General features: G+C 42.0%; 2 protein-coding genes and 2 long non-coding RNA genes across 4 annotated transcripts; all 4 read right to left on the bottom strand.

Moving 5' to 3' along the window:
* Positions 1-15588: 15588 nt before the first annotated feature.
* LOC121719945 lies at positions 15589-20251 on the bottom strand. Its single transcript, XM_042105723.1, has 2 exons — positions 16117-20251; positions 15589-15955 (listed from the first exon to the last, which is right to left on the bottom strand). The coding sequence occupies exons 1-2, from the start codon at positions 20249-20251 to the stop codon at positions 15936-15938; spliced, it is 4155 nt and encodes a 1384-aa protein (XP_041961657.1). The 3' UTR covers positions 15589-15935.
* A 2525-nt stretch (positions 20252-22776) lies between these two features.
* LOC121718762 lies at positions 22777-26443 on the bottom strand. Its single transcript, XR_006034004.1, has 4 exons — positions 26393-26443; positions 25377-25410; positions 23915-23980; positions 22777-23360 (listed from the first exon to the last, which is right to left on the bottom strand). It is a non-coding gene; the product is annotated as an uncharacterized LOC121718762 (long non-coding RNA).
* An 11332-nt stretch (positions 26444-37775) lies between these two features.
* LOC121719940 lies at positions 37776-42438 on the bottom strand. The gene is made up of 2 exons (XM_042105717.1): positions 38304-42438; positions 37776-38142 (listed from the first exon to the last, which is right to left on the bottom strand). The coding sequence occupies exons 1-2, from the start codon at positions 42436-42438 to the stop codon at positions 38123-38125; spliced, it is 4155 nt and encodes a 1384-aa protein (XP_041961651.1). The 3' UTR covers positions 37776-38122.
* Positions 42439-44963: 2525 nt separating this feature from the next.
* Positions 44964-56638, bottom strand: LOC121718758. The gene is made up of 5 exons (XR_006034002.1): positions 56617-56638; positions 48568-48585; positions 47552-47585; positions 46090-46155; positions 44964-45535 (listed from the first exon to the last, which is right to left on the bottom strand). It is a non-coding gene; the product is annotated as an uncharacterized LOC121718758 (long non-coding RNA).
* Between the last annotated feature and the right edge of the window lie 15451 nt (positions 56639-72089).

Below are 72089 nucleotides of genomic sequence, written 5' to 3'. Positions count from 1 at the left end.
GACAGTCCCATGATTAATGTCACCAAGTTTCATGCCGGCACCTCAAGCGCTCTAGCGCCACCAACAGGCCAAAGTTGGACTTGTGTTCACGGACGTAACTTTTGACCTGTTGACCCGAATGGCAAAATGAGGTATCATTGGAATCCTTGGGCCAAGCCGAGTTCACACCCCCACTCACCCTATGACGTCAATTTTTGACCTCTGTGTTTAAATCACAGCAAGTGTGATCATATCTCAGTCAATCTTTTATTTTTGATGTGAAACTGATGACAGCGAGTTCCATCTAGTTCATTCTAATGTGTGCGTGCAAGGGTGGGACGGGGTGGGATGGGCAGGGGCGGTTGCGGCGGTGGGCTGGCTGGGGGAGGGGGCGGCGACACTCAGCGCTGGTTCAGCCCCACAAAATCAGTTATGTTTTGATGTGAAACTTGACCTTGTAACACAGCCAATCTTGGGTTGTATGGCATGGAACTTGCTGTGACTGCTTAAGGCTATATGTCTGATGCAACGGCATTGATTTACATGGTTAATCTGGCCTGCTGATCTCACTGCTTGGCCCCCTCATTGCTGCTTGCAGCTATATTTGGGGGCCAAGCAGCGAAGCTGCAGGGCAACCCATAGTGATTCTATGTTTTCTTCCCTATTATTATTATTACGCTTCCGCCATGGGAGTCTATGGCAGCCCATAGAACCGTCTGGTAAAAAGTTGTGAAATTTGGCACACCGATTGGGGACAGGCCCATGATTAATTTCACCAAGTTTCATGTCGGCTCCTCGAGGGCTCTAGCGCCACCAACAGGCCAAAGTTGGACGTGCGTTCACGCAAGTAACTTTTGACCCGTTTGCCCGATTGTCAAAAATGAGGTATCGTTGGAATCCTTGGACCAAGTCGAGTTCAACGCACCCTATGACGCCAATTTCCGCCATGATGGATTTTCCGCCATATTGGATTTTATCGAAAGCGAAACTAAAGTTTCACGCCTCACATAGTTTGTCCGATTTTAACGAAACTTAATACATATGATCTTCAGACCAATCCGCACAAAAGTTATCAAATTTTGTCTTCGGAACTAAAACCGTTCGCCCGTAACAACCAATCGAAATATGCGGCGAAGCCGCCAAACAGGAAGTGAGCTCATATCTCAGCAACCCATTCATCTGTCATAACCAAACTTAGTACATGTACTCAGGACCCAATCAGGGGGACGCTCAAGAAAGCTGGTGACCTTTGACCTCTAGGGGGCGCTGTAATTAAGAAACATGGCTTTTGGCCTGTAGCTGCAGTTGTGTTTAGAATTAAAATGCACTAGTGGTGTCTGTTAATACTGTTGGAGGTCCTTAGGCCGACCCAAGCCAACTTGTGATGTCATCGTAATTGATTCGGCCGCCATATTGGATTTAATCAAAAACACGTACAAGTTTTCGCAGGTCACCAATTTCATCTGTTCTTCACCAAAATTGGTAGAGACCATCTTCAGACCATGCCTGATGAGTGCATTGCTTTCTGGAACAATTGACAGAAGCATTGACCTGTACCAGCCAATCGAAATTTGCGGCGAAGCCGCCAAACAGGAAGTGATTTCATATCTCAGCAACGCTTTCATGTATCAAAACCAAATTTAGTACATGTACCTCAGACCCCATCGGGAGGACGCTCAAGAAATTTGGTGACATTTGACCTCTAGGGGGCACCGTAATTGACAAAAATGCATTTTGGCCAGTAGTTGCTGATGCACATTATTTTGCAATGGAAGTCAATGGCAGCCCATAGAACCGTCTGGTAAAAAGTTATAAAATTTTGCACACTAATTGGGGACAGTCCAATAATTCATTTCACCAAGTTTCATGCCGGCACCTCAAGCGCTCTAGCGCCACCAACAGGCCAAAGTTGGACTTGTGTTTACGGACGTAACTTTTGACCTGTTGACCCGAATGGCAAAATGAGGTATCATTGGAATCCTTGGGCCAAGCCGAGTTCAACACACCCTATGACGTCAATTGTTGACCTCTATGTTTAAATCACAGCAAGTGTGATCATATCTCAGTCAATCTTTTATTTTTGATGTGAAACTGATGACAGCGAGTTCCATCCAGTTAATTCTAATGCGTGCGTGCAAGGGTGGGGCGGGGTGGGATGGGCAGGGGCGGTTGCGGCGGTGGGCTGGCTGGGGGAGGGGGCGGCGACACTCAGCCCTGGTTCAGCCCCACAAAATCAGTTATGTTTTGATGTGAAACTTGACCTTGTAACTCAGCCAATCTTGGGTTGTATGGCATGGAACTTGCTGTGACTGCTTAAGGCTATATGTCTGATGCAACAGCATTGACTTACATGGCAAATCTGGCCTGCTGATCTCACTGCTTGGCCCCCTCATTGCTGCTTGCAGCTATTTGGGGGCCAAGCAGCGAAGCTGCGAAGCCCCATTGTGTTTCTATGATTTCTTACTATTATTATTGGGGGCCAAGCAGCGAAGCTGCGAAGGCACCCATTGTGTTTCTTAGTTTTCTTATTATTGGGGGCCAAGCAGCGAAGCTGCGAAGGCACCCATTGTGTTTCTTTGTTTTCTTATTATTATAAATCCTCTGCCATTGAAGTCTATGGCAGCCCATAGAACCGTCTGGTGAAAAGTTGTGAAATTTGGCACACTAATTAGGCAGTACCCCTTGATTAATTTCACCAAGTTTCAAGTCTGCACCCCGAGCGCTCTAGCGCCACCAACAGGCCAAAGTTGGACATGCTTTCACGCACGTAACTTCTGACCCGTTGGCTCGATTTTGAAAAATGAGCTATCCTTGGAATCCTTGGACCAAGCAGAGTTCAACGCACCCTATGACGTCATTTTCCGCCATGATGGATTTTCCGCCATATTGGATTTTAGTGAAAGTGAAACTAATCTTTCACAGGTCACAAATTTTGTCCGATCGTCACCAAACTTGACACACATGATCTTCAGGCCATGCCTCATTAATGCATTGCTTTTTGTCTTCGGAACTAAAACCGTTCGCGCGTAACAGCCAATCGAAATTTGCGGCAAAGCCGCCAAACAGGAAGTGAGCTCATATCTCAGCAACCCATAAATCTATCATAACCAATCTTAGTACATGGACTCAGGACCCAATCAGGGGGACGCTCAAGAAATCTGGTGACCTTTGACCTCTAGGGGGCGCTGTAATTAAGAAACATGCCTTTTGGCCTGTAGCTGCAGTTGTGCTTAGAATTAAAACACACTAGTGGTATCTGGTAATGCTGTTGGAGGTCCTTAGGCCGACCCAAGCCGACTTGTGATGTCATCGTAATTGATTCGGCCGCCATATTTGATTTAATCAAAAACACGTACAAGTTTTCGCAGGTCACAAATTTCAGCGAATCCTCACCAAAAATGGCAGAGACCATCTTCAGACCATGCCTTATCAGTGCATTGCTTTCTGGAACAATTGACAGAAGCATTCGGCTGTAACAGCCAATCGAAATTAGTGGCGAAGCCGCCAAACAGGAAGTGAGCTCATATCTCAGCAACCCTGCCATGTATCATCACCAAACTTACTACATATATTCATGACCCCATTAGGAAGACGCTCAAAAAATTTGGTGACCTTTGACCTGTAGGGGGTGCTGCAATTAGCATTTTGAACTGTATTTGCTGATGTGTTTTATCAATCTTTTGTTTTTTGATGTGAAACTGATGACAACATGTTCCATCCAGTTAATTCTAATGCGTGCGTGCAAGGGCAGGGCAGGGCAGGACGGGGTGGGACGGGCTGGGGTGATTAGGTGGGGGGGCTGGCTGGCGGAGGCGGTGGCAATACTCAGCTCTGTTTCACCCCTACAAAATCAGTTATATTTGATGTTACACTTGTTGAAAGTGTTGATCGCGAGTGTCTGCTGAGTTCTATCTTGTCGCCGTGGCTACTCCGGCCTATTCTGCTTGGCCCCCTCATTGCTGCTTGCAGCTATATTTGGGGGCCAAGCAGCGAAGCTGCGAAGCCCCATTGTGTTTCTATGTTTTCTTATTATTATTATTATTATTATTACGCTTCCGTCATTGAAGTCAATGGCAGCCCATAGAACCGTCTGGTGAAAAATTCTGAAATTTGGCACACTGATTGGGGACATTCTCATGATTAATTTCACCAAGTTTCATACCGGCACCTTGAGCGCTCTAGCGCCACCAACAGGCCAAAGTTGGATGTGCGTTCACGCACGTAACTTTTGACCTGTTGATCCGATTGTCAAAAATTAGGTATTGTTAGAATCCTTGGACCAAGCCGAGTTCAACGCACCCTATGACGTCAATTTCCGCCATGATGGATTTTCCGCCATTTTGGATTTCATCAAAATGTCTTAAAACGTATCAGAGGTCACAAATTTTGTCCGATCGACACCAAACTTCACAGATATCATCTACAGACCATGCCTCATTAATGCACTGCTTTTTGTCTCCGGAACTAAAACCGTTCGTGCGTAACAGCCAATCGAAATTTGCGGCGAAGCCGCCAAACAGGAAGTGAGCTCATATCTCAGCAACCCATTGATCTATCATAACCAAACTTAGTCCATGGACTCAGGACCCAATCAGGGGGACGCTCAAGAAATTTGGTGACCTTTGACCTCTAGGGGGCGCTGTAATTAAGAAACATGCCTTTTGGCCTGTAGCAGCAGTTGTGCTTAGAATTGAAACCCACTAGTGGTGTCTGCTACTACTGTTGAAGGTCCTTAGGCCGACCCAAGCCAACTTGTGATGTCATCGTAATTGATTCGGCCGCCATATTGGATTAAATCAAAAACACAAAAAAGTTTTGGCAGGTCACACATTTCATCTGTCGCTCACCAAAATTGGCAGAGACCATCTTCAGACCATGCCTGATGAGTGCATTGCTTTCTGGAACAATTGACAGAAGCTTTGGCCTGTACCAGCCAATCAAAATTTGCGGCGAAGCCGCCAAACAGGAAGTGATTTCATATCTCAGCAACGCTTTCATGTATCAAAACCAAACTTAGTACATGTACCTCAGACCACATCGGGAGGACGCTCAAGAAATTTGGTGACATTTGACCTCTAGGGGGCTCCGTAATTGACAAAAATGCATTTTGGCCAGTAGTTGCTGATGCGCATTATTTTGCAATGGAAGTCAATGGCAGCCCATAGAACCGTCTGGTAAAAAGATATACAATTTTGCACACTAATTGGGGACAGTCCAATAATTCATTTCACCAAGTTTCATGCCGGCACCTCAAGCGCTCTAACGCCACCAACAGGCCAAAGTTGGACTTGTGTTCACGGACGTAACTTTTGACCTGTTGACCCGAATGGCAAAATGAGGTATCATTGGAATCCTTGGGCCAAGCCGAGTTTAACACACCCTATGACGTCAATTTTTGACCTCTGTGTTTAAATCACAGCAAGTGTGATCATATCTCAGTCAATTTTTTATTTTTGATGTGAAACTGATGTCAGCGAGTTCCATCTAGTTCATTCTAATGTGTGCGTGCAGGGGTGGGATGGGCAGGGGCGGTTGCGGCGGTGGGCTGGCTGGGGGAGGGGGCGGCGACACTCAGCCCTGGATCAGCCCCACAAAATCAGTTATGTTTTGATGTGAAACTTGACCTTGTAACTCAGCCAATCTTGGGTTGTATGGCATGGAACTTGCTGTGACTGCTTAAGGCTATATGTCTGATGCAACAACATTGACTTACATGACAAATCTGGCCTGCTGATTTCACTGCTTGGCCCCCTCATTGCTGCTTGCAGCTATATTTATTATTTAACATCTTTCTTCCGCCATGGGAGTCTATGGCAGCCCATAGAACCGTCTGGTAAAAAGTTGTGAAATTTGGCACACCGATTGGGGACAGTCCCATGATTAATTTCACCAAGTTTCATGTCGGCTCCTCGAGGGCTCTAGCGCCACCAACAGGCCAAAGTTGGACGTGCGTTCACGCACGTAACTTTTGACCTGTTGATCCGATTTTGAAAAATGAGGTACCGTTGGAATCCTTGGACCAAGCCGAGTTCAACGCACCCTATGACGTCATTTTCCGCCATGATGGATTTTCCGCCATTTTGGATTTCATCAAAATCTCTTAAAACGTATCAGAGGTCACAAATTTTGTCCGATCGACACCAAACTTGACAGATATCATCTACAGACCATGCCTCATTAATGCATTGCTTTTTGTCTCCGGAACTAAAACCGTTCGCGCGTAACAGCCAATCGAAATTTGCGGCGAAGCCGCCAAACAGGAAGTGAGCTCATATCTCAGCAACCCATTGATCTATCATAACCAAACTTAATCCATTGACTCAGGACCCAATCAGGGGGACGCTCAAGAAATCTGGTGACCTTTGACCTCTAGGGGGCGCTGTAATTAAGAAACATGCTTTTTGGCCTATAGCTGCAGTTGTGCTTAGAATTAAAATGCACTAGTGGTGTCTGGTAATACTATTGGAGGACCTTAGGCAGACCCAAGCCAACTTGTGATGTCATCGTAATTGATTCGGCCGCCATATTGGATTTAATCAAAAACACGTACAAGTTTTCGCAGGTCACAAATTTTATCTGTTCTTCACCAAAATTGGCAGAGACCATCTTCAGACCATGCCTGATGAGTGCATTGCTTTCTGGAACAATTGACAGAAGCATTGACCTGTACCAGCCAATCGAAATTTGCGGCGAAGCCGCCAAACAGGAAGTGATTTCATATCTCAGCAACGCTTTCATGTATCAAAACCAAATTTAGTACATGTACCTCAGACCCCATCGGGAGGACGCTCAAGAAATTTGGTGACATTTGACCTCTAGGGGGCACCGTAATTGACAAAAATGCATTTTGGCCAGTAGTTGCTGATGCGCATTATTTTGCAATGGAAGTCAATGGCAGCCCATAGAACCGTCTGGTAAAAAGTTATAAAATTTTGCACACTAATTGGGGAGAGTCCAATAATTCATTTCACCAAGTTTCATGCCGGCACCTCAAGCGTTCTAGCGCCACCAACAGGCCAAAGTTGGACTTGTGTTCACGGACGTAACTTTTGACCTGTTGACCCGAATGGCAAAATGAGGTATCATTGGAATCCTTGGGCCAAGCCGAGTTCAACACACCCTATGACGTCAATTTTTGACCTCTGTGTTTAAATCACAGCAAGTGTGATCATATCTCAGTCAATCTTTTATTTTTGATGTGAAACTGATGACAGCAAGTTCCATCTAGTTCATTCTAATGTGTGCGTGCAAGGGTGGGACGGGGTGGGATGGGCAGGGGCGGTTGCGGCGGTGGGCTGGCTGGGGGAGGGGGCGGCGACACTCAGCCCTGGTTCAGCCCCACAAAATCAGTTATGTTTTGATGTGAAACTTGACCTTGTAACTCAGCCAATCTTGGGTTGTATGGCATGGAACTTGCTGTGACTGCTTAAGGCTATATGTCTGATGCAACGGCATTGACTTACATGGTTAATCTGGCCTGCTGAACTAACTGCTTGGCCCCCTCATTGCTGCTTGCAGCTATATTTATTATTGGGGGCCAAGCAGCGAAGCTGCGAAGGCACCCATTGTGTTTCTATGATTTCTTATTATTATTATTTAACATCTTTCCTCTGCCATTGAAGTCTATGGCAGCCCATAGAACCGTCTGGTAAAAAGTTGTGAAATTTGGCACACTGATTGGGGATAGTACATTGATTAATTTCACCAAGTTTCATGTCGGCACCTCGAGGGCTCTAGCGCCACCAACAGGCCAAAGTTTGACGTGCGTTCATGCACGTAACTTTTGACCTGTTGACCCGATTTTGAAAAATGAGGTATCGTTGGAATCCTTGGACCAAGCCGAGTTCAACGCACCCTATGACGTCATTTTCCGCCATGATGGATTTTCCGCCATATTGGATTTTAGTGAAAGTGAAACTAAAACTTCACAGGTCACAAATTTTGTCCGATCGTCACCAAACTTGACACACATGCTCTTCAGACCAAGCCGCACAAAAGTTATCACTTTTCGTCTTCGGAACTCAAACCGTTTGACCGTAACAGCCAATCGAAATATGCGGCGAAGCCGCCAAACAGGAAGTGAGCTCATATCTCAGCAACCCATTCATCTATCATAACCAAACTTAGTACATGGACTCAGGACCCAATCAGGGGGAGGCTCAAGAAATCTGGTGACCTTTGACCTCTAGGGGGCGCTGTAATTAAGAAACATGCCTTTTGGCCTGTAGCAGCAGTTGTGCTTAGAATTAAAACCCACTAGTGGTGTCTGGTACTACTGTTGAAGGTCCTTAGGCCAACCCAAGCCAACTTGTGATGTCATCGTAATTGATTCGGCCGCCATATTGGATTAAATCAAAAACACAAAAAAGTTTTGGCAGGTCACAAATTTCATCTGTTCCTCACCAAAATTGGCAGAGACCATCTTCAGACCATGCCTGATGAGTGCATTGCTTTCTGGAACAATTGACAGAAGCTTTGGCCTGTACCAGCCAATCAAGATTTGCGGCGAAGCCGCCAAACAGGAAGTGATTTCATATCTCAGGAACGCTTTCATGTATCAAAACCAAACTTAGTACATGTAACTCAGACCACATCGGGAGGACGCTCAAGAAATTTGGTGACATTTGACCTCTAGGGGGCTCCGTAATTGACAAAAATGCATTTTGGCCAGTAGTTGCTGATGCGCATTATTTTGCAATGGAAGTCAATGGCAGCCCATAGAACCGTCTGGTAAAAAGTTATACAATTTTGCACACTAATTGGGGACAGTCCAATAATTCATTTCACCAAGTTTCATGCCGGCACCTCAAGCGCTCTAGCGCCACCAACAGGCCAAAGCTGGACTTGTGTTTACGGACGTAACTTTTGACCTGTTGACCCGAATGGCAAAATGAGGTATCATTGGAATCCTTGGGCCAAGCCGAGTTCAACACACCCTATGACGTCAATTTTTGACCTCTGTGTTTAAATCACAGCAAGTGTGATCATATCTCAGTCAATCTTTTATTTTTGATGTGAAACTGATGACAGCAAGTTCCATCTAGTTCATTCTAATGTGTGCGTGCAAGGGTGGGACGGGGTGGGATGGGCAGAGGCGGTTGCGGCGGTGGGCTGGCTGGGGGAGGGGGCGGCGACACTTAGCCCTGGTTCAGCCCCACAAAATCAGTTATGTTTTGATGTGAAACTTGACCTTGTAACTCAGCCAATCTTGGGTTGTATGGCATGGAACTTGCTGTGACTGCTTAACCTTTAAGAACGTACCGTCACACTGGTGTGACGGCCGTTAACTATCCGTAAAAGCGTACCGTCACACTTTTGTGTTTGGAATGTTGCTACATAAGTATTCTAATTGCTGCTTAACAATGGGCTACCACTGGTTGGCTAACATGGGCTGACATTGTACATTCTCAAAGTCAAAGATGGTCTCTCGCAAATCACTTTGCCACTACCATTTTGTTATGTCCACATTTTGCAGATCTAGTTTATATTATGATTGTGTGGTCGGGCTATACATGACAAAATCCACGGAAGTGGCAAGTATTGGGGAGACGTTTATTTACAGGAGGCTACAAATGTTGCTAACTTAACTAAACTAAATTAACTAAACTAACTTAATAACTAAAGCCATTTATTGCCATATTTCTGAATGTCAGTCATTACACCAAGCACAATAAAACAAGCAAAATTAGTGATTTTTCTAAATTAAATGATGATGTTATTCAGTGTTTAGTCAAATCTCATTGCCACTGATAAGATGAAAATCAAAATGACCGCGAAATGTACGGGTGTTATGTGGGTGAAATGACAAAAAAGTAAGCAAAACTGCTCAAATATATGTTCAACATCCAGTATTTACTGAAATGTGCATAATTCGAGGTGGTTGTCATTCAGTGACGTCATAATATGCAAATTAGATGTGTAAATTTACCCCCTTCATAAACTTTTGTTCATACTCAATGATTTTCACATTTACAGTAGGACTTTATCTCTGACCACTTTCAAGCCATGGCCTTTTGAAATTTTGATGTAAAAATCGAATGATGTTTTTTTTTAAACCTGGCGCCTAAAGGGTTAATGTTTTTTTAAATTAATGCAGTTGTATTGTAATGGTTCAAATGCATCAAACCCAGTTATGCGAACCCTGTCACCTACTTGCAGACAGACCAATAATTCTGCCACAGTCTCTGACCCTATAGCTGCCACTGCTAGTGCTACGCTCTGCCACTACTGTTTTTTGTTTGTTATTAATTACAGATGATAAAGACGTAAGATTCTTGCCATTTCGTCGGATAAACACTTCTATCTCGCATCCGCACTTTTTTTTTTTATTATTAATTTGATGATTTTTATTATTAAACTTTGGAGCAGGTTCGAGTATGGATCCACAAATTAGTTGGGGGCCAAGCAGCGAAGCTCAAATACCACACCATTTTGTGTGGTATTTGAAAAAAAGAACATTGCATTTTCAGAAATAGCCGGCCCTCCAATCAGATGACGTTGGCAGAATTGGCCCCCAGCTCATTTGAGTTTGAGACCCCTGCCATAGAGAATGAATGGGGGAAATTACGGAGGTTATAGTTTGACAATGTCGTACTCCCATGCGGGCCAGATGCTATATACCACGGACATGTTTTGGGGGGCCACCCAAAATGAGGTGGCGGGCCGTAGTTTGGGGAGCACTCCTTTAATGCATCAATACCAAACTTACTACGCAGACTCGGGATCCCATTTTGAGGTGGCACACGACATTTGGTGACCTTTGACCTCAAGGGTGCGCTACAAGTAGCAAAAATACACAAATACATTTTGGCTTGTAATTGTTGATGTATTTGTATTTAAAACTCACTAGCTGTGTAATAATATTGAACAATTTATTTTGGCCAACACGTGCCAATGTTTGACGTCAATGTCATTTTTATTCATATCAGTTCATGTATAAGGATGTAAAACTTGACATGTTTAAGTTCATTCATTTAAAAAAGTCACTGAATAATCAAAGTCTTTTTTTTACTAAAGAAAGATAAGGCACAAAGTATGTGTACTTTATTAATAACACTTTGATTATAGCATAGCTAGTGATATGTAATTAAATCCTTCACATTTAGCTAAGTTAATCTCTAAGTGTGGTTAGTCGGTTACATTTCAGGCTATTTATGGACTGAAAGTCATTATTGCAGTCATTGATAATCTGCTACAACTCTGGTAGACAAAACAATCTTTAAACATTCATAATATTTCTCATGTGATTCTCATGACACGTTTTCTACTCAATTGCATAAGATATAAACATATTAACACATTTCCAGAATTATTCTGGTTTATAATCAAAACATTATTAACAATAAGTGTTCCAATTGCTGAGGTAGAAATTGCATGATATTATGCAAACAAATAACCTGAAAACTAACCTCCTGGATAGTATGATAGTATGATATTTTTTTTAGAATTATTGTATCAAATTTAATGTAAGAAAAAGAAAGTTCCATACAAAACAATGACAAAACAAAAAACAAACATGCCCAAAATAGTAAAAAATAAAACGGACAAAATGCAAAAACATATATAAATACTTGACCACACAAGTGCAAAACATGAAGTTGTTAAATCCCCAATTATTTCTAATTCGCTTGTATTACTAAATGGGCCTATACCAATGGCATCTACCGGTAGTCAGTAGATGGCATCTACTACAGCTCATTGCCCTTTATAATACTGTCTGGTAGTGCTGTGGCAGATGGCCAAGATCAGCTACATGAATCTCAGCAGGTACCAAGGCTGATGAGGGTTCATGAGCCTAAACAGGCTCTGACTGTTACAGGTAACCGCTATTGGTTGCAAGACTGGTGGAGGTCCATTACTCTGAATAGGCTCTTTGACAAGTACAAGTCCCTCTGCACCACCACAACCACCAATGAAAAAGGAGGGGTCTCAGCAGGCTCTCCGTCTGGTACAGGTGGTTCGATAGGTTGTGTGGCTGGCAGATGAGCGGATGAGCCTCAGCAGTCCCCGCCATTGGTGTGTCCCAGGGAACAGACGCATGGACAAGCTCTGTGCATACTGTACCTGTGGCAGTGGCCACATCTCAGCTCTGAAGTCTCTCAGCAGGTATTCTTTGAGACTTGGTAAACATGATCTGTGAGGTAGTTTTAGAGCACATGTAAATTTACAGTAAAAGTATACATTATTTTGTTGCACAGGTGTTAGAAAGCAAAATGTCTATTCATTAATAGTGTATAAAATGTACATCCTACTAAATATGCATAAACATTTAGATTGCATCTTTTGGCAAAAGAAAAACACAGATACTTACATAACCTTAATATAAGATCTTGATAGGCTGCATTGCTAGTGGATGTCTGTGATTCTCAGCAGGCCCTGTGTCTGGTGCAGTTCACTCGGAAGGCTGCATGGCTAGCAGATGTCCACCATCCGCAGCAGGCTCTGTGACTGGTGCAGTTCTTTGGGAAGGCTACGTTGCTGGCTGATGTCCGTGGTCCGCAGCAGGCCCTGTGTCTGGTGCAGGTCACTCGAAAGGCTGTGTTGCTGGCGGTTGTTTGTCATCCGCAGCAGGCTCTGTGACTGGTGCAGTTCATTGGGAAGGCTGCGTTGCTGGCGGATGTCTGTGATCCGCAGCAGCACTGGTGCAGGTCACTCGGAAGTCTGTGGGGCTGGCTGATGTCCGTGATCCTCAGTAGAACTGGTGTAGGACACTTAGAAGGCTGTGAGGCTGGTGGATGGCTGTGATCCTCAGCAGGCTCTTTGACTGGTGCAGGTGACTCAAAAGGCTGCGTTACTGGCAGATGTCCGTGATCCGCGTTACTGGCAGATGTCCGTGATCCACAGCAGGGCTGGTGCAGGTCACTCGGAAGGCTGCGTTGTTGGTGGATGTCCGTGATCCTCAGCATGTCCTGTGTCTGGTGCAGGTCACTCGAAAGGCTACGTTGCTGGGCCTTGGCCAACATTTTCTGTATGGTTATTTGACAGCAGATGTACATTTACAATAAAGGTCTACATGCTATTGTTACACAGGTAAAATAAACCAACATGTCTTTTTCTTAAAGTTTACATCCTGTCAAAAGTGCATGAATCCGAATTAGGATGTCTGTCTTGAAAAAAATGTACAGTTATATATATCATATAATGGATACTCACATAATGTCAATATGTCAGGAGAGCATGACGGCATTTCCGACTCCAAACCTCTGTAGTGGTTGGTTTAGTTTTGTCTTATAAAGTAGGACTTCTTGCACTCCATATTCAGTCCATTGTTTTGTGGTGGTTAATTGTACAGATCCAGCAGTGAAATTTAGCAATATGTTAGTGAACAGATTCCATATGCCAATATGAAATGAAATTCATAGAGCATAAGTAACTTTTCTGATATAATATCAATAACTCTTCCTACTTTTTCCTTCTTTGTAATTATCCATGCCAAAACATACTTCACAATAATTGATAATAACATAACAAAACAAAACAAAATAAAAATAGTTAATTCAATGTATCAACAAGTAAAGTAGGCCTAACATGTTACACACCATCTACAGTCTGTGATGTGATAACAAAATACTTATAGCACAGTCGCAGCTAAAACAAATCAGTCCCACACAAAAGAACAGAACACAAAAGAACAGCCTAATACAAAATCAGGCCCAAATGGAAAATGAACAACGTATCACACAGGCAGAAAAAATAAAACTTAAACCATTAAATATGTCTTATTTCAAGTAGTTGTATAGGACTAATGGCTGAAAATTGTCCTGGGTTGATTAAGTAGCCAACTGAATTGTCCTCACCCAATCTAAAACTTAGAAACAAAAATAAACTTTCTTCTCTGAATTCTTCATGTCAAAACATAGCATTTTTACATAAACAAAATATTTATCTAAAGTCTGTCAATATATTGTAACAGATTTGTAAATAAAATAATCAACTGATACATATTTTAACTACTTTAACAATGCAATTTACTTTGATTCACCATGTGTATTAGACCCTGTTTACAGAACTGCATACCAAGTGGACAGTGCTGAATATGTAAATGACTGCTAACATGTATTTTCATCACTCAGACAAAAATGGTAAGGTGTTTTCCTTCTACTATGTAAAGCGACCTTGGGTTTGAGAAAGGCGCTATATACAGTAAAATAAACATATTATTATTATTATTATTATTATTATTATTAATATTATTATTCAGTTCAATTGGTATGAAAGATACACAGTGCTAAGACGCCACTTGTCAGTCTCGTAGACATAGAAATCACTGCAAAAAATGGCTGTATAGTCCCAACACAGGAATAATGGCTGTTGCTGCTGGGTTTTTTTTTTTTTAATCCAAATGGTATTCTTCTGACTGTGTCCTCTGAATTTCCCCCTTTACACATCACCTATCTCCAGCAAGCGTGTTTACTCACATGCTTGTCTCAGCAGACTGCATTGCTGTCCATGGCTTTCATGTCCTTCAACTGCCCTGGTGCTGGTGGCAACTCCACCAAACAGAATGTCCTTGGATATTCTGCCCTTTTCCAAGAAATAGTGGTGTTGCAGCGAGATGAGGCTGGGCCTCTGACCTGTGTCAGCTTAAAGGGAACAGAACTGATCCCACAGTAAATGACAAGAGTTTGTCTGTAATCAGCATCTCAAGTGATCTTCATGGTATCATGATTTTACTGTACTGTACCAAAGCATTTGTCAGTATGACACCAATAAGGGTGAACCAGGTACACTTTTTGTGTCACACAACTGTTGAAAACTGTAGCTTAGCTGCAAATTGGTGGTGATTTGGACACCTTCGATATGCATGATAAACAGCAATGGCATGACTGTCCACTTGGTATAATTCCATAATTCATAAACATGTTGAACAAAAAAGTTCCCTGTATGGGGGCCATTTTCCAAAAGAAGTTGCACTTAAGATTTGTTTCCTTTGTTTGTTTTCACCATTCTTACATAATCTCAAGACAATTCATTCATACATAATTTATTCTTTCACTTCATGGAAGATTTGAGGTATTGTTGTCCTTTAACTCAGTGTTGCAATAATAATACCAGTCTTCAACTGACTGTGATATCTGTGTCAAATAATATGGTTAATTTTATTTTACTGTTATCCTTTTTTTGGTACACTAAAATTGAACTGCTGTGTTTGCTGTTATTGACTGTTATCGTCTTAACTGTAATTCACTGATAATGTTAAGGTTTTACAATAATGTTAAAGATAAAATCATTCAATAGAGTGATATGTCTGTCCATTAATTAAAACTTTAATTTGGATTCTTTTTAGCATTTAAAGCATTACGCATAACTTGGTGTAATGTTGGTGTAATGTAACCAAAATGAAATAATTTGACAAACATTAACAAGACATAGTCTAAAATGCTTTAGACAATTAAGGAATGATCTGCTGACTTAAAAACAAAAATTAGTTGCCTAGATAATAAATCAACTGTATAGCTTCCTGATATTTACATATTCATCTGTATATCTTTAGGCCTACCGTTATTTGCAACTTCTTTTGGAAAATGGCCCCCATACCCCTCCCATCCCTTGCAAGGACCGTCCAGTGTATGCTCTCTCCTTGCCACCACCCACCCACCCAAACCCCACTTAGCGGACGGAATATGAAGTGAACTCATAATGACGTCATGTGTAACATAGCCAGAACATAAATGCCTACCTATTCAAAGACAAATATTATTAATCACAGAAAACATTAGAACAGTGAGATCAGTATCGCTTCATGAAAACTGTAGTATGTCTGCACAACTTCAACAACAACATCTTCTGTGCCTTTAATGTAGACATGATCTATTAATGTACCTTTTTCAGTTGTAGCTGCTTGCACATGTTGAGTGTACCCATGCCGTTCCAGTAACTTGAGAATTGTAGACGATACAAAGATGTCCTCATTGAAGTCTCCCATGATGAGTTTCATCCCTGGATGCTTCTCAAGTTCAAAGATGACCTGTAATAACTGTTCTCGAAACATGTCAATCTTATAAGAGTTGGGCCTGTACAACACAGCAGCAATCAAATTTGCATGAGGTATTTCAAAATACAGACATTCCAAATTGCATCTTTCTGGAATTGACACCTGCACATCAATGTTTTCTGAACAATACACACCAACTCCACCTCTTTGTTGATGTTTCAGCGCTGCAAAGGCTGGCTCGGAGTCATCGTAACAGTTTCCTCTCGGATTGTGTTTGAAGACGTATCCTGGAAGTTGTGGCTCTTCTTCAGTGTCTACATTGAGCCATGTCTCTGTTAAGCAAATACAATCAGCGTTCATGAGGGCTTTGTGGGATTGAACATCCTGAATGTGAGCATTCAAACTCTGCACATTGTGAAGTGCTACTGTGCACACAGGGTTCATGTTGGATGAAACAGACATTCCAAAGTTAAACTCAGGCAAGCTTTTCATAGCCGAATCTACTTTGTTATCACAAAATATGGCAGATTCTTTGAAGTCCTCAATTATCAGCCCACCGAGAGTTCTCACACGACTCAATGCAACATATGCTTGCCCTGAAGCAAAGATCTTCTTGAGTGATACAACAGCCCTTTCAACAGTAAGCCCTTGACATTTATGTACAGTTACTGACCAGGCCAGGCTAATCGGCAGTTGCCTTCGTACTCCACCATTATTAGCCACTTGTTCCTCTTGCACTTCCACTATCGTTGAACGTTCAGAAAACCTTTTTGCTTTTGACCTCTGGATCTTTCCTACATTAGGGTCTTCAAACTCCACGTGGATAGCTGCAGGTATGTCATCCTCTTGTTGACTATGAATGATTTCCACGACTGTGCCACATGCTCCGTTGACAAGGCCATCAGACACATCTATGTTTTTCTTCAACATGACCCTTGCTCCAACACCCAACGAAACACATTTAGGCAAGCAAGAGTTGAAAACCTTTGTGTGAAAGCCAACTTTCCGTTCCATTCTTCCAGTTTTGGGATTTCGGACAAAGTCTTGAGCACGTATGCTGATTGCGTCTGGGCAGGTCTCTTGCAGTCTCTTCACGTTATATTCATCAACCTCTGCATTTGTAGCATACACATGAATGTCTGTAGATTCCTCACCAGTTTCACGCTGCCTCAGTGTGAGAACATCACAGTCGGTGAGAGGTTCGTTCTTTTTACGGACTCTGAGACGATTAAGCATTTCCGCAAATGCTGCATTTTCTTGTCTAACAACTTTAGTCAGTTCTGCAACCTCAAAGTTATTGTCCCAAAGGTTGGCTCCTTTGTTTTCAGCAAAAAGAGGCGTGCCTTTCACGGGCTTGAGTTGGAAAAAATCACCCACACAAATCAGGGAAACTTTTGCAAACAAGGAATAATCACCAGTCTGCTTGATTTGACGCAGTCTACCATGAATGTAGGCCAAAAGACGGTGGTCGACCATGGACACTTCATCAATGATCAGAATTTGCAAGCTGCCCATTTTGGTTCGCAAAGAATTGACTTTCTCATCACCTAGTGGTTGATATGGCAGTTTGACATTTGCACCGATGGAGAATGTATTGTGAATTGTTGCAGCGCCAATGTTATATGCAGCCACTCCTGTAGGTGCTGTTAGAAGCACAGTGAGGTCCTCAGGATTTTCAGCAATCTGTGACAACAGCCGTGTAGATTCGTAATGTATCGCTTTGATTAAATGGCTTTTTCCCGTTCCTGCTCCACCAGTAATGAATAATCGCAACGGTTCAGGATTTTGTCCAAACAGTTTCTGCAAACACCACTTACGAACAGCATAGAATATGGCAGACTGTTCTTCATTTAATGATCGCAATAAATGCAATGCATCCTGTCTGGGCATTGACACATGATTTGTTTCCAAAGTGCATGTAGTCTGTGGGTTTGCTGTCAGGTCAGGAATGAGTTTGTCATTATCATCACCTTCATCATCTACAACTTTTTCTTTCATCAGATCCAAACAACGAAGACGCTCCCTTTCTGTTTCAGGACATATCTGAGCCCAGGCATCTTCCAAATCAATTTTGTCTTCCAGCAGCTTTTTAGCTCTGTCAATCTCATCACTTTCTTTTTCAAATAAAGCTTTGTTGGTATCCACAATCGACTGCACTCTTTGAACATCAACACCACATTTCACTGCACCATTTTTATAGAAATGCTCATATGTATCAAACTGAGGTGGTTTGAGGTGGCAGTCTTCATAGTAAGGCAAAAATAGTTGCAGCAATGAATGGAAGTACTTTTCTGGGTTTTTTGTGGGAGAAAATCTGGGATACCTCACGACAGCAGGTTCAGTCCGGGTCCTTCGTTTCACAAAGCCACAGTTGTTATTGAGCTGTATAATGTCATGTGAATCTCTTTCAGTCGGAACCTGTGACTTTGATAGAACTCTGTATTCAGAACAAAAACTGGCCAGGCATATATCCTCAAATTGTTCATTCTGAGGTCTGCTTTTATATCTCTCGATCACATTGGTCATCCAAATGCTGCTTTCGTCATTACACTGTTGGAATTGGGCTTTACTTTGGAGTAAATGCAGAGGTAAACTCATCCTAACAGGATTATCACCAACTGGAATGAACTGTACATCACGAGAGCATTCTTTCAAGTGCATGTGTGTTAATCGATACACTGCCTCTTGGGCTGAAACTTCTCTGTTGTGTAGGTATACACTTCCAAGCTGTCTGAATGCTGCTTTTGCATCAAGGTTGCCATTCATTGACTCGTCTTGAGCACGTTGTAAGAGCAAACCCATTTCTTGTTCTGCTTTTGTGATGTACGACAGTATGTAGACCACAACTGAAAAGGCATCTGTGACATACTGGATATCCATATTGCCTTGCCAAGCACGGAGTAAGTCTTTGTTGTACTGGTTCACCCAAATGTCTCCAGGATTTCGTTTCAGGACAATGCTTTTCTTTTTGGAACATATGTTGTACGCCTTTTCAAACAAACCTTGATCTATCCCAAGAGACTCAAAAAATGCATCGGCTGTATCAAAATTCATGTCAGGCATGGTCAACGCAGTTTTAACTTTCTTTATTATTGCACTAGAACTTGTATCGTCATCATTGCCCTTCAAGTCCTCACAGTTACCGCCTCTTGTGATGAAAGTACAGCTTGATGGTGGCCGTGGGAAGTTGAACCTGCACACTGTGTTTTTCTTGCGGCAAGTCTTAGAGTGTCTTGTGCTGTGCCTCTGTACGCTGCTCACAACCTCATAAAGCTCTGCATCTGTTTCTGGTGGAATTTCACAGGTGATGTATGTATCTATGAACTGTGCCACTTCATCATCACTCTCTTTATCAATCTTGGGAGCATTTTCAACCCAAAAGAGACAGTGGACATGAGGAGAACCACGTTGTTGAAATTCAACACGATAAAAGTAGTCCTTTATTTTCCCTATGGGTTCTGCTGGCGACATGATTACATCACGGAGAAAGCAATGCCATCTGTGATCAAACATTCTTGCTGCTGTCACAGGGTTTCGACGTATGAGTCCACATTTGTCAGACCAGTCAAGATCATCAACAGACGTTTGTTTACCTTCTATTCTTAGAATAGAATTCAGCATTTCAGGCCATCTCAAATCTGCAGAGCTAAAAGATGCAAAGAACGTGGGTATGGAGAGTTGTCTTATCATGGCAAATAAATCTTTCTGAACTGACATCCAGTATGGAGGTGTGCCACGAATTCCTCGTAAGAACTTGTATCCTTCATCATTGCGCAATATTTTACCCAACGACTCTGAGTTCAACAACATGTCTGGTGATGCGTCTTTCAGAGAGGAGTTGCCGCCACCTTTGCGTAATGCCACTGATACACCAGATACAACTTGATGCACCTCTGATATGTATTGTGCGTAAAAAATGAAGTCTGTGTTCTGTGCAAAACGCCCATCCGCATTCAGAATGCGTGTATTCAGGTACCTTGACAGAGTTATTTTGGACTCTCTTTCATCATGGAATGTAGGTCCACCAGATGGATACAAAACAGGGAAACATTTTGCCTCGTTGGTTTTATCAGACAGCAACCTCACTGGACTGTTACCTTCACCTGGTGCCACATTAAGTATATCCTGAAAATTCTGATCAATGATCTCTGAACCCAGATCGACAGGTTGTAATGATGTATCTGACAAAAGCCCATTCTGGTCTTTGATATAAGTGACATCTTCCTCTGCTTGCTCTTCAGGAACATTGTCATCATCACTGTTAGCAGGTGTTTCCTGTTTGGTACTTTCCTCATGCTGGTCAGTGCCATTCAGAGAGTTTACCCATTTGTCATTCATAGTCACATCACCATACCATTTATTGTTTGCCATCAAATACCTCAGTGCATTTCTGACACGATCAGTGTGGACATACATGTACTCGTAATGACCTTTATACGTCAACTTGCGTTTCAGTTTCACTCTTATCATCTTGTCATCACATTCATTTCTTGGGAGTATATTGGTCACACCTGCGTTATTAACTGGAACTGAGACGCAAGGACCATGGCAAGCTCTCTGGCGGCCTCGAGGCAAACACAACAGCTTCATGAAGGGAATGTGACGTGCAATGAGATGTTGTTCCAAAGAGTTCAGACATTTAAGTTCCGCTGGAATATCATCCAAATGCATGTTGTTGGTAACACTCTCTTCGGGAAGTTTTCCTCCAAGTATTTTACGATGACATGTATGGCAAATCCATAATTTGCTTGATGGACTATCAGAAAAATTACATTTCTGATCACATTCAACATCACACACATGTAAATATTGCAATGTTATGCATCTATTAGCCAATGCAGTCACTTCTGCTCCTTTTCTTTCATAGCAATGTCTTTTACACTTAACCACTTGCTTCCTGAAGAGTAAACGGTGACATACTGAGCATACATATTCAGGACCACAGCTGACTTCCTGACGAAAATGATCAATAGTTAGGCCAATGTCTTCCTGTTTCTTTTGCCATATTAAACAACTCTCACGACTTCTTTTGATTTTATTTAAACGGATGTTTTCATTTTCTTGATACTTCCTCTTGTTATGCTCTTTAATTTTGTTCTGGAATCCAATGTTTTTCTTGTATTTCATATGACTGTAATCACGGACAAGTCTCTGAAATTTGCTGTTTGTTTTATATTTAACTTTAGAATAATCACGGACAGCATTCTGATGTTTCTGGTTTCTCCTGTATTTGTCCTTAGAATAAGCACGGACAGCATTCTGATGTTTCTGATTTCTCTTGTATTTGTCTTTGGAATACTCTCGTACCTTTGCTTGAAAATCTGTATTTTCCTTATATTTCTTTTGAAAATAAACACTTCGTAATTTCTGATATGTTGGATTAGTTTGATATTTTCGCTGAAAATGCTGAAGCACGAATTTCCTAAAGTCCATATTTGTTCTGTATTTCTTTAGAAAATAGTCACGAGAGCAGTGACGCTTAGTCTGTTTGGCAAGCTCATCTTTATGGTACTTATCTTTGTCATACTGAAGTTTTCTCCGTCTGTAATTATCATTTTGATATCTTTGGCGTTCTTTCTTTGCTTTCACATTTTCTGATTCATCTTTCAACTTTCTTTTCCGTTGTGGCCTCAAGTTGGCATCAATCTTGACTGGCTGGCATGTTCCTGCACAAGGCCTTCCTGCATCTTTGTGTTGTACACATTCAACAACTTCATAATGATTACCAGTGTGATTTAAATAGACGCAATTCTCCCTACATGTCTGAGAGTCCATAGGTCTGTGCATATTCCATCTTCCATCATTGAAAGTAAATATACTTGTTTGCAATAAGTCAGCAGCAGCAAAAATATCAATCTCTTTTGCCCATGAACCACAGTAGTAGATTCTTGATTTAGTCACATAGTCCTGCACAGATGTGTATTCTTCCCTCAGATATGTTTCAAATTTGGTGCTGTTTCTCTGAAGGTGTTTCACGACAGCCCGTCTTATTTTCAAATGCTTGTCTTCATTGTGACAAATGCTAAAGGCTAGGCTACGGTAAAAGCAATTCCCGTCAGGTTTTATGCTTCTTATCTTACAGGGACATCCCATGTCATCGAGATCAGTGGTTGCCATTAGGCCTAAATAAACATTTTCATTTTGAAGATCTAAACATGTGCACAGTGCATCCTGGTCATGACGAGTTAAAGGTTTAAAAACCTGTTTGTGAAATCTTACATCACTTATGATGACCTCATCAGTTGCCTGCAGATTACGCTTTAAAGACTGTTTGTGTGTTTCTACATTGACAAGAATGACATCGTCTGTTGTACTTTCATTGAATGACTGCTTATCCTGTTTGGTCTCTGGTTTCCTTACATTACACTCACAGCTTCTGTTTTCGTCCTTTGAGGCACAATCTCTGTTCAGAGTTACGCCAACTTCATGTACATACAGAGGTCTGCAAACGTTTTGTTTAACATCCTTACCGGGCACTGTGTAATTCACAGAGCTTGTTGCGCAGCTGGATGAGTCAGTCATCTGAGCGGTTGCATGAGTTACTGCTGTGACTCGTTACCTCAAACCGTGGTGTGCTTACGCCAAAAGATCGTGCAAAGTCATAAACAGATGTGATCATGGCCTGTACAGAGCTGAAGTATGCAACACAACTTGTCCTCTGACCTTTCTGGTTGACGTTCCTGTTTGCATGTGAATCAACAAAGGCAAACCTTGCTCCTGCATTCACTATAGCAAATGTATTAGCACAAATGGTTAACAAACAAGCATCATTGCTAAACAGTGCCCGCTGCAGTGCTACATCAAAAGGCATGGCAACATCACGCAAAGCATGGTCATAGTCATCAACGTGAATAAATCCAGTGTAAGATTCAGCAAAGTTTATTGCAAAATCACAATTCCACACTTCATATTGCCTAGGTAATTCAGACACAGCAATGTAACCCCTTCCATGGTCTCTTATTTTACCCTGTGCACTCATTGACCTGTATAGAACAGTTCCCTTAATCAAAACATCATCAAGATCTCCAGTTTCCCAGCTCCACACGTTCTTCATCTTGGACTTCAAAACAGCAGTCAAGCTGATGGCACCACACTGCTTGTTGCGCACATTTCCAAACCGTGAATCGCCTTGATGAAAGGACCCCATCAGCACAGATCTCTCTGGGAAGTCAACAGATTCATTCAAAAAACAACAATCAGTAGCATTATTGTCATGGCACATATTCAGAGAGTTGGTAGAGTTTGTTTGAGAGTTGGTAGAGTTTGCTTGTATTGCGTCCGAAGACTGTAACTGGCATTGTAACTGGCATTGTAACTGGCATTGTAACTGGCAGTCCGAAGACTGTATAGCGTCCGAAGACTGTGTGTGGGCTTTTTTACGAGGACGCCCAACCTCGTCACAGGAGACCAAGTCAACCTGCGCCACCGGGGACCTCTTGCTCGGCACCTGTAACACAGAAAACCCATCATAAAGTTACCAAGTCTAACATACCATACTTCTTTAATAATTCCATCATTAAAGCAACTAATATACTCATACTTTCAGAACAGTAATGTAAATATATTTAGATCATAAATATTCAGCAACTTCTCAAAAGGAAATATGGCGAGTTTTCACATAGGTCTCCTTTTCTCAAGGTCACTGAGTACTGTTGGTATGAAACAAAATCAAAACAATCAGTTTTTCCTAGCTCGAGTTGCTACAACCAGCAGCTACCGGTAAAAACAAACATTTTCATTTTTTGTACCGACAATACTTGGTCACCTTGAGAAACGTAGATCTATGTAAGCACTCGCTGGATTTCTCCTTTAAATTAGACATGCAGCACATCCTTCATTAAAATCAAATACATTCAAAATGTAAGCGGCATATTTCAAGCAAACATAAAAACTACTGTAAATAAGAATTGGGAGAAACATATCAAATGTGTCCAACATTACATGTTTCCTATTAAACACTCATAATACATCAGGACAGATAGTAAAGCTCAACAGCCTGACCTCAGTGGACCTCAAGTCAGCCTTTCTCTTCTTGGCCGCCCTGGACCGCTTGCTTGGACACGGCATCTGCAAAACGCACAGAAAACACATCAGAAATATCATACAGTTACCACTAATACTTTCATCAGTTCTGATAAACAGGCAATAACAATGTACATATTTACATCATAAAGACTCTTTAACTTCTGAACTTAAGACAGGGCTCTACATTTAAAAAAAAAAAAAAATTCCAGGAGCACTTATGCGCCCAAGTTAAAAGATTTAAGGGCACAGAAAAAAATCTGGTTGCACAGTCGGTTCTGTACTTAACTTACACATAATGTAACATTGCACTGCAGCTAACAGTTAAACATGCCAGTACACCAATTGCGAACAATAAAAATGACTGACATACCTGCCTACTTTATTTTCAATCCGTTATATTTTTCTGCATTTTGTTAATGTAAAATAATTGCATTGGCGTAGCCCATTTGCATTTAGCCTGTATATCAAGTATCTTGCCAAATGTAATTTATTTATTTGTGAATCCATCCGTAGCAAATCCAAATATGCCTATGGTGACCTATCTGACTGCATACTGCCCACTACTAAAACCAGGACTAACGCCAATTTTCTTTTCCACAAAAACCAACATAGTCTAATCAAGGATATTTATATTTTTTTGAAATATTTGCCTTGATGGGGGCAGTAGGCAAATGTTACTTTCAATTTGCACTTCCTGCTAGGGTAGGCCACACTGCATTTATCAAAAGGGGTGATATGTAGCTTTATAGCTATTGTTAATCTGCTAAACAAATTAACATCTGGAGGATTGTTACATACCACTAAGCCTACACACAACTACCATGAAATGGAACCTATTGCACACATTTACAGCTACACCCTAGTTAGGCATACACATTCTTGACCTAAAGTACAAAGCATACGAGACAGGAATAAAACTAATCCAAGCTCAGGATGAGCAACTATGTGAGCATCTCTGTCCAAAGCCCAGCAACCCACTTCAACCTGCATCCCGGTATACAAATCAGACTATTAACCAAATGTTAGGATTAACTTCCAATACAGCAGTAATGTTTCCCTCTACACCTCTTAAATCCTCCTTCCTTGCTTTCATATGCATGCCACACCACATTCATCCATAACCCAAATAATACCACACATCACCACTGAAAACTACTGCAGGAGTCCCTGCAGTGATTCTCATGACTTTCTACTCTGAGGCCATAGAAATTACTCTGAATCAGCGCATATCAGTGTAATATACTAGCTTTTCTGTCCAGAACTGTAAGGCATTTCAATGCCATACACAAGGCCAAGCACAGCTGTAATTATTCCAGATCAACATATGGCATATTTCTTACTAGCATTACGGTTTTACATTTTGCAGGCAATGCAGCATAAAAGTTTCAAAATTTCCCTAGAAGTTGTACATAAAAGCCCTGAAACATTTAACACTTACCTTCAATTAACTTGCTCAAAAAGGAATCCAAAATCTGGAAAACATTTAACATATATAGTTTATGAAAGATACAAACTTAGCATTTACAATTACATAGATATGTACTTTGAGCTTACAAACGAGTGATTTTGCTTGTAATTGTAAAAGAGTATTTTAGCCGTAACCTACGAATTCATAGCTATGATTTTAGCAGCCTCGGTCACATTCCACCCAAACAAGACCAATTTAACCTAGAATAACTTCACATCCTCTGTTTAAGATCAATTAAATTACTTAATTTGTTAAGAATTGTACATAGTTACCTGCCTTTACACACGGTGTACATGAAACGGAGCCATACATTTGTTTAATCAACTCCTACGGGTTTGCTATGTTCTCCCGCAGCTATAACTTAGCTGCTAGAAGTCTGTCTCTGATTTAGCAGAGAATGTCTAAATGGGCTCTGCTAACATTAAGGTTAACTTGCATTCCAAACGGCTTTCGAGATCAGACATGACTCCAAAACTCAACCAAGGTTATAGTACCGAAAAACGTTTTCCAACACAGTTAGAATCTATTCAAAATGAGTTCAGTTAACGTTACCACAAAGTTAATTGCTCACAATCAAACGTGCCTAACAACGTTAGCCTGCATCATGGCGTGAAGCATCATGCCAGCATGATGTAAACTTAATTCGACGATACAACGTATTTCATGAGATAACGGCCAGTTCTCAACACATTGCCTGCTTCCATAGGATAATATGTTTTATGTAACGTTAGGCTATTAAAGTTACTAATTCATTTTTACACAATTGCTACCTTTCCTGTCTGCCTAACTTGAACGTTAACGTTTGTCGTTCATAGTGTGACACTAAAACGTTAGCTGCTAACACATTTAACAAAGGTGGCTCTCCAGATGCACCTCAGCTAGACATATTTTCATATTTTTGTGTGCCTATTCTGTTATAAGTAGATCAAAACCAAATATACAGACATATCAATTCATTTTCTGGAGACGTTAACTTTGCGTCTTACCTCGACAGTTGTAGTCAGCTAAAAGAAAGATGGTAGATGTCACAGACGAGATACTGGATGATACTCGTCACAATAAAAGTCCCTACTTCATTTGCCATTCTCGACATCAAAATATTTCCACACAAAATACATTTGATGGAAAGGTTAGAGATTACAGGTGATAGGTTAAAAAACAAATATCACCATGAAACTTAACTACCATGAAACGTATTACTATCATAAAAAACATCATTGTTGTATTGCAAGTTTTCTGAAATCTCATATCCAGACTCAGCAAATCAGGCAATATCTGCATAAAATGTGGTAGGCCTAATTTGCATGATTAAAAAAAAGAAATGTGAATAAAGGATAAAGTCAGACAAAAATATTTGTATTTTATTGACATTACATAGGCTCCAACATTTGGTAACAGTCACACCATTATTGCACCCAACATATATCTGAAAACACATCTGATTGAAGCTGTATCGTAACCAAACTTAGTATACAGACTACTGACCCAATCAGGAGGATGCTCAACAAATTTGGTGACCTTTGACCTCTAGGGGGCACTGCAATTAAGAAAAATGCCTTTTGGCCTGTAGCTGCTGTTGTGCTTAGAATACTGTGACAATACTGTGGAAGGTCCTTAGGTCAACAGAGGACAACTTGTGACATCAACATAATTGTTTGGCCGCCATATTGGATTTAATCAAAAACACGAATAAGTATTCGCAAGTCACAACTTTCAGCTGATCCTCACCAAAATTGGCAGAGACCATCTTCAGACCATGCCTGATCAGTGTATTTTTTTCTGGAACAATTGATTGAAGCGTTCGCCTGTAACAGCCAATCGAAATTTGCGGCGAAGCCGCCAAACAGGAAGTGAGCTCATATCTCAGCAACGCTTTCATGTATCAAAACCAAACTTAGTACATGGTCCTCAGGACCAATCAGGAGGACGCTCAATAAATTTGTTAACCTTTGACCTCTAGGGGGCTCTGGAATTGGCAAAAATGTATTTTGGCCTGTAGTTGCTGCATTATTCTGCAATGGAGGTCAATGGCAGCCCATAAAACCGTCTGGTTCATCCTGATGATGCACAAATAGTTTGGTGACCTTTGACCTCTATGGGGGCATTGAAATCACAGCAAGCATGATCATATCTCAATCGATCTTTTATTTTTGATGTGAAACTAATGACAGCGAGTTCCATCCAGTTAATTCTAATGCATGCCGTGCGTGCAAGGGTGGGGCAGGGTGGGACGAGCAGGGGCGATTGCGGCGGTGGGTTGACTGGGTGAGGGGGCGGCGACACTCAGCCCTGGTTCAGCCACACAAAATCAGTTATGTTTTGATGTGAAACTTGACCTTGTAACTCAGCCAATCTTGGGTTGTTTGGCATGGAACTTGCTGTGACTGCTTAATGCTATATGCCTGATGCCACGGCATTGAGTTGCATGGCAAATCTGACCTGCTGAACCTTCTGCTTGGCCCCCTCATTGCTGCTTGCAGCTATATTTATTATTATTACGCTTCCGTCATTGAAGTCAATGGCAGCCCATAGAACCGTCTGGTGAAAAATTCTGAAATTTGGCACACTGATTGGGGACAGTCTCATGATTAATTTCACCAAGTTTCATACCGGCACCTTGAGCGCTCTAGCGCCACCAACAGGCCAAAGTTGGATGTGCGTTCACGCACGTAACTTTTGACCCGTTGATCCGATTGTCAAAAATTAGGTATTGTTAGAATCCTTGGACCAAGCCGAGTTCAACGCACCCTATGACGTCAATTTCCGCCATGATGGATTTTCCGCCATTTTGGATTTCATCAAAAACACTAAAAAGTCTTCAAAGGTCACAAATTTTGTCCGATCGACACCAAATCTGACACACTTGATCTTCAGACCAAGCCTCACAAAAGTTATTCATTTTCGTCTTCGGAACTCAAACCGTTCGCCCGTAACAGCCAATCGAAATATGCGGCGAAGCCGCCAAACAGGAAGTGAGCTCATATCTCAGCAACCCTTGCATGTATCAAAGCCAAACTTGGTGCATGGACTCAAGACCCAATCAGGGGGACGCTCAAGAAATCTGGTGACCTTTGACCTCTAGGGGGCGCTGTAATTAAGAAACATGCCTTTTGGCCTGTAGCTGCTGTTGTGCTTAGAATTAAAACGCACTAGTGGTGTCTGGTAATACTGTTGGAGGTCCTTAGGCCGACCCAGGCCAACTTGTGATGTCATCGTAATTGATTCGGCCGCCATATTGGATTTAATCAAAAACACGTACGAATTTTCGCAGGTCACAAATTTCAGCGGATCCTCACCAAAATTGGCAGAGATCATCTTCAGACCATGCCTTATCAGTGCATTGCTTTCTGGAACAATTGACAGAAGCATTCGGCTGTAACAGCCAATCGAAATTTGCGGCGAAGCCGCCAAACAGGAAGTGAGCTCATATCTCAGCAACCCTTTCATGTATCAAAGCCAAACTGGGTGCATTGACTCAGGACCCAATCAGGGGGACACTCAATAAATCTGGTGACCTTTGACCTCTAGGGGGCGCTGTAATTAAGAAACATGCCTTTTGGCCTGTAGCTGCTGTTGTGTTTGGAATTAAAATGCACTAGTGGTGTCTGGTAACACTGTTGGAGGTCCTTAGGCCGACCCAAGCGAACTTGTGATGTCATCGTAACTGATTCGGTCGCCATATTGGATTTAATCAAAAACACGTACAAGTTTTCACAGGTCACAAATTTCAGCGGATTCTCACCAAAATTGGCAGAGACCATCTTCAGACCATAATCTATCAATATATTGCTTTCTGGAACAATTGGCAAAAGCATTCGCTTGTAACAGTCAATCAAAATTGGTGGCGAAGCCGCCAAACAGGAAGTGAGCTCATATCTCAACAACCCTGCCATGTATCATAACCAAACTTACTATATGGATTCATGACCCCATTAGGAGGACGCTCAAAAAATTTGGTGACCTTTGACCTGTAGGAGGTGCTGCAATTAGCAATATTGCATTTTGATGTGTAGTTGCTGATGTGTTTTATCAATCTTTTATTTTTTGATGTGAAACTGATGACCTCATGTTCCATCCAGTTAATTCTAATGCGTGCGTGCAAGGGCATGGCAGGACGGGGTGGGACGGGCTAGGGTGATTAGGTGGGGGGGCTGGCTGGCGGAGGCGTGGCAATACTCAGCCCTGTTTCAGCCCTGTTGATCGCGGGTGTCTGCTGAGTTCTATCTTGTCGCCGTAGCTACTCCGGCCTATTCTGCTTGGCCCCCTCATTGCTGCTTGCAGCTATATTTATTGGGGGCCAAGCAGCGAAGCTGCGAAGGCACCCATTGTGTTTCTATGATTTCTTATTATTATTATTTAACATCTTTCCTCTGCCATTGAAGTCTATGGCAGCCCATAGAACCGTCTGGTAAAAAGTTGTGAAATTTGGCACACTGATTGGGGATAGTACATTGATTAATTTCACCAAGTTTCATGTCGGCACCTCGAGGGCTCTAGCGCCACCAACAGGCCAAAGTTTGACGTGCGTTCATGCACGTAACTTTTGACCTGTTGACCCGATTTTGAAAAATGAGGTATCGTTGGAATCCTTGGACCAAGCCGAGTTCAACGCACCCTATGACGTCATTTTCCGCCATGATGGATTTTCCGCCATATTGGATTTTAGTGAAAGTGAAACTAAAACTTCACAGGTCACAAATTTTGTCCGATCGTCACCAAACTTGACACACATGCTCTTCAGACCAAGCCGCACAAAAGTTATCACTTTTCGTCTTCGGAACTCAAACCGTTTGACCGTAACAGCCAATCGAAATATGCGGCGAAGCCGCCAAACAGGAAGTGAGCTCATATCTCAGCAACCCATTCATCTATCATAACCAAACTTAGTACATGGACTCAGGACCCAATCAGGGGGAGGCTCAAGAAATCTGGTGACCTTTGACCTCTAGGGGGCGCTGTAATTAAGAAACATGCCTTTTGGCCTGTAGCAGCAGTTGTGCTTAGAATTAAAACCCACTAGTGGTGTCTGGTACTACTGTTGAAGGTCCTTAGGCCAACCCAAGCCAACTTGTGATGTCATCGTAATTGATTCGGCCGCCATATTGGATTAAATCAAAAACACAAAAAAGTTTTGGCAGGTCACAAATTTCATCTGTTCCTCACCAAAATTGGCAGAGACCATCTTCAGACCATGCCTGATGAGTGCATTGCTTTCTGGAACAATTGACAGAAGCTTTGGCCTGTACCAGCCAATCAAGATTTGCGGCGAAGCCGCCAAACAGGAAGTGATTTCATATCTCAGGAACGCTTTCATGTATCAAAACCAAACTTAGTACATGTAACTCAGACCACATCGGGAGGACGCTCAAGAAATTTGGTGACATTTGACCTCTAGGGGGCTCCGTAATTGACAAAAATGCATTTTGGCCAGTAGTTGCTGATGCGCATTATTTTGCAATGGAAGTCAATGGCAGCCCATAGAACCGTCTGGTAAAAAGTTATACAATTTTGCACACTAATTGGGGACAGTCCAATAATTCATTTCACCAAGTTTCATGCCGGCACCTCAAGCGCTCTAGCGCCACCAACAGGCCAAAGCTGGACTTGTGTTTACGGACGTAACTTTTGACCTGTTGACCCGAATGGCAAAATGAGGTATCATTGGAATCCTTGGGCCAAGCCGAGTTCAACACACCCTATGACGTCAATTTTTGACCTCTGTGTTTAAATCACAGCAAGTGTGATCATATCTCAGTCAATCTTTTATTTTTGATGTGAAACTGATGACAGCAAGTTCCATCTAGTTCATTCTAATGTGTGCGTGCAAGGGTGGGACGGGGTGGGATGGGCAGAGGCGGTTGCGGCGGTGGGCTGGCTGGGGGAGGGGGCGGCGACACTTAGCCCTGGTTCAGCCCCACAAAATCAGTTATGTTTTGATGTGAAACTTGACCTTGTAACTCAGCCAATCTTGGGTTGTATGGCATGGAACTTGCTGTGACTGCTTAACCTTTAAGAACGTACCGTCACACTGGTGTGACGGCCGTTAACTATCCGTAAAAGCGTACCGTCACACTTTTGTGTTTGGAATGTTGCTACATAAGTATTCTAATTGCTGCTTAACAATGGGCTACCACTGGTTGGCTAACATGGGCTGACATTGTACATTCTCAAAGTCAAAGATGGTCTCTCGCAAATCACTTTGCCACTACCATTTTGTTATGTCCACATTTTGCAGATCTAGTTTATATTATGATTGTGTGGTCGGGCTATACATGACAAAATCCACGGAAGTGGCAAGTATTGGGGAGACGTTTATTTACAGGAGGCTACAAATGTTGCTAACTTAACTAAACTAAATTAACTAAACTAACTTAATAACTAAAGCCATTTATTGCCATATTTCTGAATGTCAGTCATTACACCAAGCACAATAAAACAAGCAAAATTAGTGATTTTTCTAAATTAAATGATGATGTTATTCAGTGTTTAGTCAAATCTCATTGCCACTGATAAGATGAAAATCAAAATGACCGCGAAATGTACGGGTGTTATGTGGGTGAAATGACAAAAAAGTAAGCAAAACTGCTCAAATATATGTTCAACATCCAGTATTTACTGAAATGTGCATAATTCGAGGTGGTTGTCATTCAGTGACGTCATAATATGCAAATTAGATGTGTAAATTTACCCCCTTCATAAACTTTTGTTCATACTCAATGATTTTCACATTTACAGTAGGACTTTATCTCTGACCACTTTCAAGCCATGGCCTTTTGAAATTTTGATGTAAAAATCGAATGATGTTTTTTTTTAAACCTGGCGCCTAAAGGGTTAATGTTTTTTTAAATTAATGCAGTTGTATTGTAATGGTTCAAATGCATCAAACCCAGTTATGCGAACCCTGTCACCTACTTGCAGACAGACCAATAATTCTGCCACAGTCTCTGACCCTATAGCTGCCACTGCTAGTGCTACGCTCTGCCACTACTGTTTTTTGTTTGTTATTAATTACAGATGATAAAGACGTAAGATTCTTGCCATTTCGTCGGATAAACACTTCTATCTCGCATCCGCACTTTTTTTTTTTATTATTAATTTGATGATTTTTATTATTAAACTTTGGAGCAGGTTCGAGTATGGATCCACAAATTAGTTGGGGGCCAAGCAGCGAAGCTCAAATACCACACCATTTTGTGTGGTATTTGAAAAAAAGAACATTGCATTTTCAGAAATAGCCGGCCCTCCAATCAGATGACGTTGGCAGAATTGGCCCCCAGCTCATTTGAGTTTGAGACCCCTGCCATAGAGAATGAATGGGGGAAATTACGGAGGTTATAGTTTGACAATGTCGTACTCCCATGCGGGCCAGATGCTATATACCACGGACATGTTTTGGGGGGCCACCCAAAATGAGGTGGCGGGCCGTAGTTTGGGGAGCACTCCTTTAATGCATCAATACCAAACTTACTACGCAGACTCGGGATCCCATTTTGAGGTGGCACACGACATTTGGTGACCTTTGACCTCAAGGGTGCGCTACAAGTAGCAAAAATACACAAATACATTTTGGCTTGTAATTGTTGATGTATTTGTATTTAAAACTCACTAGCTGTGTAATAATATTGAACAATTTATTTTGGCCAACACGTGCCAATGTTTGACGTCAATGTCATTTTTATTCATATCAGTTCATGTATAAGGATGTAAAACTTGACATGTTTAAGTTCATTCATTTAAAAAAGTCACTGAATAATCAAAGTCTTTTTTTTACTAAAGAAAGATAAGGCACAAAGTATGTGTACTTTATTAATAACACTTTGATTATAGCATAGCTAGTGATATGTAATTAAATCCTTCACATTTAGCTAAGTTAATCTCTAAGTGTGGTTAGTCGGTTACATTTCAGGCTATTTATGGACTGAAAGTCATTATTGCAGTCATTGATAATCTGCTACAACTCTGGTAGACAAAACAATCTTTAAACATTCATAATATTTCTCATGTGATTCTCATGACACGTTTTCTACTCAATTGCATAAGATATAAACATATTAACACATTTCCAGAATTATTCTGGTTTATAATCAAAACATTATTAACAATAAGTGTTCCAATTGCTGAGGTAGAAATTGCATGATATTATGCAAACAAATAACCTGAAAACTAACCTCCTGGATAGTATGATAGTATGATATTTTTTTTAGAATTATTGTATCAAATTTAATGTAAGAAAAAGAAAGTTCCATACAAAACAATGACAAAACAAAAAACAAACATGCCCAAAATAGTAAAAAATAAAACGGACAAAATGCAAAAACATATATAAATACTTGACCACACAAGTGCAAAACATGAAGTTGTTAAATCCCCAATTATTTCTAATTCGCTTGTATTACTAAATGGGCCTATACCAATGGCATCTACCGGTAGTCAGTAGATGGCATCTACTACAGCTCATTGCCCTTTATAATACTGTCTGGTAGTGCTGTGGCAGATGGCCAAGATCAGCTACATGAATCTCAGCAGGTACCAAGGCTGATGAGGGTTCATGAGCCTAAACAGGCTCTGACTGTTACAGGTAACCGCTATTGGTTGCAAGACTGGTGGAGGTCCATTACTCTGAATAGGCTCTTTGACAAGTACAAGTCCCTCTGCACCACCACAACCACCAATGAAAAAGGAGGGGTCTCAGCAGGCTCTCCGTCTGGTACAGGTGGTTCGATAGGTTGTGTGGCTGGCAGATGAGCGGATGAGCCTCAGCAGTCCCCGCCATTGGTGTGTCCCAGGGAACAGACGCATGGACAAGCTCTGTGCATACTGTACCTGTGGCAGTGGCCACATCTCAGCTCTGAAGTCTCTCAGCAGGTATTCTTTGAGACTTGGTAAACATGATCTGTGAGGTAGTTTTAGAGCACATGTAAATTTACAGTAAAAGTATACATTATTTTGTTGCACAGGTGTTAGAAAGCAAAATGTCTATTCATTAATAGTGTATAAAATGTACATCCTACTAAATATGCATAAACATTTAGATTGCATCTTTTGGCAAAAGAAAAACACAGATACTTACATAACCTTAATATAAGATCTTGATAGGCTGCATTGCTAGTGGATGTCTGTGATTCTCAGCAGGCCCTGTGTCTGGTGCAGTTCACTCGGAAGGCTGCATGGCTAGCAGATGTCCACCATCCGCAGCAGGCTCTGTGACTGGTGCAGTTCTTTGGGAAGGCTACGTTGCTGGCTGATGTCCGTGGTCCGCAGCAGGCCCTGTGTCTGGTGCAGGTCACTCGAAAGGCTGTGTTGCTGGCGGTTGTTTGTCATCCGCAGCAGGCTCTGTGACTGGTGCAGTTCATTGGGAAGGCTGCGTTGCTGGCGGATGTCTGTGATCCGCAGCAGCACTGGTGCAGGTCACTCGGAAGTCTGTGGGGCTGGCTGATGTCCGTGATCCTCAGTAGAACTGGTGTAGGACACTTAGAAGGCTGTGAGGCTGGTGGATGGCTGTGATCCTCAGCAGGCTCTTTGACTGGTGCAGGTGACTCAAAAGGCTGCGTTACTGGCAGATGTCCGTGATCCGCGTTACTGGCAGATGTCCGTGATCCACAGCAGGGCTGGTGCAGGTCACTCGGAAGGCTGCGTTGTTGGTGGATGTCCGTGATCCTCAGCATGTCCTGTGTCTGGTGCAGGTCACTCGAAAGGCTACGTTGCTGGGCCTTGGCCAACATTTTCTGTATGGTTATTTGACAGCAGATGTACATTTACAATAAAGGTCTACATGCTATTGTTACACAGGTAAAATAAACCAACATGTCTTTTTCTTAAAGTTTACATCCTGTCAAAAGTGCATGAATCCGAATTAGGATGTCTGTCTTGAAAAAAATGTACAGTTATATATATCATATAATGGATACTCACATAATGTCAATATGTCAGGAGAGCATGACGGCATTTCCGACTCCAAACCTCTGTAGTGGTTGGTTTAGTTTTGTCTTATAAAGTAGGACTTCTTGCACTCCATATTCAGTCCATTGTTTTGTGGTGGTTAATTGTACAGATCCAGCAGTGAAATTTAGCAATATGTTAGTGAACAGATTCCATATGCCAATATGAAATGAAATTCATAGAGCATAAGTAACTTTTCTGATATAATATCAATAACTCTTCCTACTTTTTCCTTCTTTGTAATTATCCATGCCAAAACATACTTCACAATAATTGATAATAACATAACAAAACAAAACAAAATAAAAATAGTTAATTCAATGTATCAACAAGTAAAGTAGGCCTAACATGTTACACACCATCTACAGTCTGTGATGTGATAACAAAATACTTATAGCACAGTCGCAGCTAAAACAAATCAGTCCCACACAAAAGAACAGAACACAAAAGAACAGCCTAATACAAAATCAGGCCCAAATGGAAAATGAACAACGTATCACACAGGCAGAAAAAATAAAACTTAAACCATTAAATATGTCTTATTTCAAGTAGTTGTATAGGACTAATGGCTGAAAATTGTCCTGGGTTGATTAAGTAGCCAACTGAATTGTCCTCACCCAATCTAAAACTTAGAAACAAAAATAAACTTTCTTCTCTGAATTCTTCATGTCAAAACATAGCATTTTTACATAAACAAAATATTTATCTAAAGTCTGTCAATATATTGTAACAGATTTGTAAATAAAATAATCAACTGATACATATTTTAACTACTTTAACAATGCAATTTACTTTGATTCACCATGTGTATTAGACCCTGTTTACAGAACTGCATACCAAGTGGACAGTGCTGAATATGTAAATGACTGCTAACATGTATTTTCATCACTCAGACAAAAATGGTAAGGTGTTTTCCTTCTACTATGTAAAGCGACCTTGGGTTTGAGAAAGGCGCTATATACAGTAAAATAAACATATTATTATTATTATTATTATTATTATTATTAATATTATTATTCAGTTCAATTGGTATGAAAGATACACAGTGCTAAGACGCCACTTGTCAGTCTCGTAGACATAGAAATCACTGCAAAAAATGGCTGTATAGTCCCAACACAGGAATAATGGCTGTTGCTGCTGGGTTTTTTTTTTTTTAATCCAAATGGTATTCTTCTGACTGTGTCCTCTGAATTTCCCCCTTTACACATCACCTATCTCCAGCAAGCGTGTTTACTCACATGCTTGTCTCAGCAGACTGCATTGCTGTCCATGGCTTTCATGTCCTTCAACTGCCCTGGTGCTGGTGGCAACTCCACCAAACAGAATGTCCTTGGATATTCTGCCCTTTTCCAAGAAATAGTGGTGTTGCAGCGAGATGAGGCTGGGCCTCTGACCTGTGTCAGCTTAAAGGGAACAGAACTGATCCCACAGTAAATGACAAGAGTTTGTCTGTAATCAGCATCTCAAGTGATCTTCATGGTATCATGATTTTACTGTACTGTACCAAAGCATTTGTCAGTATGACACCAATAAGGGTGAACCAGGTACACTTTTTGTGTCACACAACTGTTGAAAACTGTAGCTTAGCTGCAAATTGGTGGTGATTTGGACACCTTCGATATGCATGATAAACAGCAATGGCATGACTGTCCACTTGGTATAATTCCATAATTCATAAACATGTTGAACAAAAAAGTTCCCTGTATGGGGGCCATTTTCCAAAAGAAGTTGCACTTAAGATTTGTTTCCTTTGTTTGTTTTCACCATTCTTACATAATCTCAAGACAATTCATTCATACATAATTTATTCTTTCACTTCATGGAAGATTTGAGGTATTGTTGTCCTTTAACTCAGTGTTGCAATAATAATACCAGTCTTCAACTGACTGTGATATCTGTGTCAAATAATATGGTTAATTTTATTTTACTGTTATCCTTTTTTTGGTACACTAAAATTGAACTGCTGTGTTTGCTGTTATTGACTGTTATCGTCTTAACTGTAATTCACTGATAATGTTAAGGTTTTACAATAATGTTAAAGATAAAATCATTCAATAGAGTGATATGTCTGTCCATTAATTAAAACTTTAATTTGGATTCTTTTTAGCATTTAAAGCATTACGCATAACTTGGTGTAATGTTGGTGTAATGTAACCAAAATGAAATAATTTGACAAACATTAACAAGACATAGTCTAAAATGCTTTAGACAATTAAGGAATGATCTGCTGACTTAAAAACAAAAATTAGTTGCCTAGATAATAAATCAACTGTATAGCTTCCTGATATTTACATATTCATCTGTATATCTTTAGGCCTACCGTTATTTGCAACTTCTTTTGGAAAATGGCCCCCATACCCCTCCCATCCCTTGCAAGGACCGTCCAGTGTATGCTCTCTCCTTGCCACCACCCACCCACCCAAACCCCACTTAGCGGACGGAATATGAAGTGAACTCATAATGACGTCATGTGTAACATAGCCAGAACATAAATGCCTACCTATTCAAAGACAAATATTATTAATCACAGAAAACATTAGAACAGTGAGATCAGTATCGCTTCATGAAAACTGTAGTATGTCTGCACAACTTCAACAACAACATCTTCTGTGCCTTTAATGTAGACATGATCTATTAATGTACCTTTTTCAGTTGTAGCTGCTTGCACATGTTGAGTGTACCCATGCCGTTCCAGTAACTTGAGAATTGTAGACGATACAAAGATGTCCTCATTGAAGTCTCCCATGATGAGTTTCATCCCTGGATGCTTCTCAAGTTCAAAGATGACCTGTAATAACTGTTCTCGAAACATGTCAATCTTATAAGAGTTGGGCCTGTACAACACAGCAGCAATCAAATTTGCATGAGGTATTTCAAAATACAGACATTCCAAATTGCATCTTTCTGGAATTGACACCTGCACATCAATGTTTTCTGAACAATACACACCAACTCCACCTCTTTGTTGATGTTTCAGCGCTGCAAAGGCTGGCTCGGAGTCATCGTAACAGTTTCCTCTCGGATTGTGTTTGAAGACGTATCCTGGAAGTTGTGGCTCTTCTTCAGTGTCTACATTGAGCCATGTCTCTGTTAAGCAAATACAATCAGCGTTCATGAGGGCTTTGTGGGATTGAACATCCTGAATGTGAGCATTCAAACTCTGCACATTGTGAAGTGCTACTGTGCACACAGGGTTCATGTTGGATGAAACAGACATTCCAAAGTTAAACTCAGGCAAGCTTTTCATAGCCGAATCTACTTTGTTATCACAAAATATGGCAGATTCTTTGAAGTCCTCAATTATCAGCCCACCGAGAGTTCTCACACGACTCAATGCAACATATGCTTGCCCTGAAGCAAAGATCTTCTTGAGTGATACAACAGCCCTTTCAACAGTAAGCCCTTGACATTTATGTACAGTTACTGACCAGGCCAGGCTAATCGGCAGTTGCCTTCGTACTCCACCATTATTAGCCACTTGTTCCTCTTGCACTTCCACTATCGTTGAACGTTCAGAAAACCTTTTTGCTTTTGACCTCTGGATCTTTCCTACATTAGGGTCTTCAAACTCCACGTGGATAGCTGCAGGTATGTCATCCTCTTGTTGACTATGAATGATTTCCACGACTGTGCCACATGCTCCGTTGACAAGGCCATCAGACACATCTATGTTTTTCTTCAACATGACCCTTGCTCCAACACCCAACGAAACACATTTAGGCAAGCAAGAGTTGAAAACCTTTGTGTGAAAGCCAACTTTCCGTTCCATTCTTCCAGTTTTGGGATTTCGGACAAAGTCTTGAGCACGTATGCTGATTGCGTCTGGGCAGGTCTCTTGCAGTCTCTTCACGTTATATTCATCAACCTCTGCATTTGTAGCATACACATGAATGTCTGTAGATTCCTCACCAGTTTCACGCTGCCTCAGTGTGAGAACATCACAGTCGGTGAGAGGTTCGTTCTTTTTACGGACTCTGAGACGATTAAGCATTTCCGCAAATGCTGCATTTTCTTGTCTAACAACTTTAGTCAGTTCTGCAACCTCAAAGTTATTGTCCCAAAGGTTGGCTCCTTTGTTTTCAGCAAAAAGAGGCGTGCCTTTCACGGGCTTGAGTTGGAAAAAATCACCCACACAAATCAGGGAAACTTTTGCAAACAAGGAATAATCACCAGTCTGCTTGATTTGACGCAGTCTACCATGAATGTAGGCCAAAAGACGGTGGTCGACCATGGACACTTCATCAATGATCAGAATTTGCAAGCTGCCCATTTTGGTTCGCAAAGAATTGACTTTCTCATCACCTAGTGGTTGATATGGCAGTTTGACATTTGCACCGATGGAGAATGTATTGTGAATTGTTGCAGCGCCAATGTTATATGCAGCCACTCCTGTAGGTGCTGTTAGAAGCACAGTGAGGTCCTCAGGATTTTCAGCAATCTGTGACAACAGCCGTGTAGATTCGTAATGTATCGCTTTGATTAAATGGCTTTTTCCCGTTCCTGCTCCACCAGTAATGAATAATCGCAACGGTTCAGGATTTTGTCCAAACAGTTTCTGCAAACACCACTTACGAACAGCATAGAATATGGCAGACTGTTCTTCATTTAATGATCGCAATAAATGCAATGCATCCTGTCTGGGCATTGACACATGATTTGTTTCCAAAGTGCATGTAGTCTGTGGGTTTGCTGTCAGGTCAGGAATGAGTTTGTCATTATCATCACCTTCATCATCTACAACTTTTTCTTTCATCAGATCCAAACAACGAAGACGCTCCCTTTCTGTTTCAGGACATATCTGAGCCCAGGCATCTTCCAAATCAATTTTGTCTTCCAGCAGCTTTTTAGCTCTGTCAATCTCATCACTTTCTTTTTCAAATAAAGCTTTGTTGGTATCCACAATCGACTGCACTCTTTGAACATCAACACCACATTTCACTGCACCATTTTTATAGAAATGCTCATATGTATCAAACTGAGGTGGTTTGAGGTGGCAGTCTTCATAGTAAGGCAAAAATAGTTGCAGCAATGAATGGAAGTACTTTTCTGGGTTTTTTGTGGGAGAAAATCTGGGATACCTCACGACAGCAGGTTCAGTCCGGGTCCTTCGTTTCACAAAGCCACAGTTGTTATTGAGCTGTATAATGTCATGTGAATCTCTTTCAGTCGGAACCTGTGACTTTGATAGAACTCTGTATTCAGAACAAAAACTGGCCAGGCATATATCCTCAAATTGTTCATTCTGAGGTCTGCTTTTATATCTCTCGATCACATTGGTCATCCAAATGCTGCTTTCGTCATTACACTGTTGGAATTGGGCTTTACTTTGGAGTAAATGCAGAGGTAAACTCATCCTAACAGGATTATCACCAACTGGAATGAACTGTACATCACGAGAGCATTCTTTCAAGTGCATGTGTGTTAATCGATACACTGCCTCTTGGGCTGAAACTTCTCTGTTGTGTAGGTATACACTTCCAAGCTGTCTGAATGCTGCTTTTGCATCAAGGTTGCCATTCATTGACTCGTCTTGAGCACGTTGTAAGAGCAAACCCATTTCTTGTTCTGCTTTTGTGATGTACGACAGTATGTAGACCACAACTGAAAAGGCATCTGTGACATACTGGATATCCATATTGCCTTGCCAAGCACGGAGTAAGTCTTTGTTGTACTGGTTCACCCAAATGTCTCCAGGATTTCGTTTCAGGACAATGCTTTTCTTTTTGGAACATATGTTGTACGCCTTTTCAAACAAACCTTGATCTATCCCAAGAGACTCAAAAAATGCATCGGCTGTATCAAAATTCATGTCAGGCATGGTCAACGCAGTTTTAACTTTCTTTATTATTGCACTAGAACTTGTATCGTCATCATTGCCCTTCAAGTCCTCACAGTTACCGCCTCTTGTGATGAAAGTACAGCTTGATGGTGGCCGTGGGAAGTTGAACCTGCACACTGTGTTTTTCTTGCGGCAAGTCTTAGAGTGTCTTGTGCTGTGCCTCTGTACGCTGCTCACAACCTCATAAAGCTCTGCATCTGTTTCTGGTGGAATTTCACAGGTGATGTATGTATCTATGAACTGTGCCACTTCATCATCACTCTCTTTATCAATCTTGGGAGCATTTTCAACCCAAAAGAGACAGTGGACATGAGGAGAACCACGTTGTTGAAATTCAACACGATAAAAGTAGTCCTTTATTTTCCCTATGGGTTCTGCTGGCGACATGATTACATCACGGAGAAAGCAATGCCATCTGTGATCAAACATTCTTGCTGCTGTCACAGGGTTTCGACGTATGAGTCCACATTTGTCAGACCAGTCAAGATCATCAACAGACGTTTGTTTACCTTCTATTCTTAGAATAGAATTCAGCATTTCAGGCCATCTCAAATCTGCAGAGCTAAAAGATGCAAAGAACGTGGGTATGGAGAGTTGTCTTATCATGGCAAATAAATCTTTCTGAACTGACATCCAGTATGGAGGTGTGCCACGAATTCCTCGTAAGAACTTGTATCCTTCATCATTGCGCAATATTTTACCCAACGACTCTGAGTTCAACAACATGTCTGGTGATGCGTCTTTCAGAGAGGAGTTGCCGCCACCTTTGCGTAATGCCACTGATACACCAGATACAACTTGATGCACCTCTGATATGTATTGTGCGTAAAAAATGAAGTCTGTGTTCTGTGCAAAACGCCCATCCGCATTCAGAATGCGTGTATTCAGGTACCTTGACAGAGTTATTTTGGACTCTCTTTCATCATGGAATGTAGGTCCACCAGATGGATACAAAACAGGGAAACATTTTGCCTCGTTGGTTTTATCAGACAGCAACCTCACTGGACTGTTACCTTCACCTGGTGCCACATTAAGTATATCCTGAAAATTCTGATCAATGATCTCTGAACCCAGATCGACAGGTTGTAATGATGTATCTGACAAAAGCCCATTCTGGTCTTTGATATAAGTGACATCTTCCTCTGCTTGCTCTTCAGGAACATTGTCATCATCACTGTTAGCAGGTGTTTCCTGTTTGGTACTTTCCTCATGCTGGTCAGTGCCATTCAGAGAGTTTACCCATTTGTCATTCATAGTCACATCACCATACCATTTATTGTTTGCCATCAAATACCTCAGTGCATTTCTGACACGATCAGTGTGGACATACATGTACTCGTAATGACCTTTATACGTCAACTTGCGTTTCAGTTTCACTCTTATCATCTTGTCATCACATTCATTTCTTGGGAGTATATTGGTCACACCTGCGTTATTAACTGGAACTGAGACGCAAGGACCATGGCAAGCTCTCTGGCGGCCTCGAGGCAAACACAACAGCTTCATGAAGGGAATGTGACGTGCAATGAGATGTTGTTCCAAAGAGTTCAGACATTTAAGTTCCGCTGGAATATCATCCAAATGCATGTTGTTGGTAACACTCTCTTCGGGAAGTTTTCCTCCAAGTATTTTACGATGACATGTATGGCAAATCCATAATTTGCTTGATGGACTATCAGAAAAATTACATTTCTGATCACATTCAACATCACACACATGTAAATATTGCAATGTTATGCATCTATTAGCCAATGCAGTCACTTCTGCTCCTTTTCTTTCATAGCAATGTCTTTTACACTTAACCACTTGCTTCCTGAAGAGTAAACGGTGACATACTGAGCATACATATTCAGGACCACAGCTGACTTCCTGACGAAAATGATCAATAGTTAGGCCAATGTCTTCCTGTTTCTTTTGCCATATTAAACAACTCTCACGACTTCTTTTGATTTTATTTAAACGGATGTTTTCATTTTCTTGATACTTCCTCTTGTTATGCTCTTTAATTTTGTTCTGGAATCCAATGTTTTTCTTGTATTTCATATGACTGTAATCACGGACAAGTCTCTGAAATTTGCTGTTTGTTTTATATTTAACTTTAGAATAATCACGGACAGCATTCTGATGTTTCTGGTTTCTCCTGTATTTGTCCTTAGAATAAGCACGGACAGCATTCTGATGTTTCTGATTTCTCTTGTATTTGTCTTTGGAATACTCTCGTACCTTTGCTTGAAAATCTGTATTTTCCTTATATTTCTTTTGAAAATAAACACTTCGTAATTTCTGATATGTTGGATTAGTTTGATATTTTCGCTGAAAATGCTGAAGCACGAATTTCCTAAAGTCCATATTTGTTCTGTATTTCTTTAGAAAATAGTCACGAGAGCAGTGACGCTTAGTCTGTTTGGCAAGCTCATCTTTATGGTACTTATCTTTGTCATACTGAAGTTTTCTCCGTCTGTAATTATCATTTTGATATCTTTGGCGTTCTTTCTTTGCTTTCACATTTTCTGATTCATCTTTCAACTTTCTTTTCCGTTGTGGCCTCAAGTTGGCATCAATCTTGACTGGCTGGCATGTTCCTGCACAAGGCCTTCCTGCATCTTTGTGTTGTACACATTCAACAACTTCATAATGATTACCAGTGTGATTTAAATAGACGCAATTCTCCCTACATGTCTGAGAGTCCATAGGTCTGTGCATATTCCATCTTCCATCATTGAAAGTAAATATACTTGTTTGCAATAAGTCAGCAGCAGCAAAAATATCAATCTCTTTTGCCCATGAACCACAGTAGTAGATTCTTGATTTAGTCACATAGTCCTGCACAGATGTGTATTCTTCCCTCAGATATGTTTCAAATTTGGTGCTGTTTCTCTGAAGGTGTTTCACGACAGCCCGTCTTATTTTCAAATGCTTGTCTTCATTGTGACAAATGCTAAAGGCTAGGCTACGGTAAAAGCAATTCCCGTCAGGTTTTATGCTTCTTATCTTACAGGGACATCCCATGTCATCGAGATCAGTGGTTGCCATTAGGCCTAAATAAACATTTTCATTTTGAAGATCTAAACATGTGCACAGTGCATCCTGGTCATGACGAGTTAAAGGTTTAAAAACCTGTTTGTGAAATCTTACATCACTTATGATGACCTCATCAGTTGCCTGCAGATTACGCTTTAAAGACTGTTTGTGTGTTTCTACATTGACAAGAATGACATCGTCTGTTGTACTTTCATTGAATGACTGCTTATCCTGTTTGGTCTCTGGTTTCCTTACATTACACTCACAGCTTCTGTTTTCGTCCTTTGAGGCACAATCTCTGTTCAGAGTTACGCCAACTTCATGTACATACAGAGGTCTGCAAACGTTTTGTTTAACATCCTTACCGGGCACTGTGTAATTCACAGAGCTTGTTGCGCAGCTGGATGAGTCAGTCATCTGAGCGGTTGCATGAGTTACTGCTGTGACTCGTTACCTCAAACCGTGGTGTGCTTACGCCAAAAGATCGTGCAAAGTCATAAACAGATGTGATCATGGCCTGTACAGAGCTGAAGTATGCAACACAACTTGTCCTCTGACCTTTCTGGTTGACGTTCCTGTTTGCATGTGAATCAACAAAGGCAAACCTTGCTCCTGCATTCACTATAGCAAATGTATTAGCACAAATGGTTAACAAACAAGCATCATTGCTAAACAGTGCCCGCTGCAGTGCTACATCAAAAGGCATGGCAACATCACGCAAAGCATGGTCATAGTCATCAACGTGAATAAATCCAGTGTAAGATTCAGCAAAGTTTATTGCAAAATCACAATTCCACACTTCATATTGCCTAGGTAATTCAGACACAGCAATGTAACCCCTTCCATGGTCTCTTATTTTACCCTGTGCACTCATTGACCTGTATAGAACAGTTCCCTTAATCAAAACATCATCAAGATCTCCAGTTTCCCAGCTCCACACGTTCTTCATCTTGGACTTCAAAACAGCAGTCAAGCTGATGGCACCACACTGCTTGTTGCGCACATTTCCAAACCGTGAATCGCCTTGATGAAAGGACCCCATCAGCACAGATCTCTCTGGGAAGTCAACAGATTCATTCAAAAAACAACAATCAGTAGCATTATTGTCATGGCACATATTCAGAGAGTTGGTAGAGTTTGTTTGAGAGTTGGTAGAGTTTGCTTGTATTGCGTCCGAAGACTGTAACTGGCATTGTAACTGGCATTGTAACTGGCAGTCCGAAGACTGTATAGCGTCCGAAGACTGTGTGTGGGCTTTTTTACGAGGACGCCCAACCTCGTCACAGGAGACCAAGTCAACCTGCGCCACCGGGGACCTCTTGCTCGGCACCTGTAACACAGAAAACCCATCATAAAGTTACCAAGTCTAACATACCATACTTCTTTAATAATTCCATCATTAAAGCAACTAATATACTCATACTTTCAGAACAGTAATGTAAATATATTTAGATCATAAATATTCAGCAACTTCTCAAAAGGAAATATGGCGAGTTTTCACATAGGTCTCCTTTTCTCAAGGTCACTGAGTACTGTTGGTATGAAACAAAATCAAAACAATCAGTTTTTCCTAGCTCGAGTTGCTACAACCAGCAGCTACCGGTAAAAACAAACATTTTCATTTTTTGTACCGACAATACTTGGTCACCTTGAGAAACGTAGATCTATGTAAGCACTCGCTGGATTTCTCCTTTAAATTAGACATGCAGCACATCCTTCATTAAAATCAAATACATTCAAAATGTAAGCGGCATATTTCAAGCAAACATAAAAACTACTGTAAATAAGAATTGGGAGAAACATATCAAATGTGTCCAACATTACATGTTTCCTATTAAACACTCATAATACATCAGGACAGATAGTAAAGCTCAACAGCCTGACCTCAGTGGACCTCAAGTCAGCCTTTCTCTTCTTGGCCGCCCTGGACCGCTTGCTTGGACACGGCATCTGCAAAACGCACAGAAAACACATCAGAAATATCATACAGTTACCACTAATACTTTCATCAGTTCTGATAAACAGGCAATAACAATGTACATATTTACATCATAAAGACTCTTTAACTTCTGAACTTAAGACAGGGCTCTACATTTAAAAAAAAAAAAAAATTCCAGGAGCACTTATGCGCCCAAGTTAAAAGATTTAAGGGCACAGAAAAAAATCTGGTTGCACAGTCGGTTCTGTACTTAACTTACACATAATGTAACATTGCACTGCAGCTAACAGTTAAACATGCCAGTACACCAATTGCGAACAATAAAAATGACTGACATACCTGCCTACTTTATTTTCAATCCGTTATATTTTTCTGCATTTTGTTAATGTAAAATAATTGCATTGGCGTAGCCCATTTGCATTTAGCCTGTATATCAAGTATCTTGCCAAATGTAATTTATTTATTTGTGAATCCATCCGTAGCAAATCCAAATATGCCTATGGTGACCTATCTGACTGCATACTGCCCACTACTAAAACCAGGACTAACGCCAATTTTCTTTTCCACAAAAACCAACATAGTCTAATCAAGGATATTTATATTTTTTTGAAATATTTGCCTTGATGGGGGCAGTAGGCAAATGTTACTTTCAATTTGCACTTCCTGCTAGGGTAGGCCACACTGCATTTATCAAAAGGGGTGATATGTAGCTTTATAGCTATTGTTAATCTGCTAAACAAATTAACATCTGGAGGATTGTTACATACCACTAAGCCTACACACAACTACCATGAAATGGAACCTATTGCACACATTTACAGCTACACCCTAGTTAGGCATACACATTCTTGACCTAAAGTACAAAGCATACGAGACAGGAATAAAACTAATCCAAGCTCAGGATGAGCAACTATGTGAGCATCTCTGTCCAAAGCCCAGCAACCCACTTCAACCTGCATCCCGGTATACAAATCAGACTATTAACCAAATGTTAGGATTAACTTCCAATACAGCAGTAATGTTTCCCTCTACACCTCTTAAATCCTCCTTCCTTGCTTTCATATGCATGCCACACCACATTCATCCATAACCCAAATAATACCACACATCACCACTGAAAACTACTGCAGGAGTCCCTGCAGTGATTCTCATGACTTTCTACTCTGAGGCCATAGAAATTACTCTGAATCAGCGCATATCAGTGTAATATACTAGCTTTTCTGTCCAGAACTGTAAGGCATTTCAATGCCATACACAAGGCCAAGCACAGCTGTAATTATTCCAGATCAACATATGGCATATTTCTTACTAGCATTACGGTTTTACATTTTGCAGGCAATGCAGCATAAAAGTTTCAAAATTTCCCTAGAAGTTGTACATAAAAGCCCTGAAACATTTAACACTTACCTTCAATTAACTTGCTCAAAAAGGAATCCAAAATCTGGAAAACATTTAACATATATAGTTTATGAAAGATACAAACTTAGCATTTACAATTACATAGATATGTACTTTGAGCTTACAAACGAGTGATTTTGCTTGTAATTGTAAAAGAGTATTTTAGCCGTAACCTACGAATTCATAGCTATGATTTTAGCAGCCTCGGTCACATTCCACCCAAACAAGACCAATTTAACCTAGAATAACTTCACATCCTCTGTTTAAGATCAATTAAATTACTTAATTTGTTAAGAATTGTACATAGTTACCTGCCTTTACACACGGTGTACATGAAACGGAGCCATACATTTGTTTAATCAACTCCTACGGGTTTGCTATGTTCTCCCGCAGCTATAACTTAGCTGCTAGAAGTCTGTCTCTGATTTAGCAGAGAATGTCTAAATGGGCTCTGCTAACATTAAGGTTAACTTGCATTCCAAACGGCTTTCGAGATCAGACATGACTCCAAAACTCAACCAAGGTTATAGTACCGAAAAACGTTTTCCAACACAGTTAGAATCTATTCAAAATGAGTTCAGTTAACGTTACCACAAAGTTAATTGCTCACAATCAAACGTGCCTAACAACGTTAGCCTGCATCATGGCGTGAAGCATCATGCCAGCATGATGTAAACTTAATTCGACGATACAACGTATTTCATGAGATAACGGCCAGTTCTCAACACATTGCCTGCTTCCATAGGATAATATGTTTTATGTAACGTTAGGCTATTAAAGTTACTAATTCATTTTTACACAATTGCTACCTTTCCTGTCTGCCTAACTTGAACGTTAACGTTTGTCGTTCATAGTGTGACACTAAAACGTTAGCTGCTAACACATTTAACAAAGGTGGCTCTCCAGATGCACCTCAGCTAGACATATTTTCATATTTTTGTGTGCCTATTCTGTTATAAGTAGATCAAAACCAAATATACAGACATATCAATTCATTTTCTGGAGACGTTAACTTTGCGTCTTACCTCGACAGTTGTAGTCAGCTAAAAGAAAGATGGTAGATGTCACAGACGAGATACTGGATGATACTCGTCACAATAAAAGTCCCTACTTCATTTGCCATTCTCGACATCAAAATATTTCCACACAAAATACATTTGATGGAAAGGTTAGAGATTACAGGTGATAGGTTAAAAAACAAATATCACCATGAAACTTAACTACCATGAAACGTATTACTATCATAAAAAACATCATTGTTGTATTGCAAGTTTTCTGAAATCTCATATCCAGACTCAGCAAATCAGGCAATATCTGCATAAAATGTGGTAGGCCTAATTTGCATGATTAAAAAAAAGAAATGTGAATAAAGGATAAAGTCAGACAAAAATATTTGTATTTTATTGACATTACATAGGCTCCAACATTTGGTAACAGTCACACCATTATTGCACCCAACATATATCTGAAAACACATCTGATTGAAGCTGTATCGTAACCAAACTTAGTATACAGACTACTGACCCAATCAGGAGGATGCTCAACAAATTTGGTGACCTTTGACCTCTAGGGGGCACTGCAATTAAGAAAAATGCCTTTTGGCCTGTAGCTGCTGTTGTGCTTAGAATACTGTGACAATACTGTGGAAGGTCCTTAGGTCAACAGAGGACAACTTGTGACATCAACATAATTGTTTGGCCGCCATATTGGATTTAATCAAAAACACGAATAAGTATTCGCAAGTCACAACTTTCAGCTGATCCTCACCAAAATTGGCAGAGACCATCTTCAGACCATGCCTGATCAGTGTATTTTTTTCTGGAACAATTGATTGAAGCGTTCGCCTGTAACAGCCAATCGAAATTTGCGGCGAAGCCGCCAAACAGGAAGTGAGCTCATATCTCAGCAACGCTTTCATGTATCAAAACCAAACTTAGTACATGGTCCTCAGGACCAATCAGGAGGACGCTCAATAAATTTGTTAACCTTTGACCTCTAGGGGGCTCTGGAATTGGCAAAAATGTATTTTGGCCTGTAGTTGCTGCATTATTCTGCAATGGAGGTCAATGGCAGCCCATAAAACCGTCTGGTTCATCCTGATGATGCACAAATAGTTTGGTGACCTTTGACCTCTATGGGGGCATTGAAATCACAGCAAGCATGATCATATCTCAATCGATCTTTTATTTTTGATGTGAAACTAATGACAGCGAGTTCCATCCAGTTAATTCTAATGCATGCCGTGCGTGCAAGGGTGGGGCAGGGTGGGACGAGCAGGGGCGATTGCGGCGGTGGGTTGACTGGGTGAGGGGGCGGCGACACTCAGCCCTGGTTCAGCCACACAAAATCAGTTATGTTTTGATGTGAAACTTGACCTTGTAACTCAGCCAATCTTGGGTTGTTTGGCATGGAACTTGCTGTGACTGCTTAATGCTATATGCCTGATGCCACGGCATTGAGTTGCATGGCAAATCTGACCTGCTGAACCTTCTGCTTGGCCCCCTCATTGCTGCTTGCAGCTATATTTGGGGGCCAAGCAGCGAAGCTGCGAGGCAACCATTGTGTTTCTATTTGTTCTTATTATTATTATTATTATTCCGCCATTGAAGTCAATGGCAGCCCATAGAACCGTCTGGTGAAAAGTTGTGAAATTTGGCACACTGATTAGGGACAGTCCCATGATTAATGTCACCAAGTTTCATGATGGCACCTAGAGCACTCTAGCGCCACCAACAGGCCAAAGTTGGACGTGCGTTCACGCACGTAACTTTTGACCCGTATGGCCGATTGTCAAAAATGAGGTATCGTTGGAATCCTTGGACCAAGCCGAGTTCAACGCACCCTATGTCGTCAATATCCGCCATGATGGATTTTCCGCCATATTGGATTTTAGTGAAAGTGAAACTAAAACTTCACAGGTCACAAATTTTGTCCGATCAACACCAAACTTGACACACATGCTCTTCAGACCAAGCCGCACAAAAGTTATTCCTTTTCGTCTTCGGAACTAAAACCGTTCGCGCGTAACAGCCAATCGAAATTTGCGGCGAAGCCGCCAAACAGGAAGTGAGCTCATATCTCAGCAACCCTTGCATGTATCAAAGCCAAACTTGGTGCATGGACTCAGGACCCAATCAGGGGGACGCTCAAGAAATCTGGTGACCTTTGACCTCTAGGGGGCGCTGTAATTAAGAAACATGCCTTTTGGCCTGTAGCTGCTGTTGTGCTTAGAATTAAAACGCACTAGTGGTGTCTGGTAATACTGTTGGAGGTCCTTAGGCCGACCCAGGCCAATTTGTGATGTCATCGTAATTGATTCGGCCGCCATATTGGATTTAATCAAAAACACGTACGAATTTTCGCAGGTCACAAATTTCAGCGGATCCTCACCAAAATTGGCAGAGAACATCTTCAGACCATGCCTTATCAGTGCATCGCTTTTTGGAACGATTGACAGTAGCATTCGGCTGTAACAGCCAATCGAAACTTGCAGCGAAGCGGCCAAACAGGAAGTGAGCTCATATCTCAGCAACCCTGCCATGTATCATCACCAAACTTACTACATATGTTCATGACCCCATTAGGAGGACGCTCAAGAAATTTGGTGACATTTGACCTCTAGGGGGCACCGTAATTGACAAAAATGCATTTTGGCCAGTAGTTGCTGATGCGCATTATTTTGCAATGGAAGTCAATGGCAGCCCATAGAACCATCTGGTAAAAAGTTTTACAATTTTGCACACTAATTGGGGACAGTCCAATAATTCATTTCACCAAGTTTCATGCCGGCACCTCAAGCGCTCTAGCGCCACCAACAGGCCAAAGTTGGACTTGTGTTTACGGACGTAACTTTTGACCTGTTGACCCGAATGGCAAAATAAGGTATCATTGGAATCCTTGGGCCAAGCCGAGTTCAACACACCCTATGACGTCAATTGTTGACCTCTGTGTTTAAATCACAGCAAGTGTGATCATATCTCAGTCAATCTTTTATTTTTGATGTGAAACTGATGACAGCAAGTTCCATCTAGTTCATTCTAATGTGTGCGTGCAAGGGTGGGACGGGGTGGGATGGGCAGGGGCGGTTGCGGCGGTGGGCTGGCTGGGGGAGGGGGCGGCGACACTCAGCCCTGGTTCAGCCCCACAAAATCAGTTATGTTTTGATGTGAAACTTGACCTTGTAACTCAGCCAATCTTGGGTTGTATGGCATGGAACTTGCTGTGACTGCTTAAGGCTATATGTCTGATGCAACGGCATTGACTTACATGGCAAATCTGGCCTGCTGATCTCACTGCTTGGCCCCCTCATTGCTGCTTGCAGCTATATTTATTGGGGGCCAAGCAGCGAAGCTGCGAAGGCACCCATTGTTTTTCTATTTGTTCTTATTATTGGGGGCCAAGCAGCGAAGCTGCGAAGGCACCCATTGTGTTTGTTAGTTTTCTTATTATTGGGGGCCAAGCAGCGAAGCTGCGAAGCCCCATTGTGTTTCTATGATTTCTTATTATTATTATTATTTAACATCTTTCTTCCGCCATGGGAGTCTATGGCAGCCCATAGAACCGTCTGGTAAAAAGTTGTGAAATTTGGCACACCGATTGGGGACAGTCCCATGATTAATTTCACCAAGTTTCATGTCGGCTCCTCGAGGGCTCTAGCGCCACCAACAGGCCAAAGTTGGACGTGCGTTCACGCACGTAACTTTTGACCTGTTGATCCGATTTTGAAAAATGAGGTACCGTTGGAATCCTTGGACCAAGCCGAGTTCAACGCACCCTATGACGTCATTTTCCGCCATGATGGATTTTCCGCCATATTGGATTTTAGTGAAAGTGAAACTAAAACTTCACAGGTCACAAATTTTATCCGATCGTCACCAAACTTGACACACATGCTCTTCAGACCAAGCCGCACAAAAGTTATCACTTTTCGTCTTCGGAACTCAAACCGTTTGACCGTAACAGCCAATCGAAATATGCGGCGAAGCCGCCAAACAGGAAGTGAGCTCATATCTCAGCAACCCATTCATCTATCATAACCAAACTTAGTACATGGACTCAGGACCCAATCAGGGGGACGCTCAAGAAATCTGGTGACCTTTGACCTCTAGGGGGCGCTGTAATTAAGAAACATGCCTTTTGGCCTGTAGCAGCAGTTGTGCTTAGAATTAAAACCCACTAGTGGTGTCTGGTACTACTGTTGAAGGTCCTTAAGCCAACCCAAGCCAACTTGTGATGTCATCGTAATTGATTCGGCCGCCATATTGGATTAAATCAAAAACACAAAAAAGTTTTGGCAGGTCACAAATTTTATCTGTTCCTCACCAAAATTGGCAGAGACCATCTTCAGACCATGCCTGATGAGTGCATTGCTTTCTGGAACAATTGACAGAAGCTTTGGCCTGTACCAGCCAATCAAAATTTGCGGCGAAGCCGCCAAACAGGAAGTGATTTCATATCTCAGGAACGCTTTCATGTATCAAAACCAAACTTAGTACATGTAACTCAGACCACATCGGGAGGACGCTCAGGAAATTTGGTGACATTTGACCTCTAGGGGGCTCCGTAATTGACAAAAATGCATTTTGGCCAGTAGTTGCTGATGCGCATTATTTTGCAATGGAAGTCAATGGCAGCCCATAGAACCGTCTGGTAAAAAGTTATACAATTTTGCACACTAATTGGGGACAGTCCAATAATTCATTTCACCAAGTTTCATGCCGGCACCTCAAGCGCTCTAGCGCCACCAACAGGCCAAAGTTGGACTTGTGTTTACGGACGTAACTTTTGACCTGTTGACCCGAATGGCAAAATGAGGTATCATTGAAATCCTTGGGCCAAGCCGAGTTCAACACACCCTATGACGTCAATTTTTGACCTCTGTGTTTAAATCACAGCAAGTGTGATCATATCTCAGTCAATTTTTTATTTTTGATGTGAAACTGATGACAGCAAGTTCCATCTAGTTCATTCTAATGTGTGCTTGCAAGGGTGGGACGGGGTGGGATGGGCAGGGGCGGTTGCGGCGGTGGGCTGGCAGGGGGAGGGGGCGGCGACACTCAGCCCTGGTTCAGCCCCACAAAATCAGTTATGTTTTGATTTGAAACTTGACCTTGTAACTCAGCCAATCTTGGGTTGTATGGCATGGAACTTGCTGTGACTGCTTAAGGCTATATGTCTGATGCAACAGCATTGACTTACATGGCAAATCTGGCCTGCTGATCTCACTGCTTGGCCCCCTCATTGCTGCTTGCAGCTATATTTGGGGGCCAAGCAGCGAAGCTGCGAAGCCCCATTGTGTTTCTATGATTTCTTACTATTATTATTATTATTTAACATCTTTCTTCCGCCATGGGAGTCTATGGCAGCCCATAGAACCGTCTGGTAAAAAGTTGTGAAATTTGGCACACCGATTGGGGACAGTCCCATGATTAATTTCACCAAGTTTCATGTCGGCTCCTCGAGGGCTCTAGCGCCACCAACAGGCCAAAGTTGGACGTGCGTTCACGCACGTAACTTTTGACCTGTTGATCCGATTTTGAAAAATGAAGTACCGTTGGAATCCTTAGACCAAGCCGAGTTCAACGCACCCTATGACGTCATTTTCCGCCATGATGGATTTTCCGCCATATTGGATTTTAGTGAAAGTGAAACTAAAACTTCACAGGTCACAAATTTTATCCGATCGTCACCAAACTTGACACACATACTCTTCAGACCAAGCCGCACAAAAGTTATCACTTTTCGTCTTCGGAACTCAAACCGTTTGACCGTAACAGCCAATCGAAATATGCGGCGAAGCCGCCAAACAGGAAGTGAGCTCATATCTCAGCAACCCATTCATCTATCATAACCAAACTTAGTATATGGACTCAGGACCCAATCAGGGGGACGCTCAAGAAATCTGGTGACCTTTGACCTCTAGGGGGCGCTGTAATTAAGAAACATGCCTTTTGGCCTGTAGCAGCAGTTGTGCTTAGAATTAAAACACACTAGTGGTGTCTGATAATACTGTTGGAGGTCCTTAGGCCAACCCAGGCCAACTTGTGATGTCATCGTAATTGATTCGGCCGCCATATTGGATTTAATCAAAAACACATATAAGTTTTGGCAGGTCACAAATTTCAGCGGATCCTCACCAAAATTGGCAGAGACCATCTTCAGACCATGCCTGATGAGTGCATTGCTTTCTGGAACAATTGACAGAAGCTTTGGCCTGTACCAGCCAATCAAAATTTGTGGCGAAGCCGCCAAACAGGAAGTGATTTCATATCTCAGGAACGCTTTCATGTATCAAAACCAAACTTAGTACATGTAACTCAGACCACATCGGGAGGACGCTCAAGAAATTTGGTGACCTTTGACCTCTAGGGGGCTCCGTAATTGACAAAAATGCATTTTGGCCAGTAGTTGCTGATGCGCATTCTTTTGCAATGGAAGTCAATGGCAGCCCATAGAACCGTCTGGTAAAAAGTTATAAAATTTTGCACACTAATTGGGGACAGTCCAATAATTCATTTCACCAAGTTTCATGCCGGCACCTCAAGCGCTCTAGCGCCACCAACAGGCCAAAGTTGGACTTGTGTTCACGGACGTAACTTTTGACCTGTTGACCCGAATGGCAAAATGAGGTATCATTGGAATCCTTGGGCCAAGCCGAGTTCAACACACCCTATGACGTCAATTGTTGACCTCTGTGTTTAAATCACAGCAAGTGTGATCATATCTCAGTCAATTTTTTATTTTTGATGTGAAACTGATGACCGCAAGTTCCATCTAGTTCATTCTAATGTGTGCGTGCAAGGGTGGGGCGGGGTGGGATGGGCAGGGGCGGTTGCGGCGGTGGGCTGGCTGGGGGAGGGGGCGGCGACACTCAGCCCTGGTTCAGCCCCACAAAATCAGTTATGTTTTGATGTGAAACTTGACCTTGTAACTCAGCCAATCTTGGGTTGTATGGCATGGAACTTGCTGTGACTGCTTAAGGCTATATGTCTGATGCAACGGCATTGACTTACATGGCAAATCTGGCCTGCTGATTTCACTGCTTGGCCCCCTCATTGCTGCTTGCAGCTATATTTATTATTATTATTATTATTATTACGCTTCCGTCATTGAAGTCAATGGCAGCCCATAGAACCGTCTGGTGAAAAGTTCTGAAATTTGGCACACTGATTGGGGACAGTCTCATGATTAATTTCACCAAGTTTCATACCGGCACCTTGAGCGCTCTAGCGCCACCAACAGGCCAAAGTTGGATGTGCGTTCACGCACGTAAATTTTGACCCGTTGATCCGATTGTCAAAAATTAGGTATTGTTAGAATCCTTGGACCAAGCCGAGTTCAACGCACCCTATGACGTCAATTTCCGCCATGATGGATTTTCCGCCATTTTGGATTTCATCAAAAACACTAAAAAGTCTTCAAAGGTCACAAATTTTGTCCGATCGACACCAAATCTGACACACTTGATCTTCAGACCAAGCCTCACAAAAGTTATTCATTTTCGTCTTCAGAACTCAAACCGTTCGCCCGTAACAGCCAATCGAAATATGCGGCGAAGCCGCCAAACAGGAAGTGAGCTCATATCTCAGCAACCCTTGCATGTATCAAAGCCAAACTTGGTGCATGGACTCAGGACCCAATCAGGGGGACGCTCAAGAAATTTGGTGACCTTTGACCTCTAGGGGGCGCTGTAATTAAGAAACATGCCTTTTGGCCTGTAGCTGCTGTTGTGCTTAGAATTAAAACGCACTAGTGGTGTCTGGTAATACTGTTGGAGGTCCTTAGGCCGACCCAGGCCAACTTGTGATGTCATCGTAATTGATTCGGCCGCCATATTGGATTTAATCAAAAACACGTACAAGTTTTCGCAGATCACAAATTTCATCTGTTCTTCACCAAAATTGGTAGAGACCATCTTCAGACCATGCCTGATGAGTGCATTGCTTTCTGGAACAATTGACAGAAGCATTGACCTGTACCAGCCAATCGAAATTTGCGGCGAAGCCGCCAAACAGGAAGTGATTTCATATCTCAGCAACGCTTTCATGTATCAAAACCAAATTTAGTACATGTACCTCAGACCCCATCGGGAGGACGCTCAAGAAATTTGGTGACATTTGACCTCTAGGGGGCACCGTAATTGACAAAAATGCATTTTGGCCAGTAGTTGCTGATGCGTATTATTTTGCAATGGAAGTCAATGGCAGCCCATAGAACCGTCTGGTAAAAAGTTATACAATTTTGCACACTAATTGGGGACAGTCCAATAATTCATTTCACCAAGTTTCATGCCGGCACCTCAAGCGCTCTAGCGCCACCAACAGGCCAAAGTTGGACTTGTGTTTACGGACGTAACTTTTGACCTGTTGACCCGAATGGCAAAATGAGGTATCATTGGAATCCTTGGGCCAAGCCGAGTTCAACACACCCTATGAGGTCAATTGTTGACCTCTATGTTTAAATCACAGCAAGTGTGATCATATCTCAGTCAATTTTTTATTTTTGATGTGAAACTGATGACAGCGAGTTCCATCCAGTTAATTCTAATGCGTGCGTGCAAGGGTGGGGCGGGGTGGGACGGGCAGGGGCGGTTGCGGCGGTGGGCTGGCTGGGGGAGGGGGCGGCGACACTCAGCCCTGGTTCAGCCACACAAAATCAGTTATGTTTTGATGTGAAACTTGACCTTGTAACTCAGCCAATCTTGGGTTGTATGGCATGGAACTTGTTGTGACTGCTTAATGATATATGCCTGATGCCACGGCATTGAGTTGCATGCCAAATCTGGACTTCTGGACTGCTGAACTGCCTGCTTGGCCCCCTCATTGCTGCTTGCAGCTATATTTGGGGGCCAAGCAGCGAAGCTGCGAAGGCACCCATTGTGTTTCTAGCTTTTCCTATTATTATTACACATCTTTCCTCTGCCATTGAAGTCTATGGCAGCCCATAGAACCGTCTGGTGAAAAGTTGTGAAATTTGGCACACTAATTAGGCAATGCCCCATGATTAATTTCACCAAGTTTCAAGTCCGCACAACGAGCGCTCTAGCGCCACCAACAGGCCAAAGTTGGACGTGCGTTCACGCACGTAACTTTTGACCTGTTGATCCGATTTTGAAAAATGAGGTACCGTTGGAATCCTTGGACCAAGCCGAGTTCAACGCACCCTATGACGTCATTTTCCGCCATGATGGATTTTCCGCCATTTTGAATTTCATCAAAATCACTTAAAACGTATCAGAGGTCACACATTTTGTCCGATCGACACCAAACTTCATAGATATCATCTACAGACCATGCCTCATTAATGCATTGCTTTTTGTCTTCGGAACTAAAACCGTTCGCGCGTAACAGCCAATCGAAATTTGCGGCGAAGCCGCCAAACAGGAAGTGAGCTCATATCTCAGCAACCCATTCATCTATCATAACCAAACTTAGTCCATGGACTCAGGACCCAATCAGGGGGACGCTCAAGAAATTTGGTGACCTTTGACCTCTAGGGGGCGCTGTAATTAAGAAACATGCCTTTTGGCCTGTAGCAGCAGTTGTGCTTAGAATTGAAACCCACTAGTGGTGTCTGGTACTACTGTTGAAGGTCCTTAGGCCGACCCAAGCCAACTTGTGATGTCATCGTATTTTATTCGGCCGCCATATTGAATTTAATCAAAAACACGTACAAGTTTTCGCAGGTCACAAATTCCATCTGTTCTTCACCAAAATTGGTAGAGACCATCTTCAGACCATGCCTGATGAGTGCATTGCTTTCTGGAACAATTGACAGAAGCATTGACCTGTACCAGCCAATCGAAATTTGCGGCGAAGCCGCCAAACAGGAAGTGATTTCATATCTCAGCAACGCTTTCATGTATCAAAACCAAACTTAGTACATGTACCTCAGACCACATCGGGAGGACGCTCAAGAAATTTGGTGACATTTGACCTCTAGGAGGCTCCGTAATTGACAAAAATGCATTTTGGCCAGTAGTTGCTGATGCGCATTATTTTGCAATGGAAGTCAATGGCAGCCCATAGAACCGTCTGGTAAAAAGTTATACAATTTGGCACACTAATTGGGGACAGTCCAATAATTCATTTCACCAAGTTTCATGCCGGCACCTCAAGCGCTCTAGCGCCACCAACAGGCCAAAGTTGGACTTGTGTTCACGGACGTAACTTTTGACCTGTTGACCCGAATGGCAAAATGAGGTATCATTGGAATCCTTGGGCCAAGCCGAGTTCACACCCCCACACACCCTATGACGTCAATTTTTGACCTCTGTGTTTAAATCACAGCAAGTGTGATCATATCTCAGTCAATCTTTTATTTTTGATGTGAAACTGATGACAGCAAGTTCCATCTAGTTCATTCTAATGTGTGCGTGCAAGGGTGGGACGGGGTGGGATGGGCAGGGGCGGTTGCGGCGGTGGGCTGGCTGGGGGAGGGGGCGGCGACACTCAGCCCTGGTTCAGCCCCACAAAATCAGTTATGTTTTGATGTGAAACTTGACCTTGTAACTCAGCCAATCTTGGGTTGTATGGCATGGAACTTGCTGTGACTGCTTAAGGCTATATGTCTGATGCAACGGCATTGATTTACATGGTTAATCTGGCCTGCTGATCTCACTGCTTGGCCCCCTCATTGCTGCTTGCAGCTATATTTATTATTATTATTCCTCTGCCATTGAAGTCAATGGCAGCCCATAGAACCGTCTGGTGAAAAGTTGTGAAATTTGGCACACTGATTAGGGACAGTCCCATGATTAATGTCACCAAGTTTCATGATGGCACCTCAAGCACTCTAGCGCCACCAACAGGCCAAAGTTGGACGTGCGTTCACGCACGTAACCTTTGACCCGTATGGCCGATTGTCAAAAATGAGGTATCGTTGGAATCCTTGGATCAAGCCGAGTTCAACGCACCCTATGACGTCAATTTCCGCCATGATGGATTTTCCGCCATATTGGATTTCATCAAAAACACTTAAAAGTCTTCACAGGTCACAAATTTTGTCCGATCGACACCAAATTTCAGAGATATCATCTACAGACCATGACTCATTAATGTATTGCTTTTTGTCTTCTGAACTAAAACCGTTCGCGCGTAACAGCCAATCGAAATTTGCGGCGAAGCCGCCAAACAGGAAGTGAGCTCATATCTCAGCAACCCATTGATCTATCATAACCAAACTTATTCCATGGACTCAGGACCCAATCAGGGGGACGCTCAAGAAATTTGGTGACCTTTGACCTCTAGGGGGCGCTGTAATTAAGAAACATGCCTTTTGGCCTGTAGCAGCAGTTGTGCTTAGAATTGAAACCCACTAGTGGTGTCTGGTACTACTGTTGAAGGTCCTTAGGCCGACCCAAGCCAACTTGTGATGTCATCGTAATTGATTCGGCCGCCATATTGGATTTAATCAAAAACACATAAAAATTTTCGCAGGTCACAAATTTCAGCGGATCCTCACCAAAATTGGCAGAGATCATCTTCAGACCATGCCTTATCAGTGCTTTGCTTTCTGGAACAATTGCCAGAAGCATTCGGCTGTAACAGCCAATCGAAACTTGCGGCGAAGCCGCCAAACAGGAAGTGAGCTCATATCTCAGCAACCCTTGCATGTATCAAAGCCAAACTGGGTGCATAGACTCAGGACCCAATCAGGGGGACACTCAATAAATCTGGTGACCTTTGACCTCTAGGGGGCGCTGTAATTAAGAAACATGCCTTTTGGCCTGTAGCTGCTGTTGTGTTTGGAATTAAAATGCACTAGTGGTGTCTGGTAATACTGTTGGAGGTCCTTAGGCCAACCCAAGCCAACTTGTGATGTCATCGTAATTGATTCGGCCGCCATATTGGATTTAATCAAAAACACGTACGAATTTTCGCAGGTCACAAATTTCAGTGGATCCTCAACAAAATTGGCAGAGATCATCTTCAGACCATGCCTTATCAGTGCATTGCTTTCTGGAACAATTGACAGAAGCATTCGGCTGTAACAGCCAATCGAAATTGGTGGCGAAGCCGCCAAACAGGAAGTGAGCTCATATCTCAACAACCCTGCCATGTATCATAACCAAACTTACTATATGGATTCATGACCCCATTAGGAGGACGCTCAAAAAATTTGGTGACCTTTGACCTGTAGGAGGTGCTGCAATTAGCAATATTGCATTTTGATGTGTAGTTGCTGATGTATTTTATCAATCTTTTATTTTTTGATGTGAAACTGATGACAACATGTTCCATCCAGTTAATTCTAATGCGTGCGTGCAAGGGCATGGCAGGATGGGGTGGGACGGGCTGGGGTGATTAGGTGGGGGGGCTGGCTGGCGGAGGCGTGGCAATACTCAGCCCTGTTTCAGCCCTGTTGATCACGGGTGTCTGCTGAGTTCTATCTTGTCGCCGTAGCTACTCCGGCCTATTCTGCTTGGCCCCCTCATTGCTGCTTGCAGCTATATTTGGGGGCCAAGCAGCGAAGCTGCGAAGCCCCATTGTGTTTCTATGTTTTCTTATTATTATTATTATTATTATTACGCTTCCGTCATTGAAGTCAATGGCAGCCCATAGAACCGTCTGGTGAAAAATTCTGAAATTTGGCACACTGATTGGGGACATTCTCATGATTAATTTCACCAAGTTTCATACCGGCACCTTGAGCGCTCTAGCGCCACCAACAGGCCAAAGTTGGATGTGCGTTCACGCACGTAACTTTTGACCTGTTGATCCGATTGTCAAAAATTAGGTATTGTTAGAATCCTTGGACCAAGCCGAGTTCAACGCACCCTATGACGTCAATTTCCGCCATGATGGATTTTCCGCCATTTTGGATTTCATCAAAATGTCTTAAAACGTATCAGAGGTCACAAATTTTGTCCGATCGACACCAAACTTCACAGATATCATCTACAGACCATGCCTCATTAATGCACTGCTTTTTGTCTCCGGAACTAAAACCGTTCGTGCGTAACAGCCAATCGAAATTTGCGGCGAAGCCGCCAAACAGGAAGTGAGCTCATATCTCAGCAACCCATTCATCTGTCATAACCAAACTTAGTACATGTACTCAGGACCCAATCAGGGGGACGCTCAAGAAATCTGGTGACCTTTGACCTCTAGGGGGCGCTGTAATTAAGAAACATGCCTTTTGGCCTGTAGCTGCAGTTGTGTTTGGAATTAAAATGCACTAGTGGTGTCTGTTAATACTGTTGGAGGTCCTTAGGCCGACCCAAGCCAACTTGTGATGTCATCGTAATTGATTCGGCCGCCATATTGGATTTAATCAAAAACACGTACAAGTTTTCGCAGGTCACAAATTTCATCTGTTCTTCACCAAAATTGGTAGAGACCATCTTCAGACCATGCCTGATGAGTGCATTGCTTTCTGGAACAATTGACAGAAGCATTGACCTGTACCAGCCAATCGAAATTTGCGGCGAAGCCGCCAAACAGGAAGTGATTTCATATCTCAGCAACGCTTTCATGTATCAAAACCAAATTTAGTACATGTACCTCAGACCCCATCGGGAGGACGCTCAAGAAATTTGGTGACATTTGACCTCTAGGGGGCACCGTAATTGACAAAAATGCATTTTGGCCAGTAGTTGCTGATGCACATTATTTTGCAATGGAAGTCAATGGCAGCCCATAGAACCGTCTGGTAAAAAGTTATACAATTTTGCACACTAATTGGGGACAGTCCAATAATTCATTTCACCAAGTTTCATGCCGGCACCTCAAGCGCTCTAGCGCCACCAACAGGCCAAAGTTGGACTTGTGTTTACGGACGTAACTTTTGACCTGTTGACCCGAATGGCAAAATGAGGTATCATTGGAATCCTTGGGCCAAGCCGAGTTCAACACACCCTATGACGTCAATTGTTGACCTCTATGTTTAAATCACGGCAAGTGTGATCATATCTCAGTCAATCTTTTATTTTTGATGTGAAACTGATGACAGCGAGTTCCATCCAGTTAATTCTAATGCGTGCGTGCAAGGGTGGGGCGGGGTGGGATGGGCAGGGGCGGTTGCGGCGGTGGGCTGGCTGGGGGAGGGGGCGGCGACACTCAGCCCTGGTTCAGCCCCACAAAATCAGTTATGTTTTGATGTGAAACTTGACCTTGTAACTCAGCCAATCTTGGGTTGTATGGCATGGAACTTGCTGTGACTGCTTAAGGCTATATGTCTGATGCAACGGCATTGACTTACATGGCAAATCTGGCCTGCTGATCTCACTGCTTGGCCCCCTCATTGCTGCTTGCAGCTATATTTATTATTATTATTATTATTATTATTATTATTCCGCCATTAAAGTCAATGGCAGCCCATAGAACCGTCTGGTGAAAAGTTGTGAAATTTGGCACACTGATTAGGGACAGTCCCATGATTAATGTCACCAAGTTTCATGATGGCACCTCAAGCACTCTAGCGCCACCAACAGGCCAAAGTTGGACTTGCGTTCACGCACGTAACTTCTGACCTGTTGACCCGATTGTCAAAAATGAGGTATCGTTGGAATCCTTGGACCAAGCCGAGTTCAACGCACCCTATGACGTCATTTTCCGCCATGATGGATTTTCCGCCATATTGGATTTTAGTGAAAGTGAAACTAAAACTTCACAGGTCACAAATTTTGTCCGATCGTCACCAAACTTGACACACATGATCTTCAGCCCAAGCCTCACAAAAGATACTCCTTTTCGTCTTCGGAACTCAAACCGTTCGCCCGTAACAGCCAATCGAAATATGCGGCGAAGCCGCCAAACAGGAAGTGAGTTCATATCTCAGCAACCCATTCACCTATCATAACCAAACTTAGTCCATGGACTCAGGACCCAATCAGGGGGACGCTCAAGAAATCTGGTGACCTTTGACCTCTAGGGGGCGCTGTAATTAAGAAACATGCCTTTTGGCCTGTAGCTGCTGTTGTGCTTAGAATTAACATGCACTAGTGGTGTCTAGTAATACTGTTGGAGGGCCTTAGGCCGACCCAAGCCAACTTGTGATGTCATCGTAATTGATTCGGCCGCCATATTGGATTTAATCAAAAACACGAACAAGTTTTCACAGTTCACAAATTTCATCTGATTTTCACCAAAATTGGCAGAGACCATCTTCAGACCATGCCTTATCAGTGCATTGCTTTTTGGAACAATTGACAGTAGCATGTGGCTGTAACAGCCAATCGAAACTTGCGGCGAAGCCGCCAAACAGGAAGTGAGGTCATATCTCAGCAACCCTTGCATGTATCAAAGCCAAACTTGGTGCATGGACTCAGGACCCAATCAGGGGGACGCTCAAGAAATCTTGTGACCTTTGACCTCTAGGGGGCGCTGTAATAAAGAAACATGCTTTTAGGCCTGTAGCTGCTGTTGTGCTTAGAATTAAAATGGAATAGTGGTGTCTGGTAATACTGTTGGAGGTCCTTAGGCCGACTCAAGCCAACTTGTGATGTCATCGTAATTGATTCGGCCGCCAAGTTATATTTAATCAAAAACATCAAAAAGTTTTCACAGGTCGCAAATTTCATCTGATCTTCACCAACATTGGCACAGACCATCTTCAGACCATATCCTATGAATATCTTGCTCTCTTGAACAATTGACAAAAGCATTCGCCCGTAACCGCCAATTAAAATTGGTGGCGAAGCCGCCAAACAGGAAGTGAGCTCATATCTCAGCAACCCTGCCATGTATCATAACCAAACTTACTACATATAATCATGACCCCATTAGGAGGACGCTCAAAAACTTTGGTGACCTTTGACCTGTAGGGGGTGCTGCAATTAGCAATATTGCATTTTCATCTGTAGTTGCTGATGTGTTTTATCAATCTTTTATTTTTTGATGTGAAACTGATGACAACATGTTCCATCCAGTTCATTCTAATGCGTGCGTGGAAGGGCAGTGCGGGACTGGGTGGAACGGGCAGGGGTGATTAGGTGGGGGGGCTGGCTGGCGGAGGCGGCGGCAATACTCAACCCTGTTTCAGCCCTACAAAGTCAGTTATATTTTGATGTGACACTTGTTGAAAGTGTTGATCGCGGGTGTCTGCTGAGTTCTATCTTGTCGCCGTAGCTACTCCGGCCTATTCTGCTTGGCCCCCTCATTGCTGCTTGCAGCTATATTTATTATTATTCCTCTGCCATTGAAGTCAATGGCAGCCCATAGAACCGTCTGGTGAAAAGTTGTGAAATTTGGCACACTGATTAGGGACAGTCCCATGATTAATGTCACCAAGTTTCATGATGGCACCTCAAGCACTCTAGCGCCACCAACAGGCCAAAGTTGGACGTGCGTTCACGTACGTAACCTTTGACCCGTATGGCCAATTGTCGAAAATGAGGTATCGTTGGAATCCTTGGATCTAGCCGAGTTCAACGCACCCTATGACGTCAATTTCCGCCATGATGGATTTTCCGCCATTTTGGATTTCATCAAAAACACTAAAAAGTCTTCACAGGTCACAAATTTTGTCCGATCGACACCAAACCTGACACACTTCATCTTCAGACCATGCCTCACAAAAGTTATTCCTTTTCGTCTTCGAAACTCAAACCGTTCGCCCGTAACAGCCAATCGAAATATGCGGCGAAGCCGCCAAACAGGAAGTGAGCTCATATCTCGGCAACCCATTCATCTATCATAACCAAACTTAGTCCATGGACTCAGGACCCAATCAGGGGGACGCTCAAGAAATCTGGTGACCTTTGACCTCTAGGGGGCGCTGTAATTAAGAAACATGCCTTTTGGCCTGTAGCTGCTGTTGTGCTTAGAATTAAAACGCACTAGTGGTGTCTGGTAATACTGTTGGAGGTCCTTAGGCCGACCCAAGCCGACTTGTGATGTCATCGTAATTGATTCGGCCGCCATATTGGATTTAATCAAAAACACGTACACGTTTTTGCAGGTCACAAATTTCAGCGGATCCTCACCAAAATTGGCAGAGACCATCTACAGACCATGCCTGATGAGTGCATTGCTTTCTGGAACAATTGACAGAAGCATTGACCTGTACCAGCCAATCGAAATTTGCGGCGAAGCCGCCAAACAGGAAGTGATTTCATATCTCAGCAACGCTTTCATGTATCAAAACCAAATTTAGTACATGTACCTCAGACCCCATCGGGAGGACGCTCAAGAAATTTGGTGACATTTGACCTCTAGGGGGCACCGTAATTGACAAAAATGCATTTTGGCCAGTAGTTGCTGATGCGCATTATTTTGCAATGGAAGTGAATGGCAGCCCATAGAACCGTCTGGTAAAAAGTTATACAATTTTGCACACTAATTGGGGACAGTCCAATAATTCATTTCACCAAGTTTCATGCCGGCACCTCAAGCGCTCTAGCGCCACCAACAGGCCAAAGTTGGACTTGTGTTTACGGACGTAACTTTTGACCTGTTGACCCGAATGGCAAAATGAGGTATCATTGGAATCCTTGGGCCAAGCCGAGTTCAACACACCCTATGACGTCAATTGTTGACCTCTATGTTTAAATCACAGCAAGTGTGATCATATCTCAGTCAATCTTTTATTTTTGATGTGAAACTGATGACAGCGAGTTCCATCCAGTTAATTCTAATGCGTGCGTGCAAGGGTGGGGCGGGGTGGGACAGGCAGGGGCGGTTGCGGCGGTGGGCTGGCTGGGTGAGGGGGCGGTGACACTCAGACCTCGTTCAGCCACACAAAATCAGTTATGTTTTGATGTGAAACTTGACCTTGTAACTCAGCCAATCTTGGGTTGTTTGACATGGAACTTGTTGTGACTGCTTAATGCTATATGCCTGATGCCACGGCATTGAGTTGCATGGCAAATCTGGACTTCTGGACTGCTGAACTGCCTGCTTGGCCCCCTCATTGCTGCTTGCAGCTATATTTGGGGGCCAAGCAGCGAAGCTGCGAAGCCCCATTGTGTTTCTATGTTTTCTTATTAGGGGTCCGAGCAGCGTAGCTGCAGGACCCCTATTGTTTCTGTACCGTTCATTTTTGGCCAAAATTCTGTAAAAGTCATACTGCTGCCTAAGCCGTAACTCCAAAACTCTTCAAATTTTCAGGTATGGTTACCAGTACCCCCCTCTGCCCATAACCCAAAATGTGGGGTACTGCACCCAAAGGTGGCGCTGTTGGAAAAAAAAGTTAATTATGCTAATTTCTCCTTACCAGATTGACCTAGACTCAAAATTCTTTCATAATATTAATCTCTAAACTCAGATGCATCTTTTTGGCCCTGGTCTTATGGTCTAAAAATGTTTATTTTTGACACAATTTCATGGAAAAGCCAAACATTATAAAAAGTTTCACACTCTTCAAAAATAATCAAATCTTCACCAAAATTCTCACAGACTATGTTTAGACCAAGCCTCACAAAAGTTATGGATCAGAATTTTGATATTTTGTTCCATTTCAGAGATATAGGCTAATAAAGTTAGACCACTTAGGCCATTTTTCCTAGATCACCTATATTCCTATAAACCGTAAGTCCTAGAAACTAAACATTTTCAAGTATTGTTACCAGTACCCCCCACTACCCATAACCCAAAATTTGGGGTACTGCACCCAAAGGTGGCGCTCTTGTCAAAAATGCTTATTTCTCCTTACCAGATTGACCTAGACTCAAAATTCTTTCATGATATTAATCTCTACATTCAGATGCATCTTTTTCACCCTGGTCTTATGCTCTAAAAATGTTTACTTTTGCCACAATTTCAGAGAAAAGCCAAACATCATAAAAAGTTTCACATACTTCAAAAATTATCAAATCTTCACCAAAATTCTCACAGACAATGTTTAGACAAAGCCTCACAAAAGTTATCAAAATAATTTGGATATGTTTTTCCATTTCAGAGATATAGACCAATAAAGTTCGACCACTCAGCCCATTTCTCCTATATCACCTATATTCCTATATGAGTAATTTTTTTTCCTTGGTGAACAACCATACAACCATCATTATGTGGATACCATTAACAGTGCACATTTTCAGATCTGTACTCTTTTTTATAAAGCCCTTAATTCTATTGTCAAATGTATGCTAGGAATTTTCTTGATGTTGTGTGTTTGCCAACACACCTTTTCACCATGTGAATGTGACTGCCAAATATGTAGGATTGTCAGTGGCTCAGTGGGATAATGCCTAGTGCTGATGTTTGTTAGGTTGAGAGTTCGAATCCCTGGTAGTGCTTTAGGCTCTAGCTCGAATACTATTGGTTATTGAAGATTCACACCATTGAACAGCACCTGAATGAAATCAGGCAATCAACATACACAGTCATTAGTTGCCAAGAATCAGAATGCCGAGACACTCTGACATTTAGGGGAACTTCTTTGTTCACTATTTTTCCTTCATCATTAAGTCTATCATATTTATATTTCATCCATTAGTGTTCTTCTCTACAAATGTCTAATTGCCCCAGAATTTCAAAAAGATTTCAGGTGTACTGTTTTAGGAAAGCCCTTCATTTTATTGTCAAATGTATGCTTGGAGTTTTTCTTGTGTTTACCAACACACATTTTCACATGTGAATGTGACTGCCCAATGTGTGTGATTGTTAGTGGCTCAGTGGGATAATGCCTTGTACTGGTGTTTCTTAGGTTGAGTGTTCGAATCCCCATTAGAACTTCAGGATCAAGCTGCACATGCTATTGGTTACTGAAGATTGAACAGCACCTGAATGACATCAGGCAATCAACATACACAGTCATTAGTTGCCAAGAATCAGAACGCAGAGACATTTTGACATTTAGGGGAACTTCTTTGTTCATTATTTTTCCTTCATCATTAAGTCTATCATATTTATATTTCATCCATTAGTGTTCTTCTCTACAAATGTCTAATTGCCCCAGAATTTCAAAAAGATTTCAGGTGTACTCTTTTAGGAAAGCCCTTCATTTTATTGTCAAATGTATGCTTGGAGTTTTTCTTGTGTGTTTACCAACACACATTTTCACATGTGAATGTGACTGCCCAATGTGTATGATTGTTAGTGGCTCAGTGGGATAATGCCTTGTACTGGTGTTTCTTAGGTTGAGTGTTCGAATCCCCATTAGAACTTCAGGATCAAGCTGCACATGCTATTGGTTACTGAAGATTCACACCATTGAACAGCACCTGAATGACATCAGGCAATCAACATACACAGTCATTAGTTGCCAAGAATCAGAACGCCGAGACACTCTGACATTTAGGGGAACTTCTTTGTTCATTATTTTTCCTTCATCGTTAAGTCTATCATATTTATATTTCATCCATTAGTGTTCTTCTCTACAAATGTCTAATTGCCCCAGAATTTCAAAAAGATTTCAGGTGTACTCTTTTAGGAAAGCCCTTCATTTTATTGTCAAATGTATGCTTGGAGTTTTTCTTGTGTGTTTACCAACACACATTTTCACCATTTGAATGTGACTGCCCAATGTGTATGATTGTTAGTGGCTCAGTGGGATAATGCCTTGTACTGGTGTTTCTTAGGTTGAGTGTTCAAATCCCCATTAGAACTTCAGGATCAAGCTGCACATGCTATTGGTTACTGAAGATTCACACCATTGAACAGCACCTGAATGACATCAGGCAATCAACATACACAGTCATTAGTTGCCAAGAGTCAGAACGCCGAGACACTCTGACATTTAGGGCAACTTCTTTGTTCATTATTTTTCCTTCATCATTAAGTCTATCATATTTATATTTCATCCATTAGTGTTCTTCTCTACAAATGTCTAATTGCCCCAGAATTTCAAAAAGATTTCAGGTGTACTCTTTTAGGAAAGCCCTTCATTTTATTGTCAAATGTATGCTTGGAGTTTTTCTTGTGTGTTTACCAACACACATTTTCACCATGTGAATGTGACTGGCCAACATGTAGGCTTGACAGTGGCTCAGTGAGATAATGCCTTGTACTGGTGATCCTTAGGTTGAGAGTTCAAATCCCACCTGAAGCATTAGTGTTAGAATACTGTTGGGTTGTGGATGTTAGCATACTACAATAGAATGCTGTTGGGTTGTGGAGGTTAACACACTATTACATTACAGCTACTTGTCAATATGGACTTGTAGTGTAACTGTATAATTATAGGCTGTTTTTCTTATTGACTCCGACACAGCTGTAGCCTATAATTATTTGTTATTCTTATAATATTTGTCATTTCTTATACATATTTAGTCGGCTCTTCCACTTGACAGAACAACTCTGTATCGGTTAAGGATGTCACGCATGAAACAATGCTGCAGAAACACGAAAATACGACTTTGAGTTTAGTAGGCTATCATTTTCAGTTCCTGTTTATCTATTGCACGATGGGTAATAATTTAAAGGAATCGTGTTGCAGTCTTGTAAATAGTGACCCTGCAAGATCCCTAGTCATTGCAAAATCATAGTCTGTGACTTAAAACTCTACTACTTGTCTTTAGATGTGAGAGGGTCTGAGACTGTAGTCTTTCAAAAATCTTTTCCAAATCTTTGCAAATCTTTCCAAAGTCTGTCAGTGTAAGGAGGTGCTGTGGAGAAATTGCTGGATTGTTTGGCTCTGTCACCAAACCACACCCAGTTTACCTGCTGGGAAACCCTGTAGCTCCGGAGCAGGGGCTCAGACCAGGATAAATTGTTTGCTCGCCCTCAGTTCACTCTTTTGTTCATCTCAACCCAGCACTCCAGTGTGTCCTGCTTTGTGTGCGTCTTTGAGTTAACGTAAGTCATCACTTTAATGACCCTCACTATGACTTTTGTGATGTTTATCAGTTTGTAGAGTAGCTCTGCCATCATGTGTATAGTTAAGGTCTTTGTTTGTTGGTTTGGTGTGTTGGAGTCCCATGTGAGAGATGATTAGGTGATGTTGGTTGACTTGGGATGTGAAGTATTGTTTAGTTGTACCTTATATAGCCATATGATTTCAGTTTATTGTTCAAATGTCAATTGGTTTGTTTGTGAGTTGGGATCTGTACTGATTTACCCCATTTCACTGATTACTCCATTTTCTGTTTGTTTCCTCTTTGATGCAGCACACATATAAGTAAAGAACAAAAGAACAGATGAATTGAAACTCAAATAAAGTTCACTTGTGTTGCACCGAAACCTGCCATCTCCGTGTCATCACTTCATACCATTGAGCCTTCTGACCGAGGCTCTGCCTGCTCGCCACACACTCACTCTACCTCGACCCACATCGCCCCCTACAGTTCCTTCAGCTGGGTTGTGGAGGTTAGCATACTAGAATAGAATACTGTTAAGAATACTGTTGGGTTGTGGAGGTTAGCACACTATAACGTTACAGCTACTTGACAGGACTTGTCGTGCAAGGCAAGTATAACTGCATAATTATAGGTTGTTCATCTTATTGACTCCAACACAGAACCCACCCCCACCCCCCTTCACCTACCACCACAAATACAATTCAATTCTGTGGGAAACACTGCCTTCCATTAACAGACGCTTCATCTTATCCATGACAAATGCATAGTCCTGTAGAATAGAGTATTGTTAGAATACTATTGAGTTGTGGAGATTAGCGCACTAGAATACTACTGTTAGAATACTGTTGGGTTGTGGAGGTTAGCACACTAGAATAGGGTATTGTTAGAATACTATTAGGTTGTGGAGGTTAGCACACTATAACGTTACAGCACAGGGTAATCCTAATTTTATGCATCAAATTTATTCCAATCCAACTCAAAAGTTTTGAACACAAAGTGAAGGTTTTATCCAGATCAAAACCAAGAATAGATTATGTGATCTAATCCAATTAGGATCCTTGTTTCCCTTTGAACAAGCCATTTTCAAGATTTGATCCAATCCGATAGCCGAAATCCGATCACGTTTCTTTTGAACAATTGGGCCCAAACAATCAAAGCATATGTAAAACTAAAAAGCTATGCTACCTCATGTTCGTTTTGCTCGGACCCCGTAAATCACCGCTTGCGGTTATATTTGGGGGCCAAGCAGCGAAGCTGCGAGGACCTCATTGTGTTTCTATGTTTTCTTCCCTATTATTATTATTATTCCGCCATGGAAGTCTATGGCAGCCCATAGAACCGTCTGGTGAAAAGTTTTGAAATTTGGCACACTGATTAGGGACAGTCCCTTGATTAATGTCACCAAGTTTCATGATGGCACCTAGAGCACTCTAGCGCCACCAACAGGCCAAAGTTGGACGTGCGTTCACGCACGTAACTTTTGACCCGTATGGCCGATTGTCAAAAATGAGGTATCGATGGAATCCTTGGACCAAGCCGAGTTCAATGCACCCTATGACGTCATTTTCCGCCATGATGGATTTTCCGCCATATTGGATTTTAGTGAAAGTGAAACTAAAACTTCACAGGTCACAAATTTTGTCCGATCGTCACCAAACTTGACACACATGCTCTTCAGACCAAGCCGCACAAAAGTTATTCCTTTTCGTCTTCGGAACTAAAACCGTTCGCGCGTAACAGCCAATCGAAATTTGCGGCGAAGCCGCCAAACAGGAAGTGAGCTCATATCTCAGCAACCCATTCATCTATCATAACCAAACTTAGTCCATGGACTCAGGACCCAATCAGGGGGACGCTCAAGAAATCTGG

The sequence above is a fragment of the Alosa sapidissima genome, chromosome 1 (assembly GCF_018492685.1).
Source record: "Alosa sapidissima isolate fAloSap1 chromosome 1, fAloSap1.pri, whole genome shotgun sequence".
Classification (NCBI taxonomy): domain Eukaryota; kingdom Metazoa; phylum Chordata; class Actinopteri; order Clupeiformes; family Clupeidae; genus Alosa; species Alosa sapidissima.
Note: the sequence above shows the minus strand (reverse complement) of the source record. Positions and strands in the feature narration are given on the sequence as shown.

Coding starts and splice junctions, on each gene's coding strand:
- LOC121719940 (XM_042105717.1), bottom strand. CDS start 42,438: ATGAATGACAAATGGGTAAACTCTCTGAATGGCACTGACCAGCATGAG. Junction 38,143..38,303: donor GCTGAAACATCAACAAAGAG/GTGGAGTTGGTG, acceptor TTTCGAGAACAG/TTATTACAGGTCATCTTTGA.
- LOC121719945 (XM_042105723.1), bottom strand. CDS start 20,251: ATGAATGACAAATGGGTAAACTCTCTGAATGGCACTGACCAGCATGAG. Junction 15,956..16,116: donor GCTGAAACATCAACAAAGAG/GTGGAGTTGGTG, acceptor TTTCGAGAACAG/TTATTACAGGTCATCTTTGA.